The sequence below is a fragment of the Periplaneta americana genome, chromosome 3 (genome assembly GCF_040183065.1).
Source record: "Periplaneta americana isolate PAMFEO1 chromosome 3, P.americana_PAMFEO1_priV1, whole genome shotgun sequence".
Lineage (NCBI taxonomy): Eukaryota > Metazoa > Arthropoda > Insecta > Blattodea > Blattidae > Periplaneta > Periplaneta americana.
Window position 1 is genome coordinate 66,891,614 of NC_091119.1, and position 72,089 is coordinate 66,963,702.

Here is a 72,089-nt window from a genome sequence, read left to right on the forward strand (position 1 = left end):
TGGTAATCATAGTAATAAATGGAGAAATATTTTACTGGAAATTACAGTAAATAATGTAGAAATTTAATCTATAAAAGGAATGGTAGTTCAGGAACACTGTGCTATGAAAAACACGCGCAATACCTCTCTTTACATGGGAAATACAGCAATGAAGAGAAACAGACTTCTTTAAAACCTGAGTCAAGTATACATAATTATTTGTCTATATACATATAATGTTCGTATGCTGCAATTTTCCTTCAAACAAAAATTGAATTGCCTGTAACAATCATTTTGCTGCAGTCCAGAAATGTGGAAATGACTGAAGCATTGAGATATGTGGAAAAATAATATTGTACAAGTGTACAGAGTGAAAGTGAAAGCAACCTTGGGGACTGAAAGGAACGATAGGGTATAATGAAATGAATAGAAAACCTATATTACGTTTTGTGATTAAACGCACGGTTAATTAGAAAATTAAGTTTGAAGTTTCAGCAGTCCGGCAACATCGCCGCTAACACTCTCTTCTCGTGATACAGATGTAAGAGGTCAACGAACTCGATGTCTCGATAGATGAGCTGTTCTCTGGCGCTGTATTGTAACCAACTCGCATCGTACAGTGGCTTGAAATTATACATTTTTAAAATTAAATTTACACGAAGACCTTCCACACTATTGAAATACGTCAGAGAGATAAATTATTATTTATTAATTATCCTATTTTGTACGGAAAAAAAATCACGATCCTATTCGCAAAAGTTATCGAATAAGAGGTTGTTAAACATTTGAGAAAAAAACATTTTCTCTGAAAAAAATACTATTAACTTTCCACCAATATGATATTATAGTTTTTTGTTACATACAACATGAACTATTCGCTCTAAAAATCTCCAAAACTGCTTCACTTCCACCCTGCATATATTAATCCACAGAATTGTCAATAGTCATTAATCAATAATATGAAAATTATCTATGAAAAGAATTATGGGCTTAATACGATGTGCCACATACGAGATGCACCATTAGATTCACAAGGCTACTATTCACATGATGATATAGTTTAGTAAGAAATACTGGACGTTTGAGATAGGCAGAGCATGTAGCACGTACGGGCGAATCCAGAAATGCATATAGAGTGTTAGTTGGGAGGCCGGAGGGAACAAGACTTTTGGGGGGGCCGAGACGTAGATGGGAAGATAATATTAAAATGGATTTGAGGGAGGTGGGATATGATGATAGAGACTGGATTGATCTTGCTCAGGATAGGGACCTATGGCGGGCTTATGTGAGGGCGGCAATGAACCTCCGGGTTCCTTAAAAGCCAGTAAGTAAGTAAGTAAGTAAGTAAAAGGTAAAAGGCAAAGGTAAAGGTATCCCCGTAACATGCCATGAAGACATTTGGAGGGCATGGAGGTAGAGCCGCATGCTTTCCATGACCTAGGCCAGTAGTGTCAGAGTTGTAAGCTCCAATACCGGTTGCGGAGCTAGATCGGAGCTTGAACTTGCTTATGTCTGTGGAAACACCTGAGCACGCAACCAGTCTAGTGGAGCGCTCCGCTCCGTTTAGTCCCTGTCTGACATCGCTGACCTAGGCACTAGAATGAGGTGGTGTGGTCGGCACCACGCTCTGACCGCCTTTTACCCCGGGAAAGACCCGGTACTCAATTTTATAGGAGGCTGAGTGAGCCTCGGAGCCGTTCTGAAAGTTTGGCAACGAGAAAAATACCCTGTCACCACCTGGGATCGAACCCCGGACCCAGGGCCGTAGAGAGCCGAAATGGACCCCCTGACTAGGATTCTATGGGGCCCCCTTTCAAACGATAAATTGAGAACACTCATATATGTAAAGTAGCAGATCACTGAACAATACTTTTATTATAAACATTACAAAAGTGAACAAATACAAGTCTTTTACACTACTCCATTCCTTATTTTGAATATAGACACACACACTAAGTCACTAACTTCCATTTTAGGAGAATATTACTTTTATGAAATCTACAGTCGAGCTTTTCTTGCCTTTCGACTCGCAAAATAGTCTTATTATTTCTTGAAAGTCCAACACTCGTACAAGACTGCTTTCCAAAGCTAAGGTACCAAGACTTAATAGTCTCCCTTGCGATACTGTCGAGCGAAATACTTTCTTCACACGCGCAAACAGGCTAAACGACCTCTCTTTTTCAGCAACAGACTGTTACTGGCAATGTAGTAAATATGCTCAACGCAATGCAGACATTTGGGAGTAGATTGGTCTGTTTCTGTTGATTAAGGACATTCAGGAGTTGAAGAGGTTGTGAGGTATTCTTAAAGTTTGCTGGTTGAATAGTCTTAAGATGATCGATTTCAAATACAATATCCTCTTCAGCAACATTATTTTGATAGATTTGAGCCCATTTTTTCACTCTTTGCTGTAATTCCTTTTTTTATCAGTGAGGGATAGTTCCACAAGAAACTGAACATTTCATTTATTGCAGGAACTGCTTTGTAATGCTCTGTTAAGTTCCCAATGACACTGTCCATGAGCACATAGAAAACGTCACGTTTGAAAAGTTCCTCTGGAGTGTCACTGTCATGCACTTCTTGGGAAGATCTTTTAACTTTCCGTTTCTCAGAAACATTCTGAGGTACACCAATGTTTGCTGCCACATGCACGCACTCCTGCAAAATCGTGCCTCACTTTGTTCGCAGTGTTTTCAAATTTTGAATCAACACCTTAATGTTCTCCGCCTCCACGTCTGTTGTCGCCTTTCTAGCCTGCAGAACGGAATTCCAGTGCTCGATTTCAGAGAGATCCTTCATCCATATTGAAGACATCACAACACAAGTAAATTTGGTAAGATATGTTTCAATATCGTTCATATCTATTAATGTCTCTGCAGCGATGTTCATATCCTTTACTTTTGTAAGAGCTGTTCTCAATCCTGAAATGTGTGAAGAAAATGTCTTAACACTGTCTATCCTGGCTGACCATCGCGTTCGTGATGTCGAGTGATCTGTTTTCCAGGTAGATGCCACGCCCAATGCAACGATTTCACAGCGATCCGCGTGTGTAAAAATGTCGCACAAATTAAATAATAATATTACTTTTAATTTTACATTTTAATTAATATGTATATAGTATTATCATCACGTTACGCGGCCCCCCGGAAGCCCCGGGCCCCCTGGATACAGCCATGTCTTCCATACCCTCTCATCGGGCCTGCCCGGACCTCCCAGTCCGTAGCCAGCTGCAAAGTAAGTAAGTAAGCAAGTAAATAAGTAAGAAATATTGTATCAGATTTGCTCCAGTCACGTCTTGTGACGTAAAACGAACTTTTGCATATAAATAGTTTTTCTGAACATAGGAGTATTTCTTTTGATAACTGAAAATGTACATTATTATTTTAACAAGTCTAGAGACGTAACACTGTGTATTTTAATGCTTACTTTTATACGTATACGCAAATTATATTAGACTGAAAATTACAAAGGTTTTAATTGACAATTAGTGTTTTTTTATATTATTTGCTCATTGTGGTTCTTGTTCTATGGCCATGGACCATTGGCATAAAGACGAGTTTGGTTACCACCCAACTGTACATGTTCCTTGTGCTATGTAGTTTGTTGAGGTTTAGAGCTGCGTCCCTGCTGTTCATTCGATATAGATATAGTCCAAGCTCATACAACTTAATAGTTGCAGAATATCTGCATGGAAATATCATATGTACTTCGGTACATTAAAATAATATATATGATATGCGTAAATCACTTCGTGATTTAAGACGGCGCTTATTCCGTCGGATCCCGGTCAACTAGTCACTCATAACGAGTGCACCTCAGCACGTGTGGACTTCGGTCCTACGTTCATAGACATCTATGACGTGGTGCAGAGAGCGGCCACTAGAGGGAACCCAAGATTTGGAGCTTAATCTGAGACGATTCTGTCCGACGCCGGGGTGGTATCCGGTGTGGCTTAGTGGATAAAGCATCAGCACGTAGCGCTGAAAACCCGGTTTCAAATCCCGGCGCCGGAGAGAATTTTTCTCCGTTCCATTACTCTTACATCGTATGTTCCTAAATAGCTTTTACAATTCATTTTTATATTTCAATATGCCTAGTGAATTATTAAATAAGTATATAATAAATTTAATAAATAGCTTTTGTTTTCATTAACTTACAACAGCAGTGGGTGTTTCATTCGTCAGTGGTTGACATGAACAACGCAATGTTGTCAATGGTAAGTACTTCCCGGCAAAGCGAACTTCCGAAGCCAGCATATATTACAAGGCGGTAAGGCTTGCTAGAATATAAGAGGTGCTTTAATGGATGACAATGTAAAAACATTTTATTAACAAATATAATTGATACATTACTTGAATATACATATTTCTATCACATTTATTTGTGAATATTCTTTAAAGTGTGACCTCTGTTGTATAATTTGATATAGTGACTTGCCGTTTGTATATTGTTGTACGTTCTACGTTGTGAATATCTGATTAGCATCTCTAAAAACAGAAGAAAGATTGCAGCAACCGTTCCAGTTCCTAGAATGATAACGATAGGATAGACATCTTTAAAGCTCACAGATGTCCAAGGGATGCTGCCGCCTGGCAACTCGGTGGGCCATTCCTTTGCCCGCAGCTCCTTCAGTATCCCGTTGCGAAACAGTTCGTTCAGACTGCATCACACAAGAATATTATTACAAAGAGTGTCAGTGAAATGCATGGACAATGTACGAACGTCAATCTTTAAAACCACGGCAGTTTAGGTATATATAAATTAAATATTCGAAACCAGTGAATACCCATCTCAGATCACTGGCATATTGAGTATACCACGTCATAACACTATCCGATACTCTTCATTATTCACCGTTTCAATTTCTCCTCATTGGAACACTACCTCATCATTGAATTATGCATTCTTAAAGGTTTTAAGAAACTAAAATTAGGTTTTCCAATCTGTGTTTTAGGATTTTTTAGGATTTTAAATCTTATGTTTAAGAATTTGTATGATTTTACGGGGGGAAAAAAATAACATTCTGTTAATATATTACCATACTCACAGTTACATTCTAATATCCGTTATTATAGGTATAAGATTATAAATCTAAAAAGGGGCCTGATGACTGACGTGATGATGCAATGTTTTATGGAACTATTTACCAATATTATTACACATTAATAGCCTATTATATCTACAACACTGCATCTTTATTAAATTATTACACCATCAAACCACTCATTTAAGTAGTGTTCCTGATATGAATTAGGTCTCTTTAGGCATTTTAAGTCCTAATCTATGCATTATGTCTTTTTAGGTCATATTAAATTTAAGAATGTTACTCGTTGCTACATAAAATGAGTAAGAAAAGCAATATTTCGAGAGTAACGAGATAGCAACAAAATTACATAGCCTACTTGTACAGCAAATTCACTCGACGATCCTCTTCCTTCGTAAACCGATCAATTAGGTCACAACATACTGAATAGCTGCTACTAAAACAGCTAGAGACAAATCTGCACTTGTTTCTAAACTCTCGATATATTTAATATACTGTATAAATAAATATATCTCGTAACATATAAGAAAAAATAATAGGAACACCCGCAAACAAGAGAAAAATCTACGAATATAAAAGAAAATTTTTACGCAGGGAGAAAAAACTAACAACACTTGACTCAGTTTTCTAAAACCAAGAAGAGAGAGAGAGAGAGAGAGAGAGAGAGAGAGAGAGAGAGAGAGAGAGAGCGCTTGCCAATACTGTTCGAAAGCAGCCGTGACTAGCAGCTATAATAGCAGTACAGTTGTCAGCGATGGGTAGGACGTCTCCAAATCGGCTCCCCTCGCGCGTTCTAGTTAAGTTTAAACACTCCGCTAACCAGCTATCTTACTGGTTGAACTGTTCTTGTTATGGTTACCGGAGAGCAGCGTGATGTAGCTGCCTCCTCTCTCATAGACACTGCAGGCTGCTAGATGTCCACTATACAGGTTACAGCGCTGTTATTTTTCGGTTGGAATTATTTGTAATTATCTATAGCTAGCGTGTATCACCAACTGGATGTGGTCAAATTGACGTAACTTACATCTTAGTAATAGTGAATAGTAAAATTAATTTAAAAGGAAGAAGTCCGTCATTTGCTATAACTTATTGATCTTAATTCAGCTGGAATTAATACTGTCATAATGTATTCTGGGAAAATATTACGGGAGACACGGCCGCCCTTGCCTCCCCTGAAAATCCGCCGCTGATTGTATATAGATATAGATATAGAGAGATAGAGATATAGATAGACAGACAGACAGACAGACAGACAGACAGACAGACAGACAGACAGACAGACAGACAGACAGATAGATAGATAGATAGATAGATAGATAGATAGATAGATAGATAGATAGATAGATAGATAGATAGATAGATAGATAGATAGATAGATAGATAGATTAAAATTACAATAAAGTCAAATAAATTTTTAGCAGGTTATTTTACGACGCTTTATCAACATCTTAGGTTATTTAGCGTCTGAATGAGATGAAGGTGATAATACCGGTGTCAGGTGGCCCGGGTTCGATTCCCGGTAGGGGAAAGTTACCTGGTTGAGGGTTTTTTCCGGGGTTTTCCCTCAACCCAATATGAGCACATACTAAGTAACTTTCGGTGCTGGACTCCGGACTCATTTCACTGGCGTTATCACCTTCATCTCATTCAGACGCTAAATAACCTAAGATGTTGATAAAGCGTTGCAAAATAACCCAATAAAAAAAAATAAAAATAATACCGGTGAAATGAGTCCTGAGTCCAGCAGCAATAGTTACCCAGCATTTGCTTATATCGGGTTGAGGGAAAACCCCGGTAAAAACCTCAACCAGGTAACTTGCCCCGACCGGGAATCGAACCCGGGACACCTGGTTTCGCGGCCAGACGCACTAACCGTTATTCCACAGGCGTGGACAAGTCAAATAAAAAACACTAAGGCAAAGTAATATCTACATAAAAGTTCTGCAATAATAGCCAGTATCAATATCAACAATGGACGACAATTATGTCAAGAGTACCAATATAAATTTTTCCAGGACCACAGAGATCATAATATTCAATTCAAGTTTACACTAACTCCCAAAAGAGAAATAATAAATCATTAAAATGATAGAGGTTCATATGGATCATTCCGTACGACGATCTTTTTTTTTACTTGGTTATTTAACGACTCTGTATCAACTACTAGGTAATTCACCGTAGATGGGATTGGTGATAGCAAGATACTATGTGGCGAGATGAGGCTGAGGATTCGCCATAGTTTACCTGACATTCGCCTTACGGTTGGGGAAAACCTCGGAAAAAACCGAACCAGGTAATCAGCTCAAGCGGGAATCGAACCCATGCCCGAGCGCAACTCCGGATCGGCGGGCAAGCACCTCAGCCGACTGAGCTACGCCGGTAGCTACGACGATCTTCGATGACCGTGTTATTAGTCGAGTATAGTGCAAATTTTAAAGAGCTGCAGCATTTTCTTGTAGTGAAAGCACTCACTTGTAGTTGAAGAGTGCCCGGTAAGGACTTCGTTGTTGGATGGACATGGCCAGGCTTTCCGGGATGGAAGCTCCCAGCACACTGGTCAACTTGCAGGTGATGGTGTCTAGCAGCCCCAGGACTACATCCAGCGACGTCATGAATGCGTACTTGGGCCTGTCGCAGATTCGCTGCATGCCTGCCTCGATGGTCGGAGGCAGCGTGTCCTTCTCCAGCGCGATCAGCTTCGTGTACACCTCTTTCATCAGCGGATCGGTAGCCGTCTGTGGAATTTATTGACGTTGTATTACATCTAGTAATAATAACAGCACAGTCCGTATAGGTCAGTTTCTATCTGATGCTTTTCCAATTCACTGCGGGCTAAAGCAGGGAGATGCACTATCACCTTTACTTTTTAACTTCGCTTTAGAATATGCCATTAGGAAAGTTCAGGATAACAGGCAGGGTTTGGAATTGAACAGGTTACACCAGCATCTTGTCTATGCAGATGACGTGAATATGTTAGGAGAAAATCCACAAACGATTAAGGAAAACACGGAAATTTTACTTGAAGCAAGTGAAACGATCGGTTTCGAAGTAAATCCCGAAAAGACAAAGTATATGATTATGTCTCGTGACCAGAATATTGTACGAAATGGAAATATAAAAATTGGAGATTTATCCTTCGAAGGGGTGGAAAAATTCAAATATCTTGGAACAACAGTAACAAATATAAATGACACTCGGGAGGAAATTAAACGCAGAATAAACATGGGAAATGCGTGTTATTATTCGGTTGAGAAGCTTTTATCATCTAGTCTGCTGTCAAAAAATCTTAAAGTTAGAATTTATAAAACAGTTATATTACCGTTGTTCTGTACGGTTGTCAAACTTGGACTCTCACTCTGAGAGAGGAACATAGGTTAAGGGTGTTTGAGAATAAGGTGCTTAGGAAAATATTTGGGGCTAAGAGGGATGAAGTTACAGGAGAATGGAGAAAGTTACACAACACAGAACTGCACGCATTGTATTCTTCACCTGACATAATTAGGAACATTAAATTCAGACGTTTGAGATGGGCAGGGCATGTAGCACGTATGGGCGAATCCAGAAATGCGTATAGAGTGTTAGTTGGGAGACCGGAGGGAAAAAGACCTTCGGGGAGGCCGAGACGTAGATCGGAGGATAATATTAAAATGGATTTGAGGGAGGTGGGATATGATGATAGAGACTGGATTAATCTTGCTCAGGATAGGGACCGATGGCGGGCTTACATGAGGGCGGCAATGAACCTTCGGGTTCCTTAAAAGCCAGTAAGTAAGTAAGTAAGTAAGTAAGTAAGTAAGTAAGTAAGTAAGTAAGTAAGTAAGTAATAATAATAATAATAATAATAATAATAATAATAATAATAATAATAATAATAATAATAATAATACTAAAGGAAATGTTTGGGCAATAAAAAACTTAACTCAGGGGTAAGGAGTTGTAAACTGATCCTAGGCTACACTCGGGCGTAGGGTTCTAATCCCGCCTGGGTTAGTTTTTGTTGGGTTTATTCCGAGTTATTCCCAAACTATGAAGCTCATTTTAGGTAATCCATGACAAAACCTCCATCTCATTTCACCAAAATACTATCTTGTAATTACCAAATCCATCGACGGCATATAACAACCCAGTTGATACAGCGTATCTAAATAACAGACTAAAAATATGTGTCCGTTACTGGGAAAATGAAAATTTTTAAATTATTGTAATTGATAAGACCTTTACACCATTTATTACGAACACATTTTTCAAATTATTCACTCTTACTTCATGTTTTAAAGAGTGATTTATTTATTATTCATTTGCTTATGATTCTAAAAGTCTGCTTGTCTATTTTTTATTTATTTATTTACTTATTTATTTATTTACTTATTTATTTATTTAGCTCTTTATTTATTTAGTTATTTCTTTCTTTATTTCTTTTTTATTTCTTTCTTTCTTTCTTTCTTTCTTATTTCTTTCTTTCTTTATTTCTTATTTCTTTCTTTCTTTATTTCTTATTTTTATTTATTTATTTATTTATTTATTGCTTATTTGTTTCTTTTTTATTTCTTATTTTTTATTTTATTTATTTATTTATACTTTTCTTTTTTCTTTCTTTCTTATTTCTTTCTTTCATTTTTATTTCTTTATTTTTATTTTTTTTCTTTCTTTTTCTCTTTGTTTCTTATTTCTTTCTCTCTTTTTTCTTAGTTCTTTATTTATTTATTTATTTATTTATTTATTTATTTATTTATTTATTTATTTATTTATTTATTTATTTATTTATTTATTTGTTTATTTATCCTGAACCTATTACATTCATTTCTCACAGTCCTAGCAGTGATTGTTGGATACTGCCGAACATTACAGGTCGGTGTTGAATTTGATCAAAAGCGAATATTTGCACAATCAATTCCTCTCTGATATCAACTGGGGTGGCATACATAACACTCATCACATGCTTTCAAAGAAAAAAAGATATGAGATTTAAGTCGGGTGATAGCGCTGGCCACGTATCAGGTCCCTTCTCTCCCTCCCAATCCAAGGCGGCAAAATGATAAATCTCAGCAGATGATCACCAACAATTCCAGCCAATATGTTTACGGCAAACTTTGTTGATGATAGATCTGAAATATTCAACAGAGTCCAACAATCACTGCTACAACAGTGTAATAATGAAAGTAATCAGGTTCAGGTAGACATTTTGAACACATTCTGTAAACTGTCTACAAGGGTATTTGAAGAAATAAATGAGTAATTTAATTTCATAATTGTAAATATCACCAAACCTTGGATTTTCTTCGATGTCGCGTACCTCCCAAACGACGCGTCACATAACGCGGGTTGTTTCATACATACATACATACATACATACATACATACATACATACATACATACATACATACATACATACATACATACATACATACATACATACATACATACAGTACATAGTACAATATAGGCCTTCATATTGCTTACATGTATACAATGTATACATAAATGAAGTCAATTTTTTGCAGTTGGGCATATAAAGAACGTCATTTGTGTTCTATCCAGAAAACGAAATTTTTTCTTCTCCTTTGGTTAAATATTAAATTACTCATTTTATGCACATAACTCTTGAACAGAAATTTAAGAAAATAAACTGTACACGGTAGTGTCATTCGAAACACGACAAAGGAACTGAATTGTTGAGAAGACTACAAAACGTATGACATTCCTTATAGTTACATTTTGATTTGTTTTGTGCGCCAAATTATTTCATTCGACTGTTTCTAAATTATAAAAAAATTCTATACTTTTTAATTATCGAATTATTCGATAGTGTTGGTTATAATAATTTATAAGTAACATAGATCTCCTGCTCAAGCCCGAACCATAGAGGCCATCAGATTGTAATGAGCTACTAACCGTTTCAGTTGCCTGAATGTTAAGACTTCCCTCATAGCATTTTAGGTATTTGTACTACCTTGAACGCTAATTACTCTGTTCTGAACAGTCAAGTGGCTGCACTCACGTTGAAGGCATTGAGTTGTCCCGAGTTTGCCAGCACTCCCAGCTTGTACGTGCCGATGTCGATGAGCTCTCGCAGAGAGTTGAACGGTAGAACCGCTTTCTGTATCGTGAGGAAGGAGATCAGAACGGCTGAGTAAGCTGTGTACACAGTGACGGCCGTCAACTGAGCGATCAGGTACAACATTCTTTGCGAAGAAAACTGCGTCTTCATGCTCACACCTGCGAACATCAACAATAAATTGCACTGTGTTTTCAGGCGCGCAGTCTTCTAAAGAAAGGCTATAATTATTTCTGAATAAAAGTTTGAACTATTTATCATACTGGTCTCGCGTTAGGCCCTTTAAAATTTTTAACTTTGTAACACTATTGCCTCCCAATTCTTCCAACTTCTTTCCTGTTTTCTCATGTGAAGTATAAGATAAAGTGTTGTAACAATAGAAAAAAAATTGGTTTCGGTATTTTCATGGAAATATGCGTTTCGGCATCACTGATCTGTCCGTCTGTTATCTGTCTGTGTACAGCGATTTTCTCCTAAATCGATTTTGTTCATATTCGATGTCTTTGGATCAATTTATCAATTGATGCGTATGAAATATAATAATTTTATTAAAATATTAAATATTACGCATATGATATTATTGCGATGTACCGAAGTATATAATCACTTACAAGGGAAGGGTTTCGGCTCGAACAGGAATTTCGTATCCAAAATTTGTTTACAGGCCCATCTTTACATCTCTGTAAAGCTCCCAAAAGCATTCGTTTGTGTAATGTGTGGTTTGTCTGTTAGAGCACTGTACAAGTTGAGGGGTGGGGACAGCACTGCACAAGTTAAGTGGATGGGACACCTTACCCGTAAGCCTAGCCTAACCTAGAAGCTAGTGCTAGTGGTAAAATGTCTAAAACTCATTTAAGAACATTTTTCTCCAACGTTCTGTCTGAAAATATTGCAGCTAATCAAAAGTGTACATTGTTGTATGAGTCATTGAATGCGCACAAGGACGCAACATTAATAAATGAATCATTCCAAGGCTAGGATATGGAATGTATGATCATTCCACCTAAAAAATTAAATACATCCAGCCTGGATGTCTATTTCCTTAGACAATACAAAATATATGCTCGGAGGGTAACAGATTACATAAGGACTCTTGCTGAAAATCCAGAACTTAACTTGAGAAATCGAGTGTTTATAATGAAAATGCACTCTGTTGTTCATAACCACTTGTCTGCTCCAGTATACCGCCCAATGCTTCAGTATTCCTGGCAGTCAGCTGGTTACGTGAATCTTGAACAAGTCTCGGACTTCAAAAATTTAATTCAGGTGGCATTTGATTTTTCAGCACTGGAGTGTGGTTCAGAAGATTGTTCAGGTGTTGTTTCTTTGTGTTGTGCTTATTGCTCTGCTCCATGCTGTTTCATGCATTTTGTAGAGAATCCTCATGTAGGCTACATTTTAAAGAAGTGTATTGACCAATACGAACCAAACGGAGAGTTACACAAATGAATGCTTTTACGGTCTTCATCACCATTGTGAAGTAAGCGTCTGTACAAAGTTTTAACCAAAAATTCCTGTTCGAGGAGAAACCCCTTCCCTTGTTAGTGATTTAAGACGGCGCTCATTCCGTCGAATCCCGTCACTTAGTAACTCGTAATGAGTGCACCTCTGCACATTAGTGTGTTGGACATTGTGCTACTGTCACACATCTGTGACACAGTGCATGAGGGTTGACCAATAAAGGGAAACGAAGAGGTGGAGTTTAAACTGAGAGGATTCAATCCGGTATCGCAATTGGAGTCCGGTATGGCTTAGTGGATAGAGCGTCAGCACGTAGAGCTGAAAACCCGGGTTCGAATCCCGCTGCCGAAGAGAGTTTTTCTCCGCTCCACCAATCCTTGATCCTATGAAGATAAGTTTTTCTAGGGCTTTTCCCCTAGCTAATATGCAGTAAATACTTTAACTAAAAGCTATTTTTGCTGTCACTAACTCCATAATCAATTGGTCTCAAAAGTGTCACCTACTCTTGTTATGTAGTGATCCTTAAGGCTGGTTCACAATAAACCGGGAACGGAAACAATAACGATAACGAGAACGGAAATATTATGAAAATAAATGTATTTAAATGTGAGCATTCACAATTAATTATTGTGAATTCTTATATTTAGATACATTTATTGTAACGTTATTTCCGTTCTCGTTCTCGTTTCCGTTCCCGGTTTATTGTGAACCAGCTTTTAATTATATTGCTTGAACATACAGGCAGTCTTCTGACCTTGCATACAAAGCATTCCCAGAACATAGACGGCAAAATGGGCGTCTGGAGACTCTGTTGGAATTCTCCCAGCGCACCACAGTTTGACGCGATTCACCATCTTGAGGAACACGGTCATAACCAAATTAGCAAACAGCACCATAACCCACAGACGGAAGCTGAATACGTCAAGGAACCTGGTCCAAAGCATGTTATTTTCCCCGCTGTCCTGCAGAATCAGTACACAGTTTCTGAAACAAAAACCTTAATTTTAGTTGCAAAGTTTACATTTTCCTAAAGATAATTTATTTGCATAAATCAGACGAGATAATACACAACATTATAATAAATAGGCCTATAAACCATTTCAAATTCCTACCACTAACATTGTGTGATGTCGAAAGAATATTTTCTTAGTACAAACATTGTTTCAGTGACAATCGAATAGGTTTATATGTGACAATTTACGAATGTGCACAGTTATACATTGCAACAAAATTAGTGACACTTATGCCGTGTGCACTATTCTCGATTAAAATTTGACCATGGTTGTTAAGTCGGCACTTGACCATCTTCAACGCCAATTGGCGGAGTATCAATCTCGATCAAAATTAAACAAGCGAGTTAATGATGATCAAATTTGATCACGGGTGTGAGACCGATTATCTTGAATTGAACATGGTCAAGTCGAGAAAACCAAAATGGCGGCACGATTTGCCTACTTGATGGAATTGAAGATGAAATGATATATCTTGAACACGCAAATCACTGCGGAAATAACAGAATTGGTGTTATTGTAGAAAGAGTAAGTTTGTAAATGAATAATAAAAACGTTTTTTTTTTCTCAAAATAGACTACCGGTAATGTTTTATATATGTTTCTGCTTTGGAAGATCGGGACTTTACTTGAGGACAAAATATTATTTAGGCCTAACTGTCTAATTTTGTTAACATAATAATAAAGTAGTTATTCTATGCCGGTAATAATATAGTAAAACTATATGACCATTTTGTAGAATGCGAGATTATCACTTATTAGATATAGATTTGCCGTTTGAAACTATTATGACCTACATGACGTTTTGGACAATTAGGCTATTTACGCTTGAATTAAGAGAAATTGAACGGATACTTTCCTTTCCCTCTTACTCCAAAATTCCAACTTTGTGAACAGAAAATAAATGGATAAATTTCAGAACAAGGATACTTTCCTTTCCCACTTACTCCAAAATTCTAACCTTGTGCACACAAAATAAATTGGCACTAAAACCTTCCTTTTCGTATGCATTATATGCGTATTCGACATACACAGACGAATTGCTTTTTTTTTTTTTTTTTTTTTTTTTTTAAATAATTGTTAGCGAGGTATCCATGTACTGAAATTTCCCCAAATAAATTATTGGCACTGAAATGTGTCTTTTCGTAAGCAAAATGATGAGCATTCGACAAACACATACAAATCTGCTTTTTTTAGTAGCCTATTTCAAGATAATTGTCAGTGAGGTATCCGTATACTGAAATTTTCCCAATTATTATCAATAATTTGAAATGACCACTGTATAAATTAGGTACAAATTATGTGAAAGTATGTAAACACGTATAACTCATGTGAATTGTGAGGTTAAATCCAACCAGGTAGCCTGCTTTTCTCTTAAAGAACTTCAGTCAGTACTTCTATTCTATAATATGGAGGCATAATTGCTGACGAGTTCTAAAAGAATTCCCACTTCGAACTGTGAGACGTTCGGTGCTATTTTCTTTTTTCTTCCATGATTATTGAAACTTGTTATTTGAAAACTGCGAGGATGTTTTAAACAGTCCGACAAACAAAAACGAAGCGATAATTGAAAAGAGTGCGTTCGTTCGCTGTTTTATACGCGGTAACCTAGCCTCAGATGATTCTTCTCAAGCGAGCGTACCGTCAGCTGACGCTACTGAGTTGATCGAGGGAAAATGTCGGTGCACCGCATCTGTAACTTGATCATTGTCAAGAATTAACCATGTTTCCGTGATTGCTGATAAACGGGCTAGATGATCGAGAATGGTGCACACGGCCATTAAAGTACACAATTCACTTTTATTTAAAATCTATCACCATTTTCTACAAAGAAGAGAATGAGGTAAGTTGCTTTCGTAAAATGTGTATTATAATTAAAGGTAGGAATTTATACCACAACGTGAGGATATTAGGTTAGTTGTGCTTAGAATGTCGTTATGTCATATAGGGCCGTGACATCGGTATATTTGTATTAGATTGAAGGTGAACACACGACGCCCAGGACAGAATGTAGTCGACGTGTTTCAAGTACAGCAGCGGAAGCGAATTTGACACACGCCTAAGCAAGCACGTTCCGTGTTTTGTGTACGATTATTGCGTATTATAAAATCAAGACAATACAATCATTGTATATAAGGGTTAATATCGGAAGGGTCTAAAATGCTGGTGAGTTGAGAACAATTGTTGGAAATCAAAATTAAATTGTCACAAATGTGGTAAACATAAGTCTGAAAATAAGTTTATATATATATATATATATATATATATATATATTTATTTATTTATTTATTTATTTATTTATTTATAGTTTTGCATTAGAGTTTCAGAATGCCGAAAACGTATATGGCGTACAATTTTGTTTCCCTACATTTAACTGTTACATTAATTTATTTATCAGATCTATTCCGTACCTTACTTTTCTTGCATGTTGTTCGCCTGGTTTTGGTTGCTGCTGTAACAACAACATTCATTTCCAAAGTTTCAAATGAAAATGACCGCCGAGTGTCGGATAGAATAACCTTGTATGCGGAAAAACTGCGTTCTACATCGGCTGAAACCAAGGATGCATATGTAAAATATTTCACATCATCCATTTCTACATTAAATTGATAGCAATCGTACTTGTCTTCTTACAAAACTCTTGCAATTTTGCATAATGAATTGAAACCACCGTTTTTTTGTATTATGTGTTCATTTTCGCACAGAACTTTTTGGTTATATCATCTTGCAGATTATTCACTTTTGAGATGAGATTATTTACTATCGAAACTTGCTCCATCAATTTCACGCCAGTCTTTTCGAGACATTCGATTGTAGAAGGGATAAATCCAAAATTAGATTAAATATATTCACACTGTTCTTTAATATTTGGGTCACCAAGAAGAGTTTGGGCATTACTTATGGAAGCTGCATCGTTTCCGTCAAACTTCTGTATGACTCCTTTTAAGGTTGGTTCACAATAAACCGGGAACAAAAGCGACAATGAGAACGAGAATGGAAATATCGTTAAAGTAAATGTATTTAAATGTGAGTATTCACAATTAACTATTGTGAATGCTCACATTTAAATACATTCATTTTAACATTATTTCCGTTCTTGTTTTTGTTGTCGTTTCCGTTTCCGGTTTATTGTGAACCAGCTTTTACCCTTATATACAATAATTGTATTGTCTTGATTTTATAATACGCAATAATCGTATACAAAACACGGAAAGCGCTTGCTTAAGGTACGTTTTCCCTCGGTGCGACTATTGCGATGATCGTTCAACGATGATCGTGCAACGATAATCGTTGAGCACTATTTCTTTGTATTTTCTAGAGTCGCGGCAGTCGCTCGGAGGAAAACAGCTCCATAGAAAGTACAAAGAAATAGTGCTAAACGATTATCGTTGCACGATCATCGTTGAACGATCATCGCAATAGTCGCACCGAGGAAAGCGTACCTTTAGGGGTGTGTGAAATCCGCTTCCGCTGCCTGTACTTGAAACACCTTCAATCGACCTGAAACTAATACAAATTTACCGATTTCACGGCCTTAGTCATGAATAACGTGAAGCCTGAGGTATAGCCAGGTTACAACTGAAATGTGTTTTCTATCGCAGCAATTGAATTGGAATATATTTCTCGTGCGTAGGATTCAGCGTTGTGCTCCGACAATTGGTTTGTTTACAATGCACTGCGATTCGTTTATTGGTTAACCACATAAAGCTACAATCTTACTCTGCTTATACCACGCCAGAGCTCCCTAACATGCACCTGCATTGCTAGCTACGCTCACTCTCTCTTTCAATAAAGAACACTATGTATACCTACCTAAACTTGTAGTCTCTATGGGTAAATTCCTTTCTTTCGTTATACCGGTAATCTATTTGTTTTAGTCGCCCAACTATACGGAGCATTATATTGATTCAAGCATAGCAGTGTTCTGTAGAATATCCTGTACCAGAGTAATGCACGGTAGCCCACAGCTCAGCACTGCCAGTCCGCACACGTCAGCAGCCCAGCTCACCCAAGACCAACACTGCTTGACGCGGCCGCTTCCCAGCCCATCGCACTGGGCTTCGAAGCCCACCATACCCCACTGCACTGCTCAGCACTGCACTGACATCAACCCACCAGCTGATTGCATTCTACTGCTTTTCCGCTTGCTCGCATTGGTTATGTTTTCGCTTGGCATGAGCATACAGTTCCCCGCATACTGGACAACATACAAAATTAAATTATTTTCCATTGCTGTCGAACCCAAATTTAAAAACTGTCCCAGTGGCATTTTTTTTAATTTCCATCCGACTCTACTGTTTTAAACTCTAACAGCGATTTTATTCTTCACTATTTTTTCTCTAGAGAGACTGTATTTTGAAACGTGTGCTTCCACGGCCGGTGTCTGTGATGAAGGTTTTCCGGGCTGAGATGCTGTAGTCTACCACTCTACTAGTCTACCAGTAGATCATGGCATTTCAGCCCGGAAAACATTCATCACAGAGGCTGTATTTTCTTTATGATGAACAATTATTTCGACTCATCTCGAAAAACAGAAATCAAAAACTAAAACAAAAACGTTTAAAACAGTAGCTGATCGTTGATCGAACCGCACACGCAAGCACAAGCTCGCGCAAACTCAATTAATAAATGATAGAAGAGGAGACTTGATCTCTATGTCTTGACACCAGTCCACCCACAAAACCGTTACGCAAGCAGCCCGCTCGGGCAGTGCGGTGATGTCACGAGTTTGTTCCGTGCGTCTCGCGTGAAGCCCAGTGCGGTGCAGTAAGGAAACAGTCCATGAGCTGGACCGTTGTGCAGTAACCTGTACTACCCTGAGTTCATGTAAACAATGTGACTTGTATAACACGTGACGTAGTTAACTTTATTGGTTCGGTGTACGAAGTTCCATCCCTACACATGACACATAGAAATCCCTTTCCTTGTCACTAGTGCTGCTATTGCTGTTACTGTTTATTATCATAACGATGATCTAAGCAATGAACATAACGATGAAGCTGTACATAATGATGATAATATTGGTTATGTTAATGAATACGACCTTGATATTAATAATGAGGATGGCGATGATAGCAGTGATAGTGGCTTGAAGATGTTGATAGTGGTGGCGTTACTATTGCTTATTATTATTATTATTATTATTATTATTATTATTATTATTATTATTATTATTATTATTATTATTATTATTATTATTATTATTATTATTGACCTCCCTTAATTTTGTTATTTATAAATGATATAAGTAAAAGAATAAGTTCTAGCTGCCTTTTATTTGCGGATGACCTCAAAATCTTTCGTAAAATTAAGAGTGTGACTGATTGTCAAATTCTACAAAATGACATTAATTCAATTTCATGATGGTCACTTGAAAATGGAATGAAAATTAATCAATCCAAAACTTTGTCATTTCCTTCTCGCAGAAAACTACTTCTCTAAAATTTGATTATTCTCTTAGTAATGTCATAATTACTAAGAAAGATAGTATTAGAGATCTTGGTGTCTTACTTGATTCCAAACTATATTTCCATGATCATGTGCAATATATTTATACCCATTCATTAAGAATGCTTGGTGTAATTAGATCTATAACTTATTCTTTAATCTACTCCTGTGTGTCTATTAATTTTACACTATGCATTGGTTAGATCCAAGCTGGAATATGCATCTGTTGTATGGAACTCCATTACTTCCACTGACTCAGCTAAACTTTTGGAGAATATTCAAAGAAAATTTATTTTGTTGTATTTTTATAGATTTTTACCTAATTCTGATTATAAACATGAGATTAACTGCAAATATTCTAATTGCTGTAGTTTATTTACCAGACGTCAAGATAATGATTATTTATTTTTTTGTAAAGTCATTAAGGATGATATTGATTGTGAATCATTCATAAACAATATCAATCTTCGTATTCCTGCTAGGGGTTTAAGATTTCATATTTTTTTTTATAATAGAAATTCTAAATCTCTCTTTCCGGTCTGCAGATGTATAAAATATGCTAATTTTCATGGATTGAACTTGGATCCATTTAATGTATAGTATATACTTTTTGAGTTTTATGTCAGTTATTAATTTATGCCTTTTGTTTAGATATGTATTATAATATTCTCATCTTGTTTAGGGTACTGGCACCTATGATGGGCACCCCTACAGTAATGGGCACATTAAATTATTTATAGTTTTAATAAGGATTTGAGGCTTAGAATTCAATTATTTTTTGTTCTATACGATTCGCAGTACTTTTGGCTTACATTCCCGCGCACAGGTTATGTCCTGAGAGCGTGAGGGATGCTTCAGTTTAAAATACATTGTCCCCATGTACATGTTCATGTTTGTCGTCGGTTAAAATTAATAATTTTTTAGTGTTCACTGCTGTTGTAAATAGTGTTTGGAGGTTTCGTTGTTTTTTGTATTGTATTCAAAGCTTGATTATTAACTCCATTGAGTGTATCTCAGTAGATTTAAGTGGTTTTAATGTTGAAATAACGCATTTTAGTGTCTTAATGACCCATGCCCATCACTATGTACTAAAAATCGCATATAGCCTCCTATGACACATTTTGGGCAATGATTGTGTTGATAAATTGGTATACACAACTCGCTTCATATGGCTGAATGACAGTCAATTAGCCACCATTAGACAAAAAAAATATATTTCGTTATGAATTCCTTACATTTAGACAATCACCTTCTGAAGTGTATCAGAAGTGTACAAGTGGAAAAGTGTAGAAATGTATAATGATGGGCACAGTATGCCCATCACTGTTTCTTGCAGTTTTATATAATACAACTTCTTTATCATACATAGCTGTAGTACTTGGTGCGACAAATAGGCCTATCTTTGTAATACTATTTATATGATTCCATTCTTCCATTTCATCTCTCATTTTATTTAATTGCCATTATTTTAATAATTATCCCATTGTACTTTTCTTGTACAGTACATTAAATATAAGTAAACAATAAGTAAATAAATAATAAGTGTTATAATATAAGATCATTAGTCAGCCCTATGCACCCAGCTACTTACTTGGTGTTGATGAGGGGCACCGAGAAGTCCACGACGGTGGCCCGCAGCGCCGTCATTGTGAACTCCGACACGGCTATGTGAACTTCATTCCTCACTATCAAGCCTATCATACCATTCCACGAGTCGTTCTCCATCAGCGAGCCCCACGCGAGGTCGTCTGGGACCTGATAGTCCGTCCTAGCACGAGAAACGCGGATCAGTATGGATAATAACACTAGAAGAAGAATATAAAACACAGTTATCCTTGTGTAGCAGTAATCATCCGACACATCCTTATCAAGCAGTTTCGCCAGTTGGAAGTATTCAGCATATTCTCATGTCTTAAAAAGACTCCTGCCACCGTTTTATTTGATTTTCATATCTTCTAAATTCCAAAATGTATAGGTCCAGGGTCACATGTTTCTAAAACAATTTCGTATATAATTATATTTATTTTTTTCCATTCCAAAAAGGATCCTCCATACATTATTAAGTTAGATGTACTCTACAGCACATATAAAGAAACACAGACGTTAGGTCCTTTTTATAATGTCCACAATTTTAATGTCCATTTTATTATGTCCATTACATAGAAGTCCATTACACTATGTCCATAAATATAAGTCCAATGCAGTATATGTTCACTTTATTTTAGTCCAATTACACAAATTTTATGTACACATTTTTATGTCCACTACATGATTGTACAATACATTATGTTCATCTACAAATTTACTTCATTTCCCCACTCTATCTCTTCTGCCTGTTCATCTTCATACAGCTTCAGATGATAACTAATAGCTTTGAGGTAAGTTCTGATGTCGCCTTCTTCGTTGTAGTGATTTTAATTCCGAACAATCTCTTCTACTCGACTTAAATTTTGTAGGCACGATCTTTTAATAGGATGTCGCACATTCAAATGCCCGCCAAGCAATTGGATTATTATAATTTCATTAGCTATTCCTTTGGTCTTTCTTGATAAATTCCATGAATTTCCAGACTGATGCATGATGTGTGATGTTGTGTTTCTGAACGCTGTTGTCCCAGCCCTCGACTACTTAAAATCATATTTATGTACCTAAAATGTGTGTGAAATAAATTTTAGGCTATATTTCGCTTGAGAAACATCTCTTTTGAATGTCCAGCAGTAGTCTGACAGAATACTTGGGCTCCATTTTTACTGGTAGCGCCTTTCCATTTCAGAAAAATCCTAATGAAAAAGCTCCCCATGTTCGTCGCTCCCTACCCGAAGGTTTTGAGGAAATAAAAAATAGATGAGAATTCAAGAAGTTATTTTGAGAGATATGACACCCCAACACGTTATAGTTCTGAATCAGCTCGCTGACAAGTTCTTTGTAATCTTCTGATCTGTGGTTCCTAGAAAATAACAGCACAGTCTAGTATATACTGTACAGTACTAAGCTTGAGTTGTGAGGGTGCTAGAAACAATAAACTGTGCCGGTACTATTTCGCATTGTCTGTAATGAGGCGATATTAGCGATCATAGTGGTTAGCAACTATCTTCTTCTTCTTATTTGGTATTACAGCCCAAGTGAGCCTTAACTTCCTCCATGGCTCTCTTCCATCCTTCTCTATCCATCGTCAACTCCCTCCAATTCCTTATTCCAGATCTATTCACATCCGCTCGTACACAATTCCACCATCTTGTTAGCAACTATCTATGGATGCATATTTACTACGTATTAAGCTTCGTGACTATATATACTAGACCAGGGGTCGTCAGCACAGAGCACGCTGGGGCTAGCATCTATTACCCGCTGAAAACGCAGCGCACCATAGTGCACTGCGTATCTGCTAGCGGGTATGCTCTCTATCTCTCCCTGCTGCACGACGGTGTACATGGGACGGCACCGCGTATTCGTTGCACATTTCAGCGAGTGCTGACGACCACTGTACTAGACTGTGGTAATATTCTGTTGAATTATCCTTAGGTTCCTGGCATATCATTCGAACTGGAAAGGCCTATGACGGGATCCTTTTAGCCGACCAGTTAATAGAATCACATGGAACACAACAGTTTTCAGGGGCCCAGTTCCTGTCTTCATCTATTTTTAATCAAAAGAATATTCGTAAGCTTTTTTAACTAGTGTAGTAAAATTCAAAGTTACCTAATCACAAACGTAACAAAAATTGTTTTCTTCATCTTACAATGTTTGGTGACGAAATTTTTCTTTCATACCATGGCATGATTGTGACTATAATAGTATTTAAATTCAAAAATTGTTTATGTGATTTATACAGTATTTCAAGGTACTCGTATGCTTCACTACATATGATACTTTTAAACACTTAAAATTAGGACAAAGAAAAATCAGGTTATGAAACTTGTTTCATGAATGTAAGTTCCAACTCAACTGAGAATTAATCTTATTCTCACAGTCTAATGAGGAATAAAATTCATTTTTATATTCTGACTTCACAGACAACAATAACTTAAAGTTATAGGTCAAGTGTTAAAGCAATAAAATGAAACATTTGAAACATTTTCTTCCCATTAGCTTGTTAAGGACTGTATATAGCAATAAAAATAAAATAAATAAGAATTTCTGAAATTACAAAAAATGGTGGGTGATAGACAAATCCTGATTTCATTTTTGAATTCAGCAGATGAAATTACATAAGAAACAACAGAAATTGTACATTTAACAAAATCACTGTTGACCAGGGTTATTTATTTGAAGTATCCATTGAACATGTCACTCACGTAAAATTCAATCTTCTTTCCAACACTTGCCACACCTTCCCAAAGAAACCGTCAAGAACAAGTTTATCATTTTTTTCCTTCAATATAGTAACTGGAGCTTCCTGTGAAGGAAACAAAGTTTAATTGGCTTATGGTGAATATTTCAACTACATCAATTAAAAATTATGTGCTATCCGCGGTACTTTTTTGATCCTTCTTTTAACGGGACGAGGGAGCCGGAGGTAGAGATGGTAACGATATATCGGTTTTTACGAAATACAGATATTTTCGTTTCTATATATCGATATCGAAACTTTGATTCAATATATCGTATAATATATCGGTTTTCTCATAAATTTATCGTATTTTTATTTGTTTTTGTTTTTGTGGAATTATTATGAACAAAATCCACACTAGTTAACTTCGATAATTCCCTGAGAGATGGCGTTAATGAAAGTGGGCAGTTACATAATTGCGCTACCTTGAAATATCCAATCCAATCAATGCCTTTCTCTGATTGGCTGGTCTGGAATTCGAATTCAAACTGTTTAATATGCAGTACCAAATTCAATATGCAACGTATGCGAAATTGAGACGGGAGGTTTAACTATTACTATTTTAGTATGAATGTTCTCCAAGGCAAGAGCAACTGCCACTCTGAAAAGGAACCGTCTGACTTTCAAAACTTTTATTTCTGTTTTGAAATGGAAAGAGAAACAAGGATATAATACTGGTTTGAGATTTGTTTACGGCTAGGAGTTCTATGCACAACCTGGTACTGACATTGTTTTTTATTATATATTTTAGTAAATAAATAAGGAATAGGCTATTGAAATTTAAGTAAGTTTATTCTAATAAATGTGCAAATGTAATTGCATTAGTAGGCCTATTTATTAATTTGCTTACGGAATAGCGATATATCGATAATCGTTTTGATATATCGATATATTTTCTGCAATATATATCGTTTATCGAAATAAGTTTTGCAACGTATTGAAATATAAATATATCGGTATTTAATTTTTTTCCTCCATCTCTAGCCGGAAGAAACTGTTCCCGCCTTTCTTACAGCAGTGCTGCCAACCAAAGGGAACTCAACACTGAACTAAAGAAATAGTAAAGAGATTGTAACCTGTTCCGAACCGTTATTTCTCTGCCATACTGTGAACAGTTCGTTTCTGAGGAGGAGTTCGAAAGTGTTCCTGTGATATGCCTGGTATTTCCTCAGCCATTGTGATAAAAAATTACTTGGCTTAAGTTCGAAAACAAAATTAATTCGTTTTTCAACGTATTACAACAGTCTGATATATACAGTCACGAAAAGTGTTGCCAATTTAGCTTTTTTCAAGCTAAATCTAGCTTTTTTTATGTTTAGCTTAGCGGCAAAAAGAATTCCATCCAGCTTAGCGGGGAATCTAGCTTATTTCCTTCTCTTAGCAGGCGGGGAGCTTCGTAGTTTTAATCAAATTTTAAACAAATTTATTTTATTTTGTATAAATATTAATCTCAAACTATTCATGGTAAGCACGTAATAATATGTTGTAAAGCAGAGACGAGTTGAAACATGTTTCATCATGGATCTGCTTATCATCCTTCCCTCCCAATTCTTTGCCTTTCTTGCTGAGATGACGTGACTCACGTGATCCATATAAGATTACACATTGTCAATAGATATGATACGTAAAGTAGGGATCCTGGCTGCATACAAGAAGGAATAAAGTGACGAGTACTTCACATACATCTAATAGCAGAGATATTGCAGCTATTGCAAGTACGTACTTCTTCAGGAGGATTCAGACATTGACCCTGATGATCCTGAGGAAATCTCTATTTAAAACAAGTAATCATAGTTTCAATTATTCAACATTAAAACATGTGACACATAATTAGCAGTATCTGTAAATGAAATTTTGAATTATTCCCTTTTAAAGTATTTTATATAAATCTAGCTTTTTAGCTCTAAAATAGCTTGTATATAAGTTCCGTCTAGCGGGATTCAGTGATAGCCAGTTAGCAACACTAGTCACGAAGCTTGAGGTGATGAGAGTACTAGAAACAATAGACTGTGCCGGTACTATTTCGAATGTCTGTTATGAGGCGATAGTAGCGACCCTAATGTTTAGCAACTATCTATGGATGCATATTCCCTACGTATTGAGCTTCGTGACTGTATATTACTAGACTATGGTATTACTTCGCTTGTATATTAAAGTATAATCAGTAATCACAATATTCAAGGCTTTGCATTATACCATCAGATGTCACGGCGTATTCCTATGCAATTCAGTTTTAGTGTTTAGTAGTTGCTACCCATTGTCAACGAAGATAACCGAATCTTACCGATTGAGTACTATGGAACCGAAGGATCAAGAAAAGTTTCGCGATTATTGCAGTATATTCTAGAAGACAAAATTTACAATTTAAGTAGCTGGCTGGAAAGTATTTAATAAGTTTTTCTCCAATATATCAACAATAACTAATTGCTATCAGAGAAAAGATATGCATAGAAAGGAGCGAAGATGGAATAAAAATGATAGGAAAGCTTAATAGGCACACGGAAAAATTGCCAGACAAAAAAATTGTATGTGCCACGAAAAATGTTCGGGAATTGAATCACAATTCCTTTGGTAAAAAGTCATCTCGGGTCAGTGGTGATATTCCGCCGGTTCGCATCGGTTCGGACGAACCTGTTGTTAAATTATTTCTAGGTTCGGCGAATTTTTCAGTTTGTAATGTTTGCAATTACAATGGACATATACCATATATGTTTAACATAGGTACACATGAGAGAACTGGTTGTTAAACGTTTTGAATACCATCGTCTCGGATCTCTGCAAAGTCTTCATGATTAAAACTTGTTAAATGGTTATGTAGCCTATTCACAGATTATAAAAAATAATATGCAGACAGTGTTATTCATTTCTTACGTAGTTTTTCTTTAGTTGATTATTTAACGACGCTGTATCAACTACGAGGTTATTTAACGTCGATGAGATTGGTGATAGTGAGATGGTATTTTGGCGAGATGAGGCCGAGGATTCGCCATAGATTACCTGGCATTTACCTTACGGTTGGGGAAAACCTCGGAAAAACCCAAGCAGGTAATTAGCCCAAGCGGGGATCGAACCCGCACCCGAGGGTAACTTCAGACCGGCAGGCAAGCGCCTTAACCAACTGAGCCACGCCGGTGGACGCTTTTATATAGTTAAAAGTGGTAGGCCTACATTTCCAAGACAAAAATAATATCAATAAAATTCACGAGAAGAAAATTAATGTAAAATTAATCATTTAAAAATCATCACGAATTTCAACATTATAAGCTCAGCAAGAAGTACATATTGAATTACATTGACATTTATTTCACTTGACAAAAATGATGTTTCGGAAAATTTGTGGTGTCATCATTTCCACTGTCTGGATTGCAATAGATTATATCAATTTCTGAAAGTAATGAATTTACACTAAAACCGAGTGGTTAGCTTAGACCAGGCCTGGGCGTAAATAACTCGATTGAGTCAGTGCAGATCAACCCTTAACTCCGCATTCCACCTTCCCCGGCAGAGGCAATAATGTTTTGGTGCGCTACGAGCAGACGTGAATGTCAGTGACGGATTGTATCAGCGGTCATCATAGGTGTTACGAATTTTCGGCTCCAGCTGGTCGCTTAAATTCCACCACTGATACACAGAGCCTTACTCTACGTTTGTTTATAAGGCAGTGTAAGCAAATGAACATGGATAAGAGTTTCTGCGTCCCTCTCTCTTCCCCTCTTATGCTCGGGGCTGGCTTAGTCGATAACGTGTGAGACTTGAATTCGGGAAGTCCTGGGTTCAAATCCCGTGGCCGGCCAATCTGACGGTGGATTTTTATGGCTTTCCTTATTTACAAAGCAAATGCCGGTTTTGAAATGTACATTGAAGTGTTTTGCCTCCACTGATAATTTGCAAACAACTCAGTTTCAAACTGTTTCCTAATAAAAACATGCTACACCAGCGTTTCTCAAACTTTTTTGAAGTGGGGACCACTTTTTAAACTCAGAACATACCACCTTACTCTTGTTCCCTCGAAAGCAAATTTATCATTTTCGTAACATATTTTAATACCAGTATACTTATATTTTAAAATCGAATTAATATTCGGTACTTTGGTCCTCTGTTATGAATTCAGGTGGTCCCTGGCTGGGTTACAGGTAAGGCGCCAGATGTGCAGGGAAAAGATGTCGAGAAACACCATGTATATAGTGCCTTAAATCCCTCTTTTGTTGCTGAGAGTAGAGTGGGAAGTCGATAGACGGGTAGGGTAATAAATTTTATAAAATGCAGTACTGGGAGAAAAAGTGAAATTCGATTGCCATGTGTCATTTCCAAACTCTGAGATTTTAAGCTATAGTGTGATACGCAATTCGTTTGAATTTTATTTTTTCTTCTGTCTTTTTGAAGGACCACAAGGGCAGACCTCGAGGACCACAGGTGGTCCGCGGACCATAGTTTGAGAAACGCTGTGCTACACGAAAGAGAACTTACCGTTATCGCCGCGGCTTTTAAGACCATTCCTTGTAAATCACTTCTGCGTTCGAAGAAGCTCTCATTCGTACCCTCTATTCCAAATCCCTGTCGCCAAACACCAAAGAAAGATCTCTGAAGAAGTGTTCCTTGAGAGATCCGATATACTTCGCTGATATCGACTCTGGCATGGTGTCCGCCTGTTGGGTGTGCCACAAGGAACTCACAGTCCAGAGACACGTATGTGTTGTTGAAAAACTTGTCTATCTTCTGCGTGTCTCGGTACTGAAAATCACTCAGAAGAACCCACTTCGCATCTGAGAAATGAAGCCTCGAAGATGCCTATAAGTGATTATTAATATTTTAATTTTTGTATGTACACTTATTTTTACACGAAATAATAATTTATGACACAAGAGAGTAAACTAGGATTTTATTCACGAGAGAAAAGTTTAGCGCCCGAGGCGTAGCCGAGGATAATTTCAACGAGTGAATAAAATCCATTTACGAATTCGATAGCTGTGTAACATTGTAAGCCTAAATGTGTTTCATTAACATATAATAAGAAAATTAAAAACGTGTTAATATCTTCAATTTGATTAAATAAATGTATAGCCTATGTGTAAGAATTAAGCAGCCTATAATATATTTGTACCGGTATTCTATAATTTTGGAATATAGTCTATATTTTTTCATAAATTATTGTCCTACTTTATTCACGATATTATTCTTCTCTATGTTAATATTATATTATATAATTTCATTGCAGCTGTAATTTTAATTTTACTTCCTATTTTATTTTATTTTAATTTCCTATATTCCTCTTATATTAGGCTGACCAGATTTGTTATGGTCCAACAGGGGACATCGGCAATTTCAAGAAAAGCCACAAACACTTATCTAGCCACTATCCGTTGAAATGTTGCAGAAATTACATGAAACAGTAGATATAATAATAGAACTTTGCACACTAAATTTGTAATCTTAACTTTTTAAATTAAATTAATAAACACACATAACTTCTATACATAATTATGGTCACTAAGAATACAATTTCAGTACTGACGCATGTATCCAAATCTTTCACATAATATTGTACACACTGAATTTTAACACACACATTTTACAAGTACTGGATTGAATAATATATCTTTTTAAGGATCTGTTCATTCCCATATAGCTTCACACTAAGTTCTTTACCAGAGAAATTAAAGTTTGTTTTCACTTGTGACAAAGCTGTTTCAATTTTCATTCTTGACTTTTCATCAGTCCAGATTGAGTCCATTGTGGAGAAAAGTCTTTCAACTTACTGACGAATTACTGATTGAAAGACACATGATTAATGACACTATTTGGGAAGATTTTCAAATGGAATGGATTTTTTTTTTTTGAAATGTTGAAAAACATCACACCAATTTTCACCCGTTGATTTGTCACAAAACTTTCTTCAACTACTTAAAAATGGACGCTGCAGCAGTTCTAACGCTTCCGCGCAACGCTAATGAAGACGAAGATGGTATATCGTATGTTCTTCTCAAAGAGTGCAGAATATCACATACTGTGCTCGCTGGTTCTTCTGTCTCATACTGAGAACCGTTCAGAAATGTGCATGAATCACAGCAGTTTCATCACGATACTTAAATATTCATGTGTAAAATGTCACTGAAACAGAATCAAAATTTCTGGGGACAAAATTAATTTCCGGCGACAAAAACGAGATATTTGCTCCCCGGGGACGGCAACTCAAAACCGGGGACTGTACCCGGAAATCGGATACGTCTGGTCAGCCTATCTTATATTAATATATTATATTGTATAATTTCAATGTAGCTGTAATTTTAATTTTAGTTCCTATTTTATTTTATTTTGTATATTCTCTTATAGGCCTATTAATAACATATCTGAACTGCGACACGAGCGCTGCTCATTCGGTCCTCGAATTTTGTTAACATTACTGTATCTTCTTTTTTATATTGATTGTATTATTTATTTCTGTTTCTATTGTTGTAATTATATTCTGTATTCCGTATATTTAAATGTAAATAATAAAAAATATGTTATTTTTGTAACAAAGCATTATAAAATAATTAATAAAGAAATTACATATCAAATTACATATCAACAATAATGTTGGGTAGTTTGTTATGATGGTCTATGTAGAATGGGTTGCTATGACAGCAGTGATGTTGCATGGAAAAACGTTGTATAATATTAATTTATGGCACAAGTCATGCTGCCTTAATAGAAGTCAAGACGTTGTAGTTAGCATGGTAATATTTTACTGTACTGATACAATAATGTGGCATATTATTCACGAGATTGACTAAAGATAAAGACTGTTTATAATGATGGTGAACATAATAGTATGTTACGATAGAAACGTGATAAGTACAAGGTGGGTCGCGGGAAATGGTACAATTTATATTGCTAATCATGCAGTTAATAATGGATCCTTCCGTCAAATTTTTGCCTAAACAAAACAATTATTAATGCCATCTTGTTAGCCATGAACCGTTGGTCGCAGGAGATCCGTGTCAGGGCGGTGGAAGCATATATTCGTGGAAATAGTGTTACAGGTAAACCTTGCTAAAACTACCCTGTATAAAACGGAACCTGCACAAACGAAAAATAAATATGCAAACGGAATGATTTAATATCTAAAACAATACTTTAAAACGGAAAACTGCCTAACGCGAAAACGGAATCATTTTTGGACACCATTTAGGTAAAAAAAATACCTGCCTAAAACAGATAATTTTAAGCGTAACTGTTGCTAAATTCTTTCAAACCATTTTTACTTTTGCGATAATACTGTACGAAACAAGACATAATTTTTTTGTGTGACTGTATATGCAATGATCTGGAAAACTTTCTCTATTCTTTATCAGGCGTTGGGGGTGAAGCTTCTCTAACCATGTCACAATGCTGTGTTTATTGTCAGGGATCTGCGCAGGTTACTGATCTCCTATATCGTTACTTCTTTCAACCCTCTTGCATTTCCTTTCATTTATTCTCAGTTTTGTGCTAAGAAGCCAATACAGTGATAAAGGACAGTGCAAGTAGAATAAAACTGTGAATAATTGTAGTGTAGTGTCAATTTAGTTTCACATTTCCGTTTATTTATTCTGAGTTTTGTGTTAATATGCCAATACCGTGTTAAGTAACAGTAAGAATGAAGTAAAACTGTGCGATTTAATAAAAAAAAAGCCTAGATGACCAGCTCTATCATGGAAGAGTGGCTTCATAATTTTAATGAAGCAATGAAACGCCAAGGTCGTAATTGTTTTTAGACAATGCTACCTGCCATCCAAGGATTGATTTGTCTAACGTGAAGTTAATCTATTTTCCACAAAACATAACTTCATAACTTCAGTTACACAACCGATGGATCAGGGCACAATTTACGCTCTGAATTGATGCAGGACGCGAAGGAAATCCTACAACGTTCCCTTAAAAAAAAAAAAAAAAAAGTCGCGGCAATGCACTTTAAAAGAAATGTGGTAGCCAAGAAACTAGGGCGCACAGAAAGAGAGGGGGGGGAGAGAGAGAGGGAGGGCTGCAATTACGTAAGGTAATAATTATGAAAATAAAATTCACTTTGCACGTAGAGTAGTAACTTTTATTTCAAATTAATTCTTCATTGTGTTCTTCCTACAGTGAGCATTTTGCAGTAGTCTATTCTTAGTTTTGCCAAAACTCAACCCTTTGTAAAACGAAAACTTGTGAAAACGGAAGAAAAAATTCTGGAACGATCGCGTTTCATTTTAGGGAGGTTTTACTGTATTTTCGCGCAGCGTGAGTTACGACGTGGAGAGAACCGTTTTCACTGTATAGCGGACAGAAGGACGATATCGGGGTGGGTGAATCAGTGGAGAACAAATGGTTCAGTCGTGAATATGAAACACGAGGTGCCGCAGAAAACAGTTCGTACGCCTGAGAACATCCAACGTGTCCGTGTGGCTCTGCAACGAAGTCCGCAGCGATCGGTTCGTCGCCATACAAGGACATGACGCATGTCTCGCATTTTCCTGCGTAGGATTGTGAAGTCTATCTTGAAGTTCCCTCCTTACAAATTGCAGGTGTGTTAAGAGCTGCGGCCGGAAGATAGACAGAATAGGCTACAGTTCTGCATAACATTTCTTGAAAGAGTGCAGCAAGATGAGGTCATTTTGTCTTCCTGGCAGTGTCTGACGAAGCGAATTTTCACCTTAGCGGGTTCGTGAATAAGCAAAATCTTCGTTCCTATGCAGACAGGAACTCACAACTTCTTCATAAGAAATCTCTACACAGCCAAGAGGTCGTAGTCTGGTGCGCAATTAGAGTTCCCATTGGCATTGCCGGACCTTATGTTTTTGAAGACGATGAAGAACGTCCACTCACTGTCAACGCCGAGCGGTATAGGAACATGATAGAAAATTTTTGTTCCAGAACTGGTAACAATGAATAATCTCAACATAACGTTTTTCCAACAAGCTGGGGCTACAGCCCACATAGCCCGTAACACGATGGCTACACTGCGCCAGTTGTTTCCAAATCGACTGATCTCGCGATTGCGAGATATCGCGTGGCCTGCGAGGTCTCCAGATCTGACAGCCCCAGACTATTTTATTTGGGGTTATCTCAAAGAGAAAGTTTTTCCCGGCGGCTACACGCTATTCAGGATTTTAAAATGACAATCCAAGAAGAGATTCATGCCATTACTAATGATAGATATTTATTTGTCATCAACATTTACATTTGTTATGGTGTACCACAACTTATGTAAAAGGGTTTAACCATAACTTTCTATTACATATACCTACAATTAGTATGCAATCCTGACAGCCTGTTAAACTAATAACTCTTCTACTCTCGCTATTAACTGAACTCCAACAGTCAGTTTCTTCTCATTGATCTTAAATATCCACCATCTGTTCGTTCTCCACTTATGATCCTTCCAGCATTCTAATCTTGCTACCTAAATGTATATATAATTCCATCTTTCTACATTACATCTAACTCGTCCTACTCTACAGGATATTATTCTGTTGATCATTATTACTTTATCGAAATATCGTTCTTAAATTTTAACTGACTATCCTCATTAAAATCCCTATACTAATATTCCTATTTAATAACCTTTAACACTTCACTCGGTTATACTCACTGGGATTTTTTTTCTACCTAATACACGTCATTATAATAATCTTATTAAATCTTGACATGAATATCTAGTTCACTTTAGTTTGATCATTCATTTCTTAACCACAATCAATACTCAGAAAAAACTACAGAAAATTGTAAATACTATCACTAAGATCATCTTTTATAAACTTCACTACATCACTTCTTTACAATAAACTTATTAACTAGCCACTTTTTAATTTCCCAACATCTTTCTCCATTTTATAACTTCCTAACTGATCTCTATATCTATGATCCCCTAAACACACTTTCATGACACTAAATACGATTTACGACATTATGGGTGCTATGCATAGACATTTCGCTAGCCCGCGCTACTAGCTTGCTAAACTAGCCCCGGCTATCGACTGGTTACTTGTACAGGATTCATATCATATCATATCGCTAACACTGGTTTATGAATACGAAAAACATTAGTTCGCTGATCATCCACCGGAAGCTCGCGCTAAGAATTTCTATGAATATGGCCCTAAATCACCAAACTTCCTGTTGTAATTTCATTCAAACCTTTTATTTATTTCTTACCGCTCATGCACCAACTCCTAAGATCGTAACTTTTTTGGCCCTTAAATCTACCCGACAACGATAAAATACTGCCTTGTGGTGACGAAATCACTATCTCTTCACCCATCATACTTTTCGCATCTTGACGTCTTCTCTGAACACTTACCGCACCTTCTCTTGATCTCCCGTAAAGCCTTCTTGATTCAGCTTCTTGTCTTCTTCTTCTTCTCGCTGACTCATGTAGGCTAGACGAAATATTACTGAGATTTCCTACTCGGTCTACTTCTCCACTTGGGTCATTCCCAATGAAATGATTCAACTTGTCATGAGAAACTTCCGAAGCGCTTGCAGCAATGCATCAATGCCGATGGAGGCCATTTGCGGGATGTTATATTCAATATATTAAATGGCAATTCATGTACATATGACTGCCATAAATAAAATTGTTATAAGTTAGTTATGCATATGTTCTGATATTCGTCTTTTTATTTTGTACTATTTCCCAAGCCCACCTTGTACAGTTGTTAAAAAAAAAAAAAAAGTGGCCGCACTCGTGAACAGCGAATATTTTCAAAGTCCACTTCGGGTCGCGGCGATGTTACACGATGCATGTGCTGGTACAAGCAGTTCCGGAAGTATGAAAGTGTTCCATATCTACGCCTCGTAGACCAGCGGTACAGTGCTTGTTTAATGATTCAAAGGTCGTGGGTTCGGGCCTTCTTCAAGTTTTCATTTTATTTTTAATCGTTCTTTACCGATGTAAATGATATTCAAATTATCATTTATATTCAGTTATCGTTCTTTATGGATATCACGTTATTTTTATTTTGTTATCGTTCTTTAGAGATATGAATAAAATTCAAGTCATCATTTGTATTCCGTTATCGTTTTATAACGGTATGAATAATAATTATTATTATTATTGTATCTCCAATGGGAGTTAGCCCTATTTTACACATGTATGTTAGGGCTATAGTTTTATACACAAAAAAGATAAGCATAAAGAGAAATGGAAAAAAAAATTAAATTAGCTTACGCGATGTAAACAAAACATAAACAATCCGTAAATTAGGCATTGCGATTGCAAAACAAATATCAGATATCAATTTGAAGCATATAAAACCATTAACAACACACATACGTAACACTTCTATAACACAAATATGCAGCTTTCCGTACCATACATCATAAATTAATACACAATAGTCACACAAACACAATCAAACTATAATTACGACATTGCGAAGACATCAAGCATCCTATAACTGACTCACATACATAACAAATCAAGCATAAGTTACAACACATACACTTCAACATAGTAACCACACTTTTAAAAGTTACAAATTTGGCTCCAAGTAGAATAAATAGGACACTGTTACTAATTACTATTCTTCTACAATTTCTTAAATACATCTGTAATAACTCTGTGAAATTCCGATATGAATAATATTCACATTCTTTATATTCTGTTATCGTTCTTTAGCGATATAAATAATATTCAAGTTATCATTTATATTCTGTTTTCTTTTATTAGCATTATAAAATAATATTCAAGTTATTTATATTGTTATTGTTCTTTCGCAATATAAATAATCTTTATTTTATGTAAGTAATTATTATAACACAAATAACCATCTTTCTTTGTAAAATAGGTTATTTTATTTAGATAATTAAATACGTATTATATAATATCTTATATTAATTACACAAACCGATATTTATCATTTATATTCTGTTATCGTTCTTTAGTGATACTGTATAAATAATATTCAAGTTATTTATATTGTAATCGTTCTTTAGCGATATAAATAACATAAATTTAATATTAGGTTTGGAAAAATCCAGTTGCATAATACTGGTATTAGTTTTTCTTTTTGTATTATTACATTATACTATCTTGAACCACAATAAAATGAAAAGGAGTAACGAGGAATTGAACCTGAGACGTTGACATCTAAATTCCGACGTTCGTCCGCTGAGCTACGAGGGCAAAAGTGTGGAAACATTTTCGGAAAAATTGGCCCAATCACACTCTAAGATTTTCTGATGATTCGTAGAAGCTAGTCCAGGATGCGGGGGGCAAAGGCTAATTTGGATTTCCCGGTCTCTGATAGGGTCAAACATTCTGATAGAACTAATATTTAACCCTTGCCGTAACTTTCGGTGAAGTCCGGAGGGCCCAATTAGTCAAATCCACTCTCCTCATCTCCACGCTTGGGCCCCCTGGAATCTAATAAGATGCGAAAGAGATAGTGGTGTGCGGAAAGCAACGGGATGTTACCGCATTTAGGCCTATCCTTTCCAAGAAAAACTGCAAACATGAACAAAGGAACCTTTTAATGGAAGAAGAAGGATCTCCTGCGGACCTCTGGAACAAGAACTAAGGAAGAGACTAGTGAAGTGCTTTGTGTGGAGTGTGGCATTGTATGGGGAAGGAACATGGACATTACGACGAAATGAAGAGAAACGAATTGAAGCATTTGAAATGTGGATGTGGAGAAGAACGGTGCGTGTGAAGTGGACAGACAGAATAAGAAATAAAATTGTGTTTGAAAAAGTGAGTGAAGCAAGAATGATGCTGAAATTGATTAGAAAGAGAAAAAAGGGATTGGTTGGGTCTCTGGCTGAAAAGAATAATAGACGACATTAGGATATGTGGATCATATGCGGAGACTAAGAGGAAGGCAGAAAATAGGAAAGATTGGAGATTGCTGGGTTTGCAATGAAAGACCTGCCCATGGGCAGAACACTTATGTATGTATGTTCAGAATGCCTGGAATATCGTGTCTAAGAACAGTCGCTATTTGCAAAGACTAGTCGATTCCATGCCCACTCGACTGCAAGATGATCGAGATAAGAGGAAGATAGACTAAATATTGAATTGTGGCTTCTTGTTTTGTTTTTTCAACGCTTAATTGTTTGAATGTTTTAAGTCTGACGCCAGTAAATTTGTTTTGTTTATGCCACGAAAGATATTTTTATTGAGAATAAAATCTTTTTTCTTTCCATTTGCAGCCACAATATCATAATGATAAAGTCATGGCATAATATATTAATGAACCTGATGTTAATTACTAAAATAATCGTAAAAGAGAAAGGAGCCATTATGTATAGTTTGTCTCTCTCAAAAACAGAACAAAAAAGAACATAAAAATCACGAGGTTGTAGTCGAACCCAGGACCTCACGAATAAGAGGCCAGAACGCTACCATTACGCTATCGAATAACACACAGAATACTTCAATTATAACTGTAGATATCAGGCAACGTGGTCCAACAACATGTAACATCGCCTGTCTCCGAATTGTAGCGAAGATACCCGAAGGGAACTTTGTTTTAGGAGAGCGGCCACTTTTTCTTTTGATAGCTGTACATTACAACAGAATAGAGGAAACATTTTGAAAAAAACGAGACGAAGTCGAGTTTTTTCAGTTTCCCACATCCTGTTACGCACTTAACATATGTGTATTGCACACTATTTTTTTGGACGATCGTCATTTAAATAAATTTGTTTTTAATTCTGAATATTGCATACTGTGATACGTAAACATTTCTTCTGTAAGAAAGTTTGAACATCGTTGCCAAGGCAATAGGCTATGTAGGTTCATTATTTTGTTTCAGTGTAAACAGTCATTGTTTCTAGTAAGTGAATTTGTATTAGGACCATTTCTCCAAATGAGTTTAAACTTTCGAGTTTAAAAGTTTTGTAATCACTTAATGATTATGGAAAAAGTAGGTCCATTGGTTGAGGATTTAGTGGATGAAAAGATGAAAGAAGCTTAGAGGATAGGTCGATTTGAGTTAATACCGAAAAAAGTCTAATAGAAGATATGAAAATGTGAATTTTTCTAAATAAAAGCTTCATTTGTTTCTAGTGCAGTAAGTAGAGTTATAACAAACTGTGATTTCTTTTGTTTGCATAGCAACCAGAACGTGCGGTATTCAAATTACGAAGCAAGTAAACAACAATGGTAAGTAGGGGAAAAAAAACTTTTTTTATTAACACTTATGCCACATTTACAATCTGTCTACAATAGGCAATAAGTAAATATTATAAAAGAATATGACATGAGTGGAGATGTTATCCCATGACAACACTCCAAAAGAAAAATAACAATATTTCAAATAGCTGTAGTAAAAATGAATGGAAGGTCAAGAGCATTGGTCCTTTTAAGTCTTCTTATTGTTTGACTATGATCCAACAAATTCAATGCATAATGATTGATTTAATCGGTGCAGGTAATTTTTACTGAACTTAGAGATTTTTATTTCACAGTTGAAATGTTTAGGTCACGATGAATGACATCATTACGGACATACCATGGTGCAGTGACAATGGAACTGATACATCTGCAGTTCCCCACAGTTGGATTCCGTATGTCCAGGTTGGTTTTAGTTATAAACAAGTAGTTCATTTTCTAATGACAGTTAATCAAAACTGTCATAACTGTCATAGGTCCCAATAACTAATAGATTTTTTATGTTTCAAAATTTAATTTTTTACGTTTAGCTTCAATATGTTTACGCCATAAAAAAGCATGATCGTCAAAAAAAAAAAACATTACTGGTATCTAAACCAGAGAATATCATAATTTTGTTGTAGGTTTATTCTAGGTAAGATGTTGATTGTGAATGAATGTGTGAATTTTATTGTGAATAATGTATGGGTTGTGTAGGAGAGAGTGATTTAAAAATTCATTGCTAAACATGAAATCAATATAAAGAACAGTTTAGATACCAGTAATGTTTAAAATGCATTATTATGAATTATGCTATTTGACAACCATCAAGCTAAAATATTTTCATTCCTATTAGTAGACCTATTATATTTTATTTTATGTATTGTTATTACCTTTCTTATTAGTATTATATTAATATTATATTATCATCATTATCATTATTAATATAAAACATGTTTATTATTAGTCTCTCCAAGTAAATTTCGTCTTAAGGGGAGAATGCGTACGCCTACATTCTTGTTCTCTAATAGGCGTTGAAACTCAAATATTGAAAGTTTTGGTCTTCTCAACAATTTTCCTTCATTATTTTATATCTTGAATGCATTTTATACTACCTCCGTTCCAAAATACGATATAGTAATAAATAAAACAGGTTTGATTATTGCGCATGCGCTCACGAAATGTTTCGCTGTGTAGTATTCTGTTCAGTAGTGAAGGGACTATCAGACAGTATAGTTGTGAATGTTTCTAGTCTTCTGTAGTGCATCAAACTATAATATTTAAATAGTTCATTATGGACGGAAATCAAATGGCCACCTGCTGTGGTGTTCATGTTGCAGAAAATGTAACACCAACCCAGTCAATTTTGAATAGAACATCTAAGGCACAACAGTCATATAAAAACGGGTTCTAATTTACTGCAGTTTTATGTTAATTTGCCTCTCTCAAAACAATGTTTTTTTTTTCTTTTATTAATTTGACAACACACAAAATGAAATGTACTTTATTTACTAGTTTTTCTTATGTTAATTTATGAAACAAATAAGTACCTAGGAGATGTATTCAAGTTACATTATATTACTGAGAACTTTAACAAATGTATTCCATATTTTGAAACGGAATAAATGACATCTTTCTATACCATATTTTGGAGCAGAGGGAGTACTATTTCTAAGTTTAGTTGTTTTCCAATTTTTTATAGTGGTGGTGGTGGTGGTGGTGGTGGTGGTGGTGGTGGTGGTGGTGGTGGTGGTGGTGGTGGTGGTGGTGGTGGTGGTGGTGGTGGTGGTGGTGATAAAGATGACGAAGACAACTACTGCCGGTACTATCGAAATCCTAGAACCAGAGCATTTTGTTGTTTACAAATATAAAATGCTCTCATCTATTTTTAGGTCTCTGCTGTATTCTCGTTCCAATATAACATTAAGTAATCTATTATTTCCAGTTCTCTGTACAGTTCCAGAAACAAAAGTGGCCCGACTTTTGAAGCTCCTTACACAGCACAATTCACACAACAATTTAACAACGTTTTCTTCAATCCAGTATTACAGGAAAGAATTTCACAACTAATGGAAGAAGCAAGAAATTATTCTGAAAATAAAATCGGATACTTATTGAGAAGAGAACAATTTTAATTAATTATGCAAGTTAATTTTGTTTACCACCATTATATTTTACTTCACGATTTATAAATGCAGAGTGGATGTGAAATAACCTTGTAGACTTTCAGAGCGAATAGCATGTTGTTGTATGTATCAAAAAAATGAAATAGGCCTACCATATTGGTGGGAAGTTCATAGTGTTTTCAGAATTTTTTTTCTCAAACGTTTAACACACTCTTAATCGGTAATATTCAAGTAGGACCGTGATTTTTGTCCATATCGACAGGAAACCTAATAAATAATCATTTATCCCTCTGGCGTATTTCAAAAGCATGGACGATTCTCGGGTAAATTTAATTTAAAACCACTCATTTCAAGCCACTGAACGATGCCAGCAGATTGCAACATCGTATCCAGAGAGTAGTTCACCTAGCGAGACAAACCGTTTTCGTTGACCTTTTACATCTGTATTACGAAAAGAGTGTGTTAACGGCGATGTTGCCAGACTGCTGAAACTTCCAACTTAATTTCCTAACCAACCGTGCATTTAATCACAAAACGTAATATAGGTTTTATATTCATTTCAGTGCATCCTACCGTTCCTTTCAATCTGCGAAGTTATTGCACTTTCAGCCTGTATTCATCTATCATTAAGAACAGCTCAATTTTCATAGCATCTTTACAAATGCCTTTCCGATTACAACAATCGACGTAAAATAAATTTCAATAACTGAATAACTGTCAAAGAGATCTCGTGTGAACCACTACTTGGGAGTACTGAGCATATGCAATGCTTTGAATCCGGAACTTAGAAAATTCAGGCGGGTCATTTTTTCTTCTGGAATTGTACACCCATTTACATGGAAAATGGTCGCTCTCCTGTAGCGTGAATTATTCCAAGTGTCGTTCGGGTTACCGTGCGATTCGTACGAGGAAACATGAAGCATCGAGTATGAAGTCAAGTACCGAGCGAGGTGACTCACGCGTTCCGCATTCGGGCGGTCCATGGTTCGATTCCCGGACCGACTAACCTGACTGTGGGTTTTTCGCGGTTTTCCACAGTTACTTAGGCAAATGCCGGGTTGGTTGCCACAGTCCATTTCCCTTCCCCCCCCCTTGTAGAAAAATAATTTAGGTTTCATATAATTCATCTTCATCTCATTTCATACATAGGCTATATTCAGGTTAAGACGCATCTCTTCGTCGGCTTAAAGGAGGAGGGGGCGTCCTCTCCGCAATCGTTCCTGAGTTCCCAGCCTTCCGCAATATCTCTGCTAGGATTCTACTTCCAAGGACTCTTCGACACCTTGAAGGGCCGTTGGAATGAATCCTTTGCTGCTTGGTCACCTTGGCGGTATGAACTTAGGGCGGGGGGAGGGGGTAGGTGGCGCGTTGGTTGAGTGGGTGAGGAGTAACATGTGGCCTGTGGGTTGGTACACCTCATTCTCATTCATCCCATAAATTCGGGGTGAACAATAGGTCTGAGTATGGCCAACGTGCAAACGGTCGTCCATAACCCACCCCTAGCTACCGTTATCTTAACGCTAACCTAACCTATGAAGTCAAGCCGTAGCAGAGACATGTCTCAAAACGACATACTCCCTAGGGGGTCCACACCTGTGGAGTAACGGTTAGCGCATCTGGCCGCGAAACCAGGTGGGGTTCGATTCCCGATCGGGACAAGTTACCTGGTTGAGGTTTTTTCTGGGGTTTTCTCTCAATCCAATATGAGCAAATGCTGGATAATTATCGGTGCTGAACTCCCGGACTCATTTAACCGACATAATCACCTTCATCCTATTCAGACGCTAAATAACCTAAGATGTTGATAAAGCGTCGTAAAATAACCTACTACTAATCTACTCTCCAGGAAAACTTTATTACTTAGCGGTAGAGCTCTACCTTCCCGTTCCAGAGGCTGGGGTTCGAATCTCTCTATGTATGTTTAAAATTGTGAGATATTTTTAATGTAGGCCTATTAGCATCTAGCGTTATTGATTTTAATTTAAATTTCCAACTCTGTCATTTATCTTACAGATAACAGTGATATATAAACCAGGGCCGGCAAGGAATTCTCCCCGCTTTGGCAATACGGAACTGGAGCTGCCCTTATGGGAATACAGCTGAGTAGCTGAGGCACCCGCAGTACTGTGTGGTGACGTCCACTAGGACTGTACAGTTGTGCAGTATATCAACGGCGGTGGAAGATCATGCTTATTTCTTATCAGTAGTACCACTACTTGTGTGATTGTAAACAAATTTTAACCAATAAAATAAGCAGTAACTAGAGAAGTATTAAATTATAATACTTTTTACTGTGCTTTAGTAGCAGCAGCAGCGGTAGTGGTAGTGGTACTGGTAGTGGTAGTAGTAGTAGTAGTAGTAGTAGTAGTAGTAGTAGTAGTAGTAGTAGTAGTAGTAGTAACAATAAAATTATAGTAAACAATTTCTTGTGAAAGAAAATAACATTATCACAGTTTGTAAATCTAAAACTTTATAAACAACATAAGTGTACCTAGCAAACAGCACATTATAGTGAAAATAAATAACGCAACAGGAACGAATACATAAAAAACACAGATTTACAAAGGCCTTAGATTTGTTTTTCCCCTCTCTTTTAATTATGCTTTCAATGGATAGTGTAATGGACTTTGATACAACAATCCTCTCTACAGCTCTTAACCTATAAAGTGCAATCCGTCACACTTGCTCTTAATTTGTCTTCATTCTTTTCTTTCTCTATATTACGCTTCAGGATCGAACTTTAGATTGTTCAACACATTAAATACAAATTTAAATAATACCACTTAGTACAGTCAGTAAATTTATCCTTTCATCACTAACGATATATTTACATTTCCAATATGGAACACATCATAATGCTACTTTAAATTATATTTTCTGCACCTGACATGTTTTTTACAAATAAGATACTGTCCATCTTCCTACTTTTATTCTTTAAAAAAATAATAACAATTTCCAGTCATTGTTAAACTCAGTTCCAGGTTTCTGCTTTGCGACATCCATGGAGATACGTAGTACATACTTCACCCCTGACCTATGCGAAACGAACTGTCTACTTTCCCCTTCACCGCTACCTAAGGGTAGGTACACGTTGGAGCAACGATAAACGATAAAAGAAATGTCCTAGCGACTCTTTGGTATTATCAAAGAATCAAGTGTTCATATCGGAGAAACGAGGACGCGGGAAGCGAACATTTTGATTTATCAGTAGAACATATTCTATACATCCACTTAATGAAAGAAGATATATAGGAAATATCAGCTGCTAGGTTCAAGGTTAATATAACTTAAATACGTACAAAATTGAACCCGTTTCTCATCCCAAAGGTAGTATAAATTCGTTGTGCTGTGATTGGTTATTGTGATCACATAATGTATCACGAGTAAATACACAACTGATCAATTTGCCAATTTCTACAACAATTGATTTAATATGCCGAAATAATAATAAATCTATTAATATTCGGATATACTGATAACCACCGGTCATTATACAGATCAATATTATCTTAATCAGAGATTATATGAACGACAAGAGCGAAGAAAATGGAACTTATCTTTTTCGTCGCTTTTATCGTTACTCCAATATGCACACCTCAATGACAATGCATGCTTCAATTCTCTCTGATAGCCTATAGCATCGCTGCTTCTTTTATCGTTTATCGTCGCTCCAACTTGTACGTACCCTTAGAGAGGGTTAGCAGTCCTGCCCGTGAGGGAACAAACATGATTTCATTGTCCCTACAGGTAAAACGCTCATACGGGAAGCCAATTGGCAGCCCTGATTTAAACATTAACGTACGGTCACACGTCGCTACTTTTGCAGCGCTGCAGTACAAAAAACTGCGCAACTCTCGTACTGCGACGTGTGAACAACGGTGCAACCCGAAAAGTAGCGGCTGCCGAACCTGCTGCCCGCTACTTTTTCATGCTGCGCGCAGCTTAGAAGTAGCGACGTGTGAACAGGGTTCTCAGGGTTGCAGCCGCAGCATTTTTTATATCGGTTTTGTTGAAACTTTTGCTGCGGTTGCAACCAGTGTTGCCACCCAAATATGCCAATGATACTTTTATTATTTGGATATATTTTAATGTTAGATGTGATGAAAATAAATTATTTGCAACAGTTATTAAATACACAACACAGTCTGAGTATATTTGCTGACGATATAATTCATTTTTTTAATTTTCCATACCGTGGTTTCAAACAGGAGAGTTGCCAACACTGATTACGTGAATATGCTGTTGGTTATCATTTAAGTATATAGGCGTTTTTAAAAGCTTTATAGTAAAAATAATGCCAATTTCTGAATACTAGTTAGCACAGAAAAGCAAATATTAGGTAAGTGAGCTTTCGCATGAGTTTCTTAATAATGCGAACATAACCACTAATTGTATATTGAGAAATCAACACGGAGATGGAAACCTGCAGCATGACTGCGGCTGCAAAAGTAGCGCCTTGTGTGTGAACAGACTCGTAACCTCCAGTTGCAATTTTTGCAGCACTCGGGTTGCGCAGCACGAAAAGTAGCGTGCAGCGCGCTACTTTTGGCTTACGTGTGAACACGACACGCAACTTTTGCAGCTGCAGTACAAAAGTTGCGGCAGCAAAAGTACCGACGTGTGACCGTATCTTTATATTAATGTTATAGGAACGTCATTATTTAAAAATATTTCCAGATGAAAACAAGTAAAAAAGAGAATAAAAACATAATAATAATATTTAGATCTCAAAAGTTGTAAAGGTCCACCATTAAAAGAAGCCACATATGTGAAATATTTCGGTATCATTATTGATCAAAATTTAAAATGGCCTCATCACATTGCCTATCTTTGTAAGAGATTTCGTAAAACAATTTATAAATTCGTTAATCTTCGATGCTACTTACCCATTAGAGTTCTACGTAATGTTTATTTGGCCATTTTTCAGTCTATCATTCAATATGGCATTATTGTTTGGGATGGAAGTACAAAAATTAATCTTAGTCCGTTAAATTTACTACAAAAACTAATAATTAAAATTTGTTTGAAGAAACATTTTGATTATCCAACTAAATTAATTTATTCTGAATTTAATGTATTTAATATTGAACAAATTTATAAATATACTTTGTTAAAATTTTATCATAAAAATCGTAACAAGTTTATATTACATGACACAAGACGAAATAATAATTCAACATTAGTAGAACCGTAAGGCCATATTCATAGACATTCGTAGCGCGGGCTTCCGGTGCATCATCAGCGAACTAACGTTCTTCGTATTCATAAAATAGTGTTAGCGATGTGATATGATATGAATTCTGTGCAAGTAATCAGTCGATAGCCGGGGCTAGTTTAGCACGCTCGTAGCGCGGGCTAGCGAAATGTCTATGCATAGCATCCTACATGTTTCACATCTGCTGGTCTAAAGCATAGTATTAATTTTGGCCCTCGGTTGTATAATTCTTTAGCTAAATTACACCCAGAACTTCTAACATGTAACCCACGAACACATAGGCCTAACAAGAAAATTAGAAACGTGTTAATGTCTTCAATTTGATTAAATCAATTTATAGCCTATGTATATTAATAAATCAGCCTATATTTATATGCTATTTGTATTCTATAATTTCGGAATATATATTTTTACAAAATTGTCCTACTTTATTCACATACGATATTATTCTTCTCTATGTTAATAATATATTATATAATTTCATTGTAGCTGTAATTTTAATTTTAGTTCCTATTTTATTTTATTTTCTATATCCTTCTTATATTAATAATATATCTGAACTGCGACCGAACACGAGCGCTGCTCATTCGTTCCTCAAATTTTGTTGATATTATTGTATCCTCTTCTTATATTGATTGTATCATTTTATTTCTATTTTATTACATTATTCGAGACTCGAATTCATGACTGCAACAGAAATGCAGAAATTCTTGCAATTTAACAATTTATAACCTCACAGAATAGCAAACAATGGACTTCGAATTTCTGAGGAAGGAAACAGTTCAGAATAACTTACTATGTTTTCTTTCTTCCATGTATTAGGTATAAACGGTATTTATTGTATACCTTTCACCGAAATAAATTTATTTCTAGTATAAATTAAGATAAGTTACTAAATTATTATTATTATTTATTTTGTATTTTGTATTGATGCGCGAGCATATAGGCCTACTGATCACATGGTAAGATCTGGATACAAAGAGGCATGTTAACTATCCGATTATGAACTAAAAATAATTTAAGTTGTGAGCTTATAAAAAGAAATATATACATTTATTTCAAATAACCGGGATTCAAACTCGTTATCACTCGTACTCAAAAGATTTAGGGTGCTATTCATAGACATTTCGCTAGCCCGCGCTACGAGCGTGCTAAACAGGATTCATATCATATCATATCATATCGCTAACACTGGTTTATGAATACGAAAAACGTTAGTTCGCTGATCATCCACCGAAAGCCCGCGCTAAGAATGTCTATGAATAGGGCCCATAGTGTCTACGTCAGGGATCGTGACCTGTTCCACGCGTGTCACAGTGGCACGCGAACTCGATTGCAGTGGCACGTTACATGAACAGTTTTTATATAGATACGTGTTGTACTATAAATATATAGATGGAAAATCTGGAATAGCTTCTAATTCCATTCGGACTTGTAGTATGGCAACACTGCAACACTAACAGGTCCGGAAGTCGTGTGGCAACAGTGGCAGTACCTGTCTTCGTGTGTAACTGTGTATTGAATACACATAGAGCTCACTGATTGAATATTGTTTTCTTGTGGTATTGCAACGGACCTCGCAAACATGTTTTCGGTGCCGAAAAAATAGGCACTTAACCAAGATAGTGGCCGGATTTTTCAAGAACAGTGGACAACAGAGTTCGGAGCAATAGAAAGAAATATTGCCTTTGTTCGGAAACAGTTGTAACCTGCACATTTAATGTAAAAGTCATTTCGAGACGACTCACACAAATGTTTGTTCCATGCCAAATGAAGAAAGAAGAGAGTTCATTTCACAAAAAAATCAAACAATATGTTGTATTTATATTATGTGCTTTTCTTTTTTTGTATTTATATGTACTATATGGTAGGATGGAAGAGAAGACCTTATGGCCTTAATGCTGTCAGATTAAATAAATAAATAAAAGAAAGCAGTTCTGTATTACTCGTATCTTTCAAGCCAAGGAATAATATTACTCAGGATAGTTTCCATCTGTCTCACAACTATGGTACGGATTTTAGGCCGTTAAAATGTAATTTCAGGTGCCTAAAATAGACTTAAAAGTGCAGGAAATAGTCTCTAAACAATTGAAAATAGGCTCTAACAAGGAAAAGAATGTTTTCGTTAAAAACATGTTCCAAATCATTAGGAATTCACTTCTAGAATTTAATAATTTTAAATGCTTGTACACCGTTACCACCACTACTTCTAAAAGTACAAGAACAACAACTCTGTAGAGTTTTAATTTTAAAAGTTTAGCAGCAGTAAAGACTGATGGTTTTGAAACACTAACTTCCTGTGAAACACGTCTTAGAGATTTATTAGGAGAGCATGTAAATTATGCAATGATTTCATCAATTTTTTTCTCCCGTCAATACTCTTTGTTTTCGCTTAGGAATTGTAGCATTTATCGACTCTGTTGTCCTTAATTTGTTAACAAGACGTCTAACAGTTTCTCTACCCTGAATTGGAGCACCCGGATATTTCACTTCAAATTGCCTACGCACCTCTCTACATGACTCTGTTTTCACATATGCATCATACATAAAAACTCTCTGTTCAAGCGTGAATTTTACGTTTTGCACCGTTAACAAATTTTACACACACGCTAAATATTTAAGCAACTGTTTCAAGAAACTGCACTTACGTGTTAAATACTGCAACATCTGGCTCACAACTGATAACTTGTCGACCTTGATGACCTTGATTGTCGAGCTTGTCTCAACAACTGCGCGCACAAAGCGGCGTAACAGTACATGCCGCTTTCCTGGCCCCACCCGTAGGCGAACGCTCTGTACTTGTGATGTGCATTTTCCCGAACACATGATTATAAAATGAGACTGTTTTATTATAAAAAGTCATGAGACAGAAATACCGCGAGTGCGTTGAAAATTACAACCAGGAGCTGATCTCACATTTTTTCTAATTTACCGAAATGATGAAATATATTAAAATAATCATTACAGAGTGGTAATATTCGATGAGGTCAAACTCAGAGAAGAAATTCAATTTAATAATTATTCCCTTAAAGTGAAAGAATTTGTTGATTTCGGAGATCGCACGACTGATGACCAAAAGAAACAATTAGCAAATCACGCATTATTATTTATGTTTATGCCATTTATGCAAGATTGGACTCAACCAATTGCTATTTACGCTAGCAGAAACGCTACTCCAGGTGCAGGTGGTATTCTCGCTAAAATTCGGATATAAGTTATACTACAATAAGAAGCAGGCAACTAATCATGACGAGTAATTTAATTCATTTATAGACACGTAAAATATATATCATTAAACTCTTTATATACTAACATTTTGTGGGTTTGTAGGTTTTGTTTTTTTTTTTTCCTGCCCTGAATCCGCAACTTGTTATGAAATGATTAATTATTTAAATACTGAACTTATTATTGCTTTCAAAACGTTTCAGATCCTATTGTATTTTCTGTTGCGAACGTTTATAATAGCATTACTTGATAGTAGACTATTAGTTATGAATAAGGGAAATAAAGGTATTTCTAAAGTTACGAATAGCCAGGTTAAATGGAAGAAATTATCTTTTAAAAAGAACTACATTCAGCGTAACAAATGTTGTGAACTTCCGAGTCACGCTCATACCGGTAGCAGTGCCGCTTGCGGCAGATCCGTGTAAACTCACATAGTACGTACACTTACTATTTCTTCTATTCGTCCTGCTTGAACTATGCTGTCGACCCACGTCCGCTTGCGAAAGACCACGTTCAATGTCACTTATAATATTCGCCTTATCTTCCAAATAAAACATTTTACGCTTCGACTTTTTTATACAGTACATTCACTGTTGGAACACTAGAAACAGACTGATTAGGTAGAAATGACAAACGCTGTTATGGTGCGACTGCCTTGGAATTTCCTGGGTCGCTCAGTGGAAATTGGGAGAGGGTTGATGAGTTTGAAAGTCATAGGAATTTTACCTTCATTTATGCTCTGGATATAATGTCCATCCCCTTTTAATAAAAGAAGTCAATTTTATTATCCGTTGTTTCGATGCTATCTGTCATAATGGAAATGTTTCTGAGAACAAAAGGCAACCCTTTGACGGTGGAGGATTAGAAATAACAATAGAATAGTGTGCCTGAGAACAGAATGGCAACCCTTCGACGGTGGAGTGAGACAAGGTCGTCACACGTTGCCTGGATTTACAGTACAGCTTATTGTCTAGGAATCACTAACCCTACCTTTGTCCTTTGACAAAAGGAGTAAGAATCTTAGAATGTTGTTCTCAACACATCCTATCAATTTTATACAAGAAGGTCTGACTTCAAATAAGGATTTGTCAGGATACAATTCTTGTAACTTCAATTTTTAAGTTCACTATAACCGAAGCGAGGGTTCACTATAAATGGAAATATTAATTTACTTTTTAATGTATGCGGGCTGGGACGAAAGATTTAGGTTCACTACAGACGAATGTTCACTGTAACCGAGTTCACTATATCCAGAGTTGACTGTATATTGTTTCAGCTGAGATTCACAACACACCATACTGCGTTTCATATTGTCTGACAGGCAAAATAAACATTGCAGGCGGAGGAAAAGAGAAAGATAACGGCTATTCAACCTGAGGTCATATCCCACATTTATCTTTAAGTGTTCTACCTCCGCCCAACTTCAAAATAAGTCTGGAATGTGACCTCTGGCATTAGTTTCTCCCTTCCTCTGTCGGCAATGCTTACTTTACCTGTCAGACACTATGGAACGAAGTATAAGTGTATTTATGTTCAACTCAAGCCGCAGTTAACTTCATCTTCTATAGTCCATGCAAAGTTAACAGGTTGCATAATTATATATACCAGAACAATAAGAAATATTACTTGTTCTTCTATTGTACCTGTTGCAATGCATGAGCGGCGGCCATATTACTGGATGTCATAACGAATAAGGGTCGATTTCTTTGGCACTGGAGAAGATTCTCACTTGTGTCCTCAAGATAAACGACGGCGGAGGCTACGTGCAGCAGCGTCAGCAGCTTCTGCATGCCTACCAGCAGTTGACTAACGCCTTCTGAAACACATTTTGTAAATTGTAAGTTACGTACTGTTCAAATTCTGGCTGGGCGGAAGAGAAGGCCTACTCACCTTAGCTCTTCCAGATTAAATAGTAATAATAATAATAATAATAATAATAATAATAATAATAATAATAATAACACTGGTTAACAGCCATTTTGCATCTGGTTTGTGATAAATCAATTTATATCAAATTTGATTGTAGAATCCGAAACCTACTTACTTACTTACCTACAAATGGTTTTTAAGGAGCCCGCAGGTTCATTGCCGCTCTCACATAAGCCCGCCATCTGTCCCTATCCTGTGCAAGATTAATCCAGTCCCTATCATCATATCCTACCTCCCTCAAATACACTTTAATATTATCCTCTCATCTATGTCTCGGCCTACCCAAAGGGCTTTTTCCCTCCGGTCTCCCAACTAACAATCTATATTCATTTCTGGATTCGCCCTTACGTGCTACATGCCCTGCCCATCTCAAACGTCTGGATTTAATGTTCCTAATTATGTCAAATGAAGAATAAAATACGTACAGTTCTGCGTTGTGTAACTTTCTCCATTCTCCTGTAACTTCATCCCTCTTAGTTCCAAATATTTTCCTAAGAACCTTATTCTCAAACACCCTTAATCTCTATTCCTCTCTCAAAGTTAGAGTCCAAGTTTCACAACCATACAAAGCAACCGGTAATATAACTGTTTTATAAATTCTAACTTTCAGAATTTTTGACAGCAGACTAGATGACAAAAGCTTCTCAACCGAATAATAACAGCATTTCCCTATTTATTCTGCGTTTAATTTCCTCCCGAGTGTCATTTATATTAATTTGTTACGTTGCTTCAACATATTTGAATTTTTCCACCTCTTCGAAGGATAAATCTCCAATTTTTATGTTTGTTTCCATTTCGTACAATATTCTGGTCACGAGACATAATCATATACTTTATCTTTTCGGGATTTACTTCCAAACCTATCTCTTTACTTGTTTCAAGTAAAATTTATTATTATTTTATTGTTATTATCAGTCATCACTATGATCATCGCTATCTCTGCTTTTCTTTCTTTTCTTTCTTGTATTAGCTCGATGAGAGCTCTATAGTGTTCTTTTGACCTTGTTGACCCTCTATAGGGCTTTAATTTAATTTGTATTATATTCATCAGTGTTTGTATTTATTTTTTGTACGTATATGTGCTATCTGGTAGGATGGAAGAGAACGCCTTATGGCCATAATGCTGTCAGATTAAATAAATAAATAAATAAATAATAAACTAGAAACTTATTTCAATGTGTTAATATATGGGCGAGTCCATGTGAAATCTGACGGAAAATTAGGAAAATTTACCGAACAATTTTTAATTTTCATTTATTATTTTTTTTATATGATTAGAATAAAGAAAGTCGGATGTTTTTGCAAAATATGACATCCCTAGATCTTTTGGTTTTCTTGAAAAAAATCGCCTAATTTACTTTACATGGAGGAAATTGCTTTCTTTATGCCGAACTCTTTAAAACTGAAATTTCAACAATACTTAATTTTAAATCTCTTATCTTCCCGACCATGCAGATTTGTAAAACATACTTATTATTATATAAACTTAGAACACAGTCGATTTAATTCGTACTCGAATTATTTCCCCACAAATAAAATGAAAACAAAAAATATGGCAATATTGCTAACTTTTAGGATTAATTATTGCAGGTTTTAGATTTTAGCCCAATGTATACAAGTACAGAAATAAAATAGTTCATCTCGGAATTAAGTTTGTTTTATCTGTGTTGCACACCATCAGCACACAAGTCGAGGTTAAGCAGGCCGGCATAGCTGATAAAAATGACCACCAGCTTGCAGCGAAAGTCTCGACGTGTTGCAGAGTGACGTTGGTGAGGTGATTGTGAGTGTTTCAAAGACAAGATGATAGCGGTGATTTTTCTCATTAGTAGAGACAACTTTTATTAGTCTTTTGTAAGTATCCGTGATTTTCAATTTACCCAAATTTATGTTTTATTTAAACTACACGCATTTGGTTGAGTCCTGACTCTTGACTCTTAACTCACCGTAACTCGGTAACCAGTAAAGATTTTGAGCAGCGATTACTTATAAAAATAATTTCCATTCTTTCTCAACATTTCTTTCGCTTTGACCTACCATCTAATATGACAAACAAAAAAGTGTGCCGCTTACCAACTTTTGAAGGTGTAAATGTCTATTTTAAAAAGATCACTTCGAAGTTAGTATTCTTTTCTCACCTTTAAAAAATTGATTTTTAATTTTTTCTATGTTCTCCTTAGACATTGACCTAGCAATAAAAAATTACAGCACGATTTATTGACTGTCACAAGAGTGACATGTTCGTACAAATCTGTCATTCTGCTAGCAGTGCAGGAAAATTCTTACTTATGTCACGCATACAGAATCGAAGTGTGCGCGCTCCAACACCCGACTCGTGACTTGGGTGTAGCTAATACTCGCTCCAACACTCGACTCGGAACTTGGGCTTAGCTAATATAATTTAACGAATTTTTTTTTCCAGGAGCATTTCTTTATGGAACGCCGAAATTAAAATTGATACAATTTCTTCAGAGGAAGAGAAATCAGTTGCTATTTTTACTTTTATTTTTTTAGGAGAAATCAATCAAGTATCGATATATCTATTTATGTCCCTGTTAAAAATTAATATAAAATATGGTGCATAGTTATGAAAATCGTACCCTCGCCTATAACATGAACTTTTGTTGCAATATCTATTACAAGTCGTTGAAACTGACGATTTTTACAGAAATAAATTTAACGCATTAACTCGAGAAAACTAAAGGACTTAAACGAGAGCAGACTTCACAGAGTAAAGTATTTCCTATCCCTCTATATATACGTATAATTATTATTATTATCGAACAAATTTGTAAGGTTTCTAATGTCCGATTTCACATGCAGAATTTAGGGGTGCATTTAAAAAATGACAAAAAAGATTAGGGTACCATTTTACATCCATGTTCCGAAAGCCTGTAGGCTACATTGCAAGAAGAATGAAGGTCCCAATACAACAATGGAAAAAGATTATAGAGTCCAAAGTGTGTTGTTTACACTTCTTTGTGTTGGAAATCCTTAACACCTGTTAGCAGTTTTGCCAATGCAACTAATTTTAATTCCATTAGGTTATATTTAAATAGCAATAAATTAAAATAATAATATTATTTTTTCCATTATTTAGTCGTTTTAATAGTCCATCCAGCTTACCTGAAGTAACCTATTCTCCATTCTACTGTATATATCGTACAGTAGAGCGTCTCGTTTAGACACAGTGAAAACGTAAACAAACTGCAGGTAACGTGTGGGGGGGAGGACGAGCCGTTCGATAAACACGAGGGATGCACAAGGCTTTAGTTACAACATTTATGGCGGAGCATTAATTGAAATTATATTTTTCAAAAACACACAAAACAAAAGAACACAAATTCTATAACGTTACCATACACACATTTTAACAAACAAACAATTGTAACGTTGAAATAATTCAATATAACAAATCAAAGTTTGCTACTTATATGATGTTGCTTTCAAGCAGCATTTTTTACGGTCATAAATTTCATTCTCTGTATGACTAACATAATATCACCGTCTTCTGTGGCCGAATTAACAAAAGTACAGTATATTGGTCTGAGTGACAACACTATTTCCTAAACATAATTACAGTACTATAGTTGTGTTGTCAGAAAGCTCAAGATTTCTTGTTAATTTGCATTGTGATTCCCGACTGAAACAATATGAGACCCAATTCCCATTACAAGTCCCGATAGATCTATTTCCTTTATTAGAGATATTAGTTTAATTTTGATGAAAAATTTGCCATTATTATGAAGGTTATCATTAGAGACCGGATATGAAAGGGAAAATTTTTCATCAAAAAAGGACAAAAAAGAGAAAGTAATAGCCAAAAGTAAGGACTATATTACTCCTCAAAACACACTTCCGCACATTCATGGATATACATGGCACACGCAATTTTACATTTATCTCTTCACAACATACGAAAAGTGTTGTATTTGATATAGTAAAAAAAAAATAAAAAAATAAAAAAGGACTATATTACTCCCTCAAAAGGATGCAATCTTAATTGAAAACACACTTAAGCACATTCATGGATACACATAACACACACAAGCTTATATTTATCGCTTCACAACAAAAGGAAAGTGTTGTATTTGATCACATGTTTCAATACGATTCTGCCTCTTTGAATGCAGAATGTCTTTATAAACAGAAAATGACCGCTCAACATCAACTGAAACCAGAGGTGAAAATTTTCTTTTTATCCTGAACTCTAAATCAGCACACTTTATTAGTTTTTCAATGCTTGGAATCAGAAGAAGAACGATATTTATTTTCGCTTGCTCAGGAAGTTATAGGCCTATCGGAAAAAAATATAGGAAAATTATCTAAATGTTTGCGATATTCTGTCAAAAAAGGACGAAAGTGAGAGATGTTTAAAAAGAAAGGGAAAAAAGAGAATATGGACTAAAAAGGGAAAAAAGGAGGAAATCATAATCACATAAATTGGTCGGTGGAAGATAGTTTTGAAATCGTAATTAATTATTTCACGTTTCGTAATGATATAAAAAAGTAATTTCCTTTAAACTCCGGTCTCTATTTATCATAGTGTTACCCTAAGGATATTCATATTTTTTCCCAATGTAACTTGTGGCATTATGTAATAATAAATTAATAAACAGATATTTAACATGCTCACAAATACCATTAAGTAAAGTTTAAAATTCTAAGATTCAAGTCAAGTTTATTAGTAGTTATGAGACTCCAAAATTGAAAGTTCGTTTTTCTCAACTTAAAGTTGTATGGACTCCCCTTTTTTCGCCACTGTGCTCTTCATTTGTCGCTGAACGGTCGCGCTCTCGTACGAATACAGCACGCTGCACCGTGAACTTAACACAGATTATGTTAGTGATAATAATGATATGTGAATAACGATGGCAAAATAATGAGTTCGAGGTCCAACGCCGAAAGTTACCCAGAAATTCTACTTCAATTAATTGAGGAAACACCTCTGAGAAAGTACTAAATTTAATCTTGATTTCATTGTTGTAAAAATGCTGTCGCTTTTAGTAATCAAATTTATACCGTATAATAATATAGTTGCAGTACTTGTTTAGGTGGAAAAGCTTTAGTATGTTCACTGAATTCGCTGGAAGTACAGTGTGTCCGCAGAAACATTCCGGGGTTATAAAATGCTAAAATTATGTCATTATGTGTTTTACGAAATTCATACCGATGTCATTAGAAAGAACAACTCAAAGAATTTTAGGAAATGCGTAATTGATAATTGTTGAACGAAAGAATAGATGGCAGCATAAGAAGAAAGAAAAAACGCCGTTTCCGCTATTTCGCTTGTCATTAAGGCATTGTTGGATATAAGCAAAATTGTGTTCCGAATGTTAAAGTTTCAAGTCTGTGTGAATTGTGCTTGTTTACTTTTCATTTACGTGGAACTTTGTCTCGTCACTAAAAATGGATTTGGCTGAAAGGTCTTCATCATCCACCATTAGGGTCACAGAAAATACGTCGTTTTGCATGGTCATCAGGTTTCAACTTATGCACTAATTGCAGTTGGTTGGGGTGAAATCGCAGACGAGAACATCGGACCTTGGAAACGGTGGATTTAGAAATGTTTAACTGCAGGCTAGTTCTACGCACAGACTTTCGAGAACCATGTACAAACGCCTCCCGCACTGTTCTACAGTTGCCGCACTGACAGGCCGTTTCCCTGAATGGCCTTTTCTTTTATTACATACGCATCCATGTTCTACAAAATCTCTATACCATTTCAGAATCGTTTTGTCAGTAGGTGTCTCATGATGAAAATTCCATCTGAAAGCACGCTGTACTCTTACTACACTCCGAGTACTATGATATTCCAATACACACCAACCACGTTTCCATGGATTCGCCATAACCTAAATAATCCTCTAAATGCTGCAGAATTCACACAGACTTGAAAATTTAACATTCAGATCATTCAACACAATTTGTTTGTATCCAACAATACCTTAATGACAAGCGAAATAGCGGAAACGACGTTTTTTCTTTCTTCTATTGTTTCGGTCAACAATGATCAATTGAGGACCGTTTTTGCAAAACTTGCTAACTGCAAAATTTGCAAAATTGAGATTTTAATGGATTCGTTAACATAAGGCAGTCGTCTACAAGATGTTCAAGGCGTCTTAGTAAAATTAGGTTATTTCTCTTCATTGTAGTGTGTCAAATTGTGATCGTTTTTTTTTCAAAACTTGCTTTCTGCTATAAGTGAGAGTTACAGCAAAACTTGCTTACTATAGTGTTTTGTCTCTCCTGTAAAATTTAGTTTTTTCAGTTAGCAAGTTTTGCAAAAACGGTCCTCAATTACGCATTTCCTGAAATTCTTTGAGTTGTTCTTTCTAATGACACCGGTATGAATTTCGTAAAACACATAGTGACAGAATTTTAGCATTTTATAACCCCGGAATGTTTCTGCGAACACACTGTGTTATAAAATGATTAGTATCGACTTTAACGATGCAACGCTTAAAGCATGTCTTTTGTATCTTGTAAATTATCCATTGTAAACTTTGCAAATACTGTTGAAATTACGCGTATGGTTTCATATAAATTAAAATATTAATCATTTAATGTTTTTCTTACCACTGTTAGACGTTTCTTTATCGGAGAACAAAAATACGCATGTGGAGCGGAGATGCGCCCTTACATCAAAAATGAAAGTCGCTGCTAGTGTCTTGTTCCACTGTTGCATGCAGCTCACGGCCTGCAACGACACAAACACGACGATGCGAATGAAACGACAGCCCATGACCGAATGCCCTTAATAGTAAACTCGGGCTTTGACGATCGACCTAAGGCTGGTATTACACTATCAAAGTTCTTTCACTAAGATCTTTCATAAAATATTTCACAATGTAATGGGTTTTCGTTTATAAAAGTTACTTTGATAAAAGATATTTTATAAAATGTACAGTAAGTGCATCTTGTTATCTTTTAAAAAAGATCAAACCAATAAGATGCAATGTACGAGTAAATATTGTTGGACTGTTACTAAGAGGAAAATTCTGATATAAGAATATGAAGCAAACGAAATATTATAAAACACAAAACAGGAACTACAAAAACAGAAATAAAAGACGAGAAGTGTACATATAAAAATAGCAGATTATAACTGCTGTACAGGAGTGGTGCAAAGTCTGGACTAACTGAAAATTATCTTCATTCATTCTTAAATAATTTTTGTAACTTTTAAAGTCCTCGCATTGTATATCTTTTATAGTGAGCTTTGATGGATACTTTTCTTGTCAAGTCTTGCAATCCATGATTAAACCCACAGACGTTTTCTTGTCTATTTCTTTTTCAGCAATATGTATAGTAGTGGCAAAAAAAAAACCGGACCAACCCTTGTAGCTGATTTCAGAGTCTTGTTCACTCCAGAGCACGATAGACTGGTAACTAAGACTTTCGTGGTTCGAATCCTGCCTGGGAAGGAAACTTTTTTTTGTTCTTTATTCAAATTTATTCCCAATGCTTTTTGACTGGAGCGATATTTTACTACTTATTTAACTTATTATTCCCAGAACATGAATTTTACCAGCAACCGAAACGTATTGGGAATAAATTTTAATAAAGAACAAAAAAATAGTTTCCTTTCCAGGCAGGATTCGAACCACTAAAGTCTTAGTTACCAGTCTATCGTGCTCTGGAGTGAACAAGGCTCTGAAATCGGCTATAAGGATCGGTCCGGTTTTTTTTTGCCACTACTGTAGGCCTACATTGTAATATTTTGAACTAATTGCAGTCAAACATACATAGTACTGTTCATTATTAATTTTTGCAAATCTGTGATCAAAAAACAATTTTATTTTATTTAACTATAATTAATGGAGTCCGATGATTCTTTTTCTTTAATTTTAGGTCATGTTTGATAAGATATTTTATATAGTGTAATATAGGCTACTCAAAACCCTAGTTTTTATCACAGATCTTTGGCAAATAATATAAAATATTTTAGCAAAGAACTTTGACAGTGTAATACCAGCCTAATAATTATAATGTACAAAATCATGTGGCGCACTTCTACACAAAACCCAGTACAGTCACGCTATTTCGTCCGACGTGCGCACAGACACGCACGAGCTGACAGGGAACGTGAGATTGCAGTTACACTCGTTTTCCTCATAACGCTCCTCTTTCTACTCCTCTTTATCCTTCTCTCTCATCCTGCTTTCCCTCTTCTTCTTCTTCTTCTTCTTCTCCTTCTCCTTCTCCTTCTCCTTCTTCTTCTTCTTCTTCTTCTTCACTGTAATGAAAGATACTATTGTTTCAGATCCGGCGAAGTCGAGAATGCCGAGTGTTTTTACGCAGTGTTCCGCCGCTCCAGATCCCATTCGGCGGGTAACGATGCATCATTGTTGAGAGAAAGGCTGGATGACCTCGCAGTTTGTTCAGTTAATCCTTCATTACGCATTCAAATTCTACGACGTTTACAATTTAATCGTTTATTTAACGACTCTGTAACAATACTAGGTTATTCTAGCGTCGATGAAATTTGTGATAGTATTTGGCGAGATGATGTCGACAATTAGACTTGAAATTATCTCACATTCGTCTTACAGTTGGGAAAACCTCATAAAACTAAATCAGGTAATTACCCCAAACGTGAATGGGACTCACGTCCAAGAGCAGCTCAAATTCTGAGACTATAAGGCACCGGGAGCGAATCCAGACTCTAAAAGCGGACGCTTAATATTCATCTATGACGGCATCAACGCTGCGCGGTGTTCGGCGGGGAAGAAAGGGGTTGAAGAGAAGTCATATGGCTACCCGTGAGAGTAGAATTCGCTCTTGGTGCCCAGCCTTGCTATAAGGCTATATTCACAATACAAGCTTACAGTTAGATGTAAATTTAATACGGTACTTTGACGTAAACAGAAACATAAGAAAGGAGTAGACTTTTGGGTCTTTCACAGTGTGCTGGACTCCACTATCTCCACGCTACGCAATTCACTCCAGCTTTCAAATGAATATAATCACCAGGGAAAGGATTTATATGTAAATACATATTTACTTATAAAGCTAATATAATTTATATTTTGCATTATCTTTATGTTTCACAATGTGTAGGGTTGAAAAATCCTACTTTTATTTTCCATATTTTTCCATATTTTAGAGTTTAGTACATATTTTCGTTAATTTCCATATATTTTCCATATTTCATATAAAACAGTCCATATTATATTAGGTTTAACAATAAAAAAAAACAAAATTCCATTAACTTTTAAAAATACATTTCAACAATAAAGATTTAAACACATGTTCAGTAATCCCTTTAACATCAGAGTTATTTGAAAATTAGCAGTCCTATCAACAATGGGAAAGTAAGTTACAAAACTGTATTAATTTAATTTAAAATTTTTAACAGACTTCAGTTGTGCAGCTCAACAGTTAAATGCCAGTCAGAGTACACATAGGTTCAGTTTTGTAAATCATACTATAAAGACGGTAAATATGCCAAAAGTACGTCATTCAGTCAATTTAAAATCAAAACTAACAAGTTACATTTCAGAATTTAAAGAAGATGGTTTATCAACTGACAATAAAATATTATTTTGTAATTTGTGTCAGTGTGCAGTATCATCTACACAAAAGTTCCTGGTGCAACAACACATTACAACTAGTAAACATCAGGCCAACAAACAACTAAATTCCAAGCAGAGACAATTGTTTTTAACACAACCAACAACATCGAATGTAAGATCTGAGTTTAACATCGACCTGTGCCGTTCTCTCATCTCTGCTGATATTCCTCTCTACAAACTAAAGAATAAGGTCTTCAGGGAATTCCTTGAAAAATATACTCAACATACAATCCCGGATGAGTCAACACTTAGGAAGACGTATGCTCCATCCATCTACGATGAGACAATACAGAAGATAAGAGATGAAATTAAAGATAGTTCAATTTGGGTTTCCATTGATGAGACTCCCGACAAAGAAGGTAGACTTGTTGGTAATGTAGTTATCGGTTTGTTAAGTGAACAATATTCTGAACGAATTCTTTTACATTGTGATGTTCTAGAAAAGTGCAATAACAAAACTATAGTTAAACTGTTCAACGAAGCTATGGGTATCCTGTGGCCAAAGGGTATTATGTACGATAATGTGTTATTCTTTATTAGCGATGCTGCCCCTTATATGGTCAAAGCTGGACAAGCATTATCTGTTGTATATCCTAAATTGACTCATTTTACTTGTGTGGCGCATGCATTTCATCGTGTGGCAGAAGTGGTCAGAGACAATTTCCCTAAAGTAGATTTGTTGATTTCATCAGTGAAAAAAGTATTTCTCAAAGCTCCCAGTAGAGTTAACGTGTTGAAAGAAATGTACCCTGAAATTCCATTGCCACCAAAGCCAATTTTAACTAGATGGGGTACATGGCTAGAAGCAGTTGAATATTATGCCGAACATATAGACTCTATTAACAATGTTCTCCTTGCATTGGACTCTGAAGATGCAGTCTCAATTGATACTGCGAAAACAGTTACCTGTGACATAAGTGTGAAGAATGACTTAGCTCACATTCAGCATACATTTTCATGCATCATAAAAACGCTCAAAAGTCTCCAAAATAGGCACCTTTCACTATCTGAAAGTTTTGAAATTATAAATAGTACTGTGGAACAACTGAATCGTGGTAGAGGTAAAGTTGCAGATGCAGTAAGAGCTAAGGTGGACACTGTACTTTCAAAAAACCCTGGATATGAAGAACTACAAAAGGTTGTTGCTGTGATGAGTGGTGAATCAACAGTGAAGATTAACTTGGACTTATCCCCAGCAGACATTGTGAAATTGAATTATGTACCAGTTACTTCTTGTGACGTCGAACGCTCTTTTAGTCAGTATAAATCTATCCTCAGAGACAATAGAAGAAGATTCACTTTTCAGCACTTGAAAGAAATGTTTGTAACCTATTGTTATGGTAACAGACAATAAAAATTGTGTTTTGTTGAAACTACATTGGAAGATAAGGTACGTCCATTATATTTTTTGTTTAGTTTGATTAAAATGTACCAATATTTAACGTACATAGTCATTTTTTTATAATTTTAAGTCCATATTTAATTCCATATTTTGGTAAAAATCCATATTTAATTCCATATTTTGGTAAAAATAACTACATATATATTTACATATTTCATATATTTTTAGTCCATATAAATCCGTTCCCTGATAATCACCATACCTCTGCCGTAGGTCCACCTCACATATATTATATATTACATAATATATAAATAATATATATACATACATACAGAGTGAAACGTAAGTAATGTCATTAATTTAAGGGGTTATTCTTTGAGATATTTCAAACAAAAAAGTTTAATGCAATTTTGCCCGTTTTTGCTTCCTTTCAGAGATTAAAATTGTTTTATATGAAACATTTCGTAACGTGTTTTGGGAAAGCCATTGATTTAATTCCCAATATGCTCAGACACTTTAAAATAGCATTGTATTATAACAATAAATGATTGGAAGAATTTTAGTTGTGTCCTTTTTAAATATGCAGCCATTTTGATCCGAACAAAAATGTAACTTTTTATTCTGAAAAATAATTTTTCAGAGTTACATTTGTTCCGATCAAATTTCTGCACATTTAAATGACGAAACTAAAATTCTTTCTATCACTTATTATCCTAATATACTGTTCTCTTAAATTGACTGAGCATATTGGGAATTTAGTAAATGGCTATCCCAAAACACACTATGAAATATTTAATGTAAAACAATTTTTATCTCGATAGGGAAGCAAAAACGAGCAAATTTGTATTAAACTTCTTTGTTTGAATTATCTCACAGAATAACCCCCTAAAATTAATGTAAAATTAGTTACGATTCTCCCTGTATATATACACCATATATATTCCTTTCAAAACTTCCCAGTCTAAACAAATATTTATTTCTTCAATTACATTAAATTACAAAATGCACGTCAATTCACATATTGAGAGGCATGTTTAACATCAGAGTTATTTGCATTTTAGATCTCACTCTCTCACCCCACCCGTTTGAAATTTTAAAATGGCAACCCTACATTATGAAATAGTATTCGATTGTTTATACATCTCATTTATTTGTTCTCTCATCTTTTGTTTTATATCGTCGCCTGGCAATCTGAATTGTTGTTATTATCAGTTGTTTGTAGGATGAATACACAATGTTGGGTAATTTTAACGTTCAAAATGCACTTCAATGTTAGCTAGCCTATATATATATATATATATATATATATATATATATATATATATATCGTATATATCGTACATATAGTATTTTCGACCTCCTCTACATACTACTATTTAAATATCAAAACCATATATATCAGGAAGAGGAAAAGGAATTCGTTGTTGGATCACTGGCTGAGAAGAAACTGTCTACTGAAGGATACACTGGAAGGAATGGTGAACGGGAGAAGAGTTATAAAACAGATAGCTCATTCCTATGTAAAAATCGGAAGCACTTTGAATATAACAACCGCCAGGATCGTCACCCGTCCGCCGTAAACGAACACGAGATGGCAGTACAGTCACTAATGCAATTCGAGTTATGACGTGACTCCGTATGTAACAACTAGATGGCAGCATAGCAATCCTGACAAAATTTGTTACCGCCAAAGCCTATAAGGCCGAGCAATCTGGGTATATATGATCTAGGACGACATTAAGATATATGGATCATATGAGGAAACAAAGAGGAAGACAGAAAATAGGAAATATTTTCTCCAAAGAGAAAGCTGAGTTTGCAGTGAAAGACCTTCCCTTGGGCAGAACACTAAATGAACTAAATGAATGAATATGCGTATAAATAACGTAAATCCAAACTTCGGTTGTTATTATCCTCTTTCCTGTTTTAATTTTTTAAAGACTAGTTTTATAATACACAAAAATAATATTCCTTAACTTCGGTTTGTGTTATTACCTTATTATTAGTAACAACCTATAAGTTCTAGTCAACAATAGTTCTGTAGTTTTATTCTCTTCAGTTCAAATCAGCAATAACAAGAATCCAGGTTGCCGGGCGACGATATAAAACAAAAGATGTAAGACCAAATGAATGAGATGCATAAACAATTGAACACACTTTCAAATACAAGTATAATAAATTAGACATCGGATTTTTAGATTCTAAAATATTAAGTCGTAAAAAAATTAGAAAATAGCTCATTATTTTAAAGTCGGCAAATCAAATTTAAAGAATACACCTTAAGGAATACAAATACAAATAACACAGTGTGTTTATATTTTAAGAAATTCTGAACTAGAACACTTAAGAGATTGATGTAACATTTTACCAGTCTAGTATATACAGTCGCGAAGCTCAATATGTAGTAAATATGCAAATATTAGATAGTTGCTCACCACTATTATCGCTAATATCGCCTCATTACAGGCAATGCAAATAGTACCCTCACAGTCTATTGTTTCTAGCACCCTCAAAATTCAAGCTTCGTGACTGTACATAGTAGACTGTGATTTTACCATTCATGTCCTCGTAAATATAACTACGAAAGGAAACATTAGTCGTGTGTACATTTTTATATTAGGTGCTTACAATTAAATTAATTCAAATATTTGTTAAAATTAAATCCTGAAAAGTGACAACGTAACACAAAATTTATTCATGCATCATTCTCACTGTTTATGTCTCGTCCCTGCCATAATTTTGTGCACAATAATTAATGACCAACAATATTTCCAAATGTTGTAGCTAAGTTTCTATCTTTTACTGGACAGGATTAGTTTGAATATATAATAGTATACTACAGTACAAGGTTAGAAAGTGCTTTTTACAAAATCGAGGGAAAGTTTGAAAAACGAGCACAGTGAGTTTTCCGATTTCCGAGATTTTGTAATGCAGTTCACAAACGTGTATTGTAAATTATTTTTTGTGACTATAGTATATTTTGAAAATAATATTTTTAAAAATCTTAACATACAGTAAGTACATTACACTATGAACAGCTGACTGAAGGTTAGCAGTCTGGCCAACGTACAATCTTCACCAACTCCACTGTGAAGAATTGAAAATGGTTCAGGTAGTTGTAATATTTCGTGTCCGATTGAAATAAATTTTATTTCTTTTTGTTAAGTGAAATTTGAATTGTTTAAATAAAGTTCAGTGCATTTAAAATGCAGTGATTTGTTTTTTATAAATGGTAATGTTTAACGAATAAATAAGAAAATTGCCGGAACACCAACTTAATATTGCAAAAATAAAACAAATTATAGTTTAGAATACTGTTTCAGATGTACCCAGCTTTGTGAAACGGTATAGTGCATAATTTAAATGAAGTGTTATAATATTAAGGAGCCTGGTTACAGGAAAATGTTATTTTACTGTCCAGCTATGGATTTGTACAGACCGACTAATACAGTTAAACAATACAAACAGGTTCATGAACATCGGCAAAGTAATTTTGATATATGTAAAGGAAAGGAAAACCGAAACTATATTGTTAATGTATTAAATAAAAATAAGAATGTTATATTTACAATAAAAATTTGTATTTGCCTCTTTATTGCAAGGCTGACAGAAAATCACTTTCCCGTCTGGCGTAAAAACACTCGAAATCTGCAATTCACTGCCTTATTAATACACTTTTACTCGCAGAACATTTTTTTAGTCATTTTGTAGCTCTAGCACAGCGATGTCAAGGTCAAGAGCACGTGGACAGTTCTGCGTGCGATCAAGCGCTCACTGGTTGCAATGCAGGCAGCAACAGAGAATAAGAAGGGGTGAGCAAAGTGGCCTCTCACTGCAAGATGAATTAAACTGTTTTTAAATAATAGATAACGTGTTACATTCATACAAGACGACAAGAAATCAGAAAGTGTTTTGTAGAGTGTACCTCTCTAATAAATGCAATGAATTATAAACTAGTACGCTACAATAAATAATAAGCATAGCTTCTCCTTAACTTATATATTTTCAGATAATAGCTAGAATATGATTAATTTTTATAGCCTAATTATCTAATAATCCAACTAGTATAAAAACACTGTTTTCCTGTTTTAAACTTACCGATACAAAAGTGAAAGAAATTACAGGACATTGTGCATATGGAAAAATTAAATAATAGGATTGCAACAAATAATAAACATAGTTTATTTTTTATCTTAGAGGTTTTAGTAATGACGCCTATCTAATTAAATGCTATGTAACTGTTACACACTTAATAATGTACTTATTATATGAACAGCACATTTCTAGAAACAAATTTAAATTCCTGACTTCTCGTCTAATACAGAAGTGTTTCTTCTTGTTTTACCGGACACCAACCTTCTTATGTCCGGCGAAATTATGTGTCCTGCAGCATGACGTAGCATATCACGCATATTATCTTAGATAATCTTGGTATTAGTCTTGGTTTTGTGAGGTTCACAAGTGAGGAAAATTGCTTACATACGTGCTTACTGCCAAATATATAAATAATTTGCGCCGCAAATATTCGTACCCTAGATATATTACCCGGCAAAGCGAACTTCCAACTTGACTCTGTTCACGCATTTCAAAGAACCTGGAGAGAACTTTTTCTCGGCTTATCCAAAAGACATCACAATGGTAAGGAACATTGTCAAACTGAAAACCTATGGACGACATATCTTCATAATTTTTTAGACAGAATTCATAACGAGTCTACGCTATTAGCATCCATGCTTTTGTACTTTATTCTGTAAACTTAAATGCAATGCAGCGAGGAAGAACCTCTACAGCACATCTAAACATATATTTATTACTATTTAATGTCAATAAAACACATTATGTACATCAATCAATTAATAATTTCAGGCGTTTCACATTGCTCCTCTTCGTAACTAAATGTTTTCCATATATCAGACAAAGAACATTTTCGTCTCTCTCACTCATAAAAAGTCAGGAGTCCCGTCAGCCTAAAACTTACTGAACGACTTCTTCCTCAATGCGTAATGTACAACCCTCGAGTTCACCAGTGACTTGTACCCGCGCGCCGTACATGCTCTGAACAGCGCATACGGGCGATAAGGCACGCTTGCGCTCTCGTTGACATCACTGCTCTAGCACAATCCCAACGCGAAACTAACTCTCTGCATCACTTTCTTTGCTTCAACTGATTTTGTTTGATAACTCATTTTGAAACAGGTTCCTGGCATGTGATACAAGATGTTTTAATACAGTATTTTTTAACGTTATCAGTAACAGAATAACAAACAACTGCTTCAGCGTACATATCGGGAAAATTAATAATGACTGTCTATTCTCATTTTCAAAAGAGTTAGACTCACAAAACACATTTTATTCTGAGAGAACCTTGGCAGTTACAGAAAACCATTACGTATTTGACTTCTTCTTCAGTTATTTGAAGGATTCAGAACCATAGTGGGCCAAGCGCCATTTACTAAAACCGTAGAAAACAATGGTTAAAATGAAGTTATTACCATAATTCAATGGAAGCATATAGCAAGTAATATAAAGTACACAAATTAAAACTAAATGGTATGTCAATCTTCATTAAACTATGGTATTCACTTAACTTTAACCCTTACTTTCTCCGTTTTTAATAAATGGCGCTTAGCCCACTATGGCTCTGAACCCTTCATTTATGCTCTACCACCAGTATTTTTTTTTTTTTTTTTTTTTTTTGCAGTTTATATCGTTTAACCCTATATATCTTGGCTACAAACGCATCTTTCTTATCATATCTTAGAAACAATAACAAAGATCGCGGAACAAGGCATTAACACTAGTCATTTCTTACACTAAACATTATTAGCGCAGAATAAAGAATTATAATTAAAGGTGTTACCAAGCTCAATATTGTGGAGGGTACAACTCGGCAGTGGTCTTGAAATATTTGTGAAGGCGTTCTATCCTTGGATATTTCTTCTTGAATAAAACATTACATTCTGCGAGGTAAAGAGCGAAGTGTGTTATTCCATAATGGTGCATGTTGGCCCTTACATTCCTCCACACGCGTTCAGTTTTGTTTATATTTGCACCGGTTACAGAGTCAACAGAGCTATAGGAATGATTTGCTGTCAAAGGTGGATAATAAATTAACTATAAAGGGTTTAAAATGCTTCGATAAAGTAAGAAACAAGCAGGGCAAAATAGGAAGAAACCCAGGGGGGATAACATTCTTGGTACGGGATAAAATAGCAAATATGATAGCGGATATTAAAATAAGTGTAGAGAAAATTATATGGTTAGGAATATTAGATTGCTTATTGGGGTACATTTATGCACAACATACAAAGAAATACAGGGACATCATTTTATTTTTACTTTAATTTTTATTGTACCTGAGTTTTTGAATGTACTTCACTCCCAGCCCTTCTACTAATGAAGTTCAGCCGTCCTCCACACAGATCCAAGACCGCATATACAGTCGTAGTAGCCTTACGGTGATAGTAAACAGTACGTTCCAAAAATATGTTCGCGTTTTCCAGTGACGAAAGAGCTTTCAATACTGAATCATTATCGCACAGTACTGTCGTCCATTTGCCTACTTGGCATCCCGGTTTCCTCCACCTGCTTCTATTCGCCAATCTGTAAAGGCTAGTGGCTGGGCTGTCTTACCTCTTTTCTGAGAACATTAATTTCTGTTAGGAATTGGACGTCTACGTCATATTATACCCATACAATTGTTTAAAATAACTTAAATAAAAGGATTTTACTAAAGATGTTACTAAATAAAAGGGCCTCGTCAAGTAATTAACTGTCATGTGATTTTTCTCCCTTTCCACGACCCTGCAACATAACCACTTGGACGGACAGTGGATAGCATGTCTGAGTAATGTTATCTTTTCGGATCGGGCAGAAGTGAAGATTGAATTTACAGTACGTAAGGTACTCTTTTATAGAGTAGGTACAGAATTATTTCAACATGAGTTACTGATACGAAGTACGAACCTGGTAATTGGAATTATGTACAATAGACTATAGTGCGATAATATGCACATTAGAACTGAAGCCTGTATCGAAATGAACGGCCACCATTTTCAAAAATGTGTTTAAATATCCATATTATGATTATTTTTCAATTTAACTTCATTCTCTATAGTGTACGCTAATGTGCTGTAGACAGTATAATATACACTGCGTAATGAATACATCCGCATCAATAACTCAGTTCATGAGTAAAAACACTCATTGTTAATACTGTACTGTATTTTGATTAAACAAAAACCTAATAAAAATTATCAAACTCAAAATCACGATATTTCCTAGTTTACGTAAATGGATGAACTATTTTCCTTCCCTCCTATGCCTAGTAAAGTGATTTGTTTCTATTTTACGCCAGTATCATCGAACTTCAGTCGTGGAAGGGGGTAGCAAACAGTGTTTCCGGTTCTCAATCATAGATCCAAAGGTATAGCCAGGTTAATATTAGAAATGTTAGTAAAAATAAAATGATGTCCCTGTATTAATTAAAGGAAAAGAGTTTTCGTTAAGAAATAATTAGAATGATTGTAAGTAGTATGGAGTATATATGTAGTAACAGTTATTAATAGTAAAATGTAGTTAAGGGTGGCTTCCTGGAAAACAGAAATGTAACAGGACCCCCATTAACGAATGATATACAAATTGTGTGTATGTGTGTGTATCCTATGCCCACCCACTTCACTTGCGTGATTCGGGTTCCGCATGCTGTGGAAAGATGGCAGGACTGTGACCCATTTTCTAGTTGTACACCACTTCGGCGGGTCACGCTGTACATGATGTGTATCTGTGAAGAGTTATGTCGTGTACTAGGGTGGGTGTATGTATAAGTTTTGGTGTAAGTATAGTGTAGGGAATGAGTGATGATAATGAAGATGGGGAAGGGAGAAGGGGAAACCCGTTGCCGGCACGTAGCCTACTCCTATCGAATAGCATCCAGGAGGCTTAACGTCCCCATCAGACGGACGATTCACTATCAACAGTGACATATGCCTTCTTTTCATATGCACTGCGGAGAGATTTGGGATTTAACTCAGGCATATTGGTGCACGATCTAGTGAGTAGAAGTTGTGCACTGCCATCTCTCCTAGTCCGAGGTAGAAATTTTATATTAAAATTTCTGACCCCGTCGGGAATCTAATCCAGCCCGGCTAGTCTGGAGACAGACACGCTACCACAGAACTAACTCGTTGGACGATATACAAATTGCAGTCTACATGATTTTGATGACAATAAATATACATATACATATGCAGAGTGGAAGTGAAATAACCCTGCGGATTGAGATGGACGATAGGGTACAATTAAATTAATACGTTTTGTGATTAAATGCACAGTTAATTATAGTCCCGACGCTGTTATTTCCGGCGTGACTCCGCCTCTTTGCTTACGCCTTAGAAAGTGAAGGCTCTATAAAGTCTAGGTAAGTAGTATCGTTCGCAATCTTTGTTCTTACGTTGCCGAGCTACCATACGAGGAATCTATATGCCACACCGTTAAACATTATCATGTTGTAGCTCCTATGATAATAAATCAAACGCAATGTAATTCAGCAAATAATTGAGCGGCAAATAACGTCTTCGTGTGCTTTCTGCGAACGCCAACGAAAGAGCTAAAATGGCGGGCGATTATATTAAGTATTTATCGAGCCTTAAGAAATGAATCAGCGAATCACAAGACGCACACGTTTAAATGTAGCCGACCTGCAACGCGATTGGCTGCCTGAAATTAGAGCGACGGGACTATAGATAGTTAATTTGGAAGTTTCAGCAGTCTGGCAACAGCGTCCCTAACACTCCCTTCTTTCTTCTTAATAATACGGATGTAAAAGGTCAACGAACTCAGACCCGTCTCCTAATGTGAACTACCCCTCACCTCCTCTCTGGCTACAACGTTACAACCTGATCGCATCATTCAGTGGCTTAAAATTATGCTTTCATTTTACATTACACGAAAACTGTCTACGGCATTGAAATATGCCAGAGGGATAAATAATTCTTTATTAGATCTCCTAACGATATGGATAAAAATCACGATCCTACCCGTAATAGATATACCGAAGAAGAGAGTGTTAAACATTTGAAAAATACGTTTTTTTTTTCTGAGAAAACTATTCGCTCTGAAAATCTGCAGGGTTATTTCACTTCTACCCTATATACACATACATACAGTTAAATGCACGTATCCTTTTCCCTGCAGACAATCGTATGCTACAATTCATGTTCTGTTTAATAATTCCATAACTATGTAAATCTAGCTGTCAGGTAAAGCTCCCCGTGAAGAAGACTTGAATAATTTCAAAGGAAAAATTGTTCCGGGGCGGGGTATCGATCTCGGGACCTTTGGCTGAGCGCCCCAACGCTCTATCGACTGAGCTACCTAGGAACTTCACCCGACACCGTTTCAATTTTTCCCTATACATTCAAATATCTCAAGTGGGCTGACAAGACGCCAGAAATCCACATCGAGTGCACACAAACTCTGTGTGACCACAATTTCAAGTCACACAGATATCCATGGCCAGTCCATTCCCAGAGTCCGTGGATGTAGCAGAGTAGCTAATCACCCAGTCGGCCGCTATTGTTATTCCTTTTCAATACGCTTGGGATAGGAATGTTTAAATTAAAACTCAGTTATTTCTAATTTTAAGGGCAAAAACTTCAAAAGGATCTTCATATATTTTAGAACATTATTATCAGTCAACATAGTAATGTACAAAAACTTCATTTAATAATTATTACAGCATAAATAAATATACACTTAACTTAAGTGTTCAATACATTCCTTCATACACATCACAATTTATAGGTACTACAGCAACATTAACTTAATAAAATAAAGTAATAAATGAAAATAACAATGTTGCAAACTAAAAAAAATATATAAATCTGAACATTTCCTGCTGTATTCGTCGTAACCACTCTTCGGCTTCTGCATTTAATGAGATTTCTACTGTCTTTCTTTGTATTTTCCAATCATGTTAAACAATACAATCTTGTTCTGAAGAAGAAATTCAGAACTTTAACAACTATACTATGGCATTCTGGCAAATAGCAATTAGGATTCAATTCAGAAATGCTTGGTTTCAAAGAGAAAAGATGTCGAAATTTGACATTTTTCTAATTGATACATGATTTTGTTTTATGTAGGCCTACAAATATCATTGCTGCAACAATTTAAATTGTAGATTAGTTTTAGAAAAAAAATTTGGGACTGAATTTTTTAAAAAAGAAAAGATACCAAGATAAAGTCATTCATTAATCTATAGGCGAACAACTTACAAAACTCCGTTGGTCTATTCATACATCAATCTTAAAGAGTGACACAATATACTATTCACCTCCACCTTCCTAATTGTCAGCCAATAGTAGCGCGTACTGACAGAAGTGATGCATCAGATGACGTGTCAATCAGTAGCGACAATGGTTTAGATTAATGGACGGAAAAATATGACTCCGCCTCCAGCACAGCGGTAAGGTTTAGTAACCTCCTACAACGGAGTTTTGCCAGTTGTTAACCTATAAAATTAATGTAATGCTCGCTTAGATAGTGGATTGTTCCTATTCATATTTATAATCACTTCTTTCCTGTTTCCTTATTTCTTTCGCCTTGTGACAGAAAAAACAAATGTGCGCCTTTTTCAGATCTCTGTAAACAGTTCGGAACACAAAGCATGACATTTTCGTACTTACATTCGTTCCCTATATGAGTGTATACTGCATAGCACGCGCTGGAATAACAATGGCCGATTTGTCGGTATTTGCCGCCGCAAAGGATTGCAGTACTCTGGATTCCTACAGCCACAGTAGCCTTCCTACCTACATACTGTAATTGGTGCTAACATAATTCAGAAGGTGAAATGAAAACTGGATATAAAAAGGCTGTAAGTGCCAATATTTGATGATAGCGAGATGGTATTTGACGAGATGCCGAGAATTCACTATAGATTATCTGATATTCGTCTTATAGTTGGGAAAAACCTAGAATAAAACCCAACCAAATAATCAGCCCAAATGGGAATCGAACCCGCGTCCGACCGCAACTCCGGACCGGCAGGCAAGCGCCTTAGCCGACTGAGATACGCCGGTGTCTTTGTAATTTTATTTAGGCTCTTGAGTCTTCCGTAGATATTCATAACATTTGATCACATATTGGCCATTTCCATGTTATGGTCCACACCTGTGGAGTAACGGTCAGCGCGTCTGGCCGCGAAACCAGGTATCCCGGGTTCGAATCCCGGTCGGGGCAAGTTACGT

At 35.8% G+C, this 72,089-nt stretch overlaps 1 protein-coding gene across 1 annotated transcript; it reads right to left on the reverse strand.

Moving 5' to 3' along the window:
- Window positions 1-4,282: 4,282 nt before the first annotated feature.
- Window positions 4,283-56,662, reverse strand: LOC138697031 (probable glutamate receptor). Its single transcript, XM_069822623.1, has 9 exons — window positions 56,497-56,662; window positions 49,632-49,804; window positions 27,795-28,115; window positions 23,293-23,393; window positions 20,589-20,765; window positions 13,295-13,524; window positions 11,023-11,240; window positions 7,496-7,758; window positions 4,283-4,639 (listed from the first exon to the last, which is right to left on the reverse strand). Exons 1-9 carry the CDS (start codon window positions 56,660-56,662, stop codon window positions 4,357-4,359), a joined length of 1,932 nt encoding a protein of 643 aa, XP_069678724.1. The 3' UTR covers window positions 4,283-4,356.
- Window positions 56,663-72,089: the final 15,427 nt, after the last annotated feature.

Excerpts from the sequence above, each read along its gene's own strand:
- LOC138697031 (XM_069822623.1), bottom strand. The coding sequence starts at position 56,662 with ATGGGCTGTCGTTTCATTCGCATCGTCGTGTTTGTGTCGTTGCAGGCC. Across the intron at positions 28,116-49,631 it reads CCGCTCATGCATTGCAACAG|GCATCTTCGAGGCTTCATTT; the intron begins GTACAATAGAAG and ends AATCACTTATAG. Across the intron at positions 20,766-23,292 it reads GAAAGAAGATTGAATTTTAC|GACGGACTATCAGGTCCCAG; the intron begins GTGAGTGACATG and ends TTCTCGTGCTAG.